The sequence below is a fragment of the Gymnodraco acuticeps genome, unplaced genomic scaffold, assembly GCF_902827175.1.
Source record: "Gymnodraco acuticeps unplaced genomic scaffold, fGymAcu1.1, whole genome shotgun sequence".
Classification (NCBI taxonomy): Eukaryota; Metazoa; Chordata; class Actinopteri; order Perciformes; family Bathydraconidae; genus Gymnodraco; species Gymnodraco acuticeps.
The window spans coordinates 1-54,844 of record NW_022991010.1 but is presented as its reverse complement, the minus strand read 5'-3'; the positions used below and the strand labels follow the sequence as shown (position 1 = coordinate 54,844).

The window sequence follows — 54,844 nt, the reverse complement described above, 5'->3', positions numbered from 1 at the left end:
CTCTCTCTCTCTCCTCTCTACTTCTACTCTGGCCCTGGCCTAGCTGTCCACAAGCTTCTCTCATCAATCACCTCCATGTGTTATCAAACCTTGTGAGATGGCTTTTAGCCTCGTGCAGCACCTCTGTAATGTTTAAACATTAACAGCTTCCCTCTGACTGACAAACTTTCACAACCTTAAAAACACAATTGTGGTGAATTGTTTGCGCTCTCAGTTTCCTATCTCACTGTTGTATGATCAATACAACTCCTAAATAACATTACAATATATATTTCTTACAGTGAGTTTGTTATCTAATGTTTAACAAATTCTCCTCTTTCTATGTCTAATCTAGGTGGAATAATCCACTATTATATTCAATTTGAATCTAACCTTAACCTACATGTACTTCATATACTCAGTAAACCTCTTTTTACTTTCCCTCAACGTTACTGTATGCAATTAAGTTCCTCTGAAATATAATTAAGTAAAATTCTCAGTTAATGACAAATACCACGAAATTCACAATGCAATGCAATAGTAACAATCAGTTCTCAAACTTCTCATAAAACACCACAATGTGACGTAACCGTGTCCCACAAAAACTATGCTAAAAACAACAAATTATAGTTTCTTATTTATTAAATATCTACCACCTCAAATCACACATTGATCTATTAATTTTCAATGTTATTCACTCCAACTTCAGATCACTCGTTGATTATTCACTCCTTGTTTTAAATTTGAAGTTCGCGTTTCTGGTCTAGGATTTTTACATATAATACAACGGCAGCGACCTATGACACTGGAAAGCATTATTCTGGTTTGTTCTGGATGGAGTCTTTAGGAAACCACTGAACTTCCCCGATGAGTATGTCGTAATATTGATTTCTGAAAAAATCCACTGGGTTTTTCACCTGGTGTTACACACCTCATCGCTTCACTTGTAGCTAACGAGTTTAGCCGTATGATTCTGAAAAACCTACGGGGCCTTTCACCGTACTCTTAACACCTCGTTGCTTTATTTATCTTATAACTTACCTACCTATGCTAAAATATGTATTGCATTCTTTACCGTAAAACCAAAACACTGTGAATGTCCTTGACAACTTCTAAAATTTAGTTTAGTACAGCCAATCACAGATTTGTTATATAAAACAGGCATCTGTTTTACCTCTTTCGTTGTCAAAGATATTCTTGGTGCGGACACCTGGACCCAATGCGGTCGCTGTTGCTCCTTCCTTCGAAACCCCACTCCCAAACGTCGGGGTCACCACTTGTTGGAGTCAGAGTGGTTTTAGAACCCACCTCGGCTCCGCGTGTTTGTTTGGTGAGCATCTTGTAAAATCATAAAGGAAGGAATTCAAAGCACCAGATACAGGGTTAAACAATAATCTGCTTTAATCCATCCATCCATCTTCTCCCCGCTTATCCGTGGTCGGGTCGCGGGGGTAGCAGTCCAGCAGAGAGGCCCCCAAACTTTCTTTTCCCTGGCGACAATCAACCAGCTCTGACTGGGGGATCCCAAGGCGCTCCCAGGCCAGCGAAGAGATATAATCCCTCCACTGGTCCTAGGTCTACCCTTGGTCTCTTCCACTGGACGTGCCTGGAACACCTCCCTAGGGAGGCGCCCAGGTGGCATCCTAACTAGGTGCCCGAACCACCTCAACTGGCTCCTTTCGACGCGAAGGAGGAGCGGCTCAACTCCGAGTCCCTCCTGATGACCGAACTTCTCACCTTATCCCTAAGGGAGACACCAGCCACCCTGCGGAGAAGAAACCCATCTCGGCCGCTTGTATCCGCGATCTCGTTCTTTCGGTCATGACCCATCCTTCATGACCATAGGTGAGGGTAGGAACGAAAATGGCCCGGTAAGGACAGAGAGCTTTGCCTTCTGGCTCAGCTCCCTTTTCGTCACAACGGTGCGGTTAAAGCGACTGCAGTACCGCTCCCGCTGCTCCGATTCTCCGGCCCATCTCACGCTCCATTGTTCCCTCACTCGAGAACAAGACCCCGAGATACTTGAACTCCTTCACTTGGGGTAAGGACTCATTCCCTACTTGGAGTGGGACAGTCCATCGGTTTCCTGCTGAGAACCATGGCCTCAGATTTGGAGGTGCTGATCCTCATCCCCAGCCGCTTCACACTCGGTTGCGAACCGATCCAGTGAGTGCTGAAGGTCGCAGACCGATGAAGCCATTAGAACCACATCATCTGCAAAAAGCAGTGGTGCAATCTTAGTCCACCGAACTGCAGACCCCCCTCCCCCATGACTACGCCTCGAAATCCGATCCATGTATATTACAAACAGGATTGGTGACAAAGCGCAGCCCTGGCGGAGGCCTAACCCTCACCGGAAATGGGTTCGACCTTACTGCCGAGGACCCGGACACAGCTCTCGCTTTGGGATACAGAGATTGGATGGCCCTGAGTAGAGGACCCCCTCACCCCATTACTCCCGCAGCACCTCCCAAGTAACTCCCTGGGAACTCGGTCATACGCCTTCTCCAAGTCTACAAAATACATGTAGACCGGATTAAGCTTACTCCCAGGCCCCCTCCAGGATCCTTGCGAGAGTAAAAAGCTGATCCGTCGTTCCACGACCAGGACGGAATCCGCATTGTTCCTCCTCAATCTGAGGTTCGACAATCGGCCTGACCCTCCTTTCGAGTACCTTAGAGTAAACTTTCCCGGGGAGGCTGAGTAGTGTGATGCCTCTGTAATCGGCACAACACCCTCTGATCCCCCTTTTTAAAAGGGGAACCACCACCCCGGTCTGCCACTCCTTCGGTACCGTTTCCGACTTCCACGCAACGTTGATGAGACGTGTCAACCATGACAGTCCCTCAACACCCAGAGCCTTCAGCGAATCTCATCCACCCCCGGGGCTTTGCCACTGTGGAGTTGTTTGACGACCTCAGTGACCTCCCCCCGGGAGATTGGTGTTGATCCCCCGTCATACTCCAGCTCTGCCTCTAACATAGAGGGCGGAGTTGTCGGCTTCAGGAGTTCCTCAAAGTGTTCCTTCCAACGCCCTAACACTCCATCAGTTGAGGTCAACAACGTCCCATCCTTACTGTACACAACTTGGATGGTTCCCTGCTTCCCCCTCCTGAGGTGTCGGACAGTTTTCCAGAACAACTTTGGTGCCGCCCGAAAGTCCTTCTCCATGTCTTCTCCGAACTTCTCCCACACACCCGCTGCTTTGCCTCGGCCACGGATGAGGCTGCTGCCCTTCGGGCCTGTCGGTACCTTGCAACTGCCTCGGGAGCCCCCCGGGATAACAACTCCCTGAAGGCCTCCGTCTTCAGTCGGACGGCTTCCCTGACCACGGTGTCCACCAGGAGGTTCGAGGGTTACCGCCCCTTGAGGCACCTAGGACCTTGAGACCACAGCTCCCCACCGCGGCTTCGGCAATAGAGGCTTTGAACACCGACCACTCTGGTTCAATGTCCCCAACCTCCACAGGAATGCCCGAAAAGCTCCGCCGGAGGTGTGAGTTGAAGGCCTCCTGAACTTGGGCCTCCTCCAGATCTGCTTTAATGGTAAAACACAACACAATACACCATACAGAGCACTCTGCAACAGTACTCCGGGCTCAATTCCTACCACCGTGTGATATACGTACCACGACAGCCATTCAGGAAGAGAGCCCAGAGCATAAGAATGTTACAGTATTTATACACATAAGCGGGGAGGAGTTTGGCCGGTTTTACTTCTGGGCGAACCCTAGGCAATGAGTCAGCAGTTTGTTGATTCCATCTCCTTACAGTGTGTGTGTGTGTGTGTGTGTGTGTGTGTGTGTGTGTGTGTGTGTGTGTGTGTGTGTGGTGTGTGTGTGTGTGTGTGTGTGTGTGTGTGTGTGTGTGTGTGTGTGTGTGTGTGTGTGTGTGTGTGTGTGTGTCTACCCTTAGGCAGTCCCACAGTCCTGCTTTGGAGTAATTTCACAGACAGAGGACTCTTTAACAGAACGCACACACATTCCCCCTAAAACATCTTTAACACACACATCTGTTTAAACCAATTATTCCAAAATGTGGTGGCAATTTAGTACTTATAACATGAAAAAACAGATAGAAATCAACAAAACACAAACACATAGTTTGAGCAGTAATTATACCTAGCTAATACAATAAACACACACATCCTATATGCATGTTTGACGCACACACCTCTTATCCTCCAGCTCACCACACCGATGTCACATGTTTTTCTTCATGAAAGCCATACTTGTTGGGGTTTCACAGTCATCATCTCATGACCTCCTCAGGATCAGCTAACCAACAAAGCTTAACTGTTCCCATACCCTAAGGCCATCTCTGAACTTCCCTTCCACTCCGAAGTCAGCTCACCCAGAATCAGAAGGACCATTGTCTCTCTAATTGTGTGTGACCCAATCGTCTCATGCTCTTTAGGAGTCTTGAAATGAACGCACATACGCACATTTCTTTCATTAATTAACACTTAACATCCCATATATCAGGTGACATAAAAATGAATATACCAGAATTACACTGTATTAAACTTTTTGCCATAACACTTTATTTTAATTTTCTTCAAGATGAACCTGTAATCTTCTCATATATTAGGGGTGTAACGGTACACGTACCCGTACCGAAATTTTTCGGTACGGGCCCTTCGGTTCGGTACAGGTGTGTACCGAAGTGTACCGAACGAATATAACGTTAAACGTAAACAATTGAGAACGTGAACAACTTTTTGGAAGTAATCTCAGGTGCTGCGTCGCAGCATTCAGAGTAATTTGCTCACATTGGGTTCAACGCGTCATAGAGCGAGCAAGTCATTTCATTGGATGAGAGGCATACTATGAGAGCTGGTCAGAGGGATGCGTTCAAATGTAGTCAGTAATTTGAGGAACTGTCTAAAATTAATGGCGAACGCAGATAAAGTTGAGCTCGAAAATCCTCCAGCATCATTGAAGTCTCCGGTTTGGGAACATTTTGGTTTCGCAGTTACGTACAAGGATGAAGGACAAAGACAGGTGGACCGAACCAAAGCTGTTTGTCGGCATTGTTCAACTAACATTGGTTACGCGGCTGGCAATACATCAAACTTGCACACTCTAGAAAAGGCATCACCCGAACGTGAATATCACCGGTACCAAAAGAAAAAAGACTGAAGTGCAAACCCAACTCCCACTAGCATTTAAGCCTCCACCACTCGCAGAAAGATCAGACCGAGCCAAAGCTATTACAAACGCCAAGTATCATATATTATGTTGCCATGTTAGCAAAGCGCTACCTGGCTGTATCTGCTACCTCTGTCCCTAGAGAGAGGGTTTTCTCCACAGCAGGAGACATTGTTAGTGCCAGCAGATCTGCCCTTTCGGCAGCAATGTGGACAAGTTCATTTTTCTTTAAAAAAAACATGAAAATACAATGACAAGCAAGTCCTAATGTCAAGCTGGCTGCTTAGGAACTAGTACAGTACAGTTCAAATACAGATTATTTCAGTTCATCGAAAAGCTGCACCTTAATGTTTATTTTATTATATTTTTGTATTTATTTGAGTGAATATTCACAGTTAATAATAATTAAAAACCCAAAACTAATAGTTTATGTTTTGTGAGTACTAGTACAGTAAAGTTCAAATACAGATTATTTCAGTTCATCGAAATGCTGCACCTTAATGTTTATTTTATTATATTTTGTATTTATTTGAGTGAATACATTATTCACAGTTTAATAATAATAAAAAATATATATATGTTTTGTTTTGTGAAAAAAAAATTCTGCTGTACCGAAAACGTACCGAACCGAACCGTGACCAAAAAACCGAGGTACGTACCGAACCGAAATGTTTGTGAACCGTTACACCCCTATCATATATATATATATATATATATATATATATATATATATATATATATGTTCATGTGCAATTTAGCAGTTATAGATAGTATTTTAAGTTGGAGTTACAATGAGTGAAGCTCACACAGGCACTTGGGGCAGCTCAGGGTTCCTACGGGTGAGATGCACGATTGGCTCCAGTCATTAGACGGAGCCCGCAGTTTTGTTGACGTCGCAGATGGGCTTTTGTTAATGTATTTTCAGGTGAGAAAAAGTGGTTAAAAGGTGTATAAAAGTAGTGACACAGATGTATAATGAACTTATACATTAAATTAACTATTGGTGGTTCAGATTTGAGTTTAATGTCGGTTAAATGAGGAGTGTGAAACAGTGCTTCACCTGTTAGATGATATGGACATCCGGAGTGGAACCTGTTAAAGCTGGCTAGCTTGTGTATTTGTGCAGGATATCGTGAGTCTCTGATTTGTTTGTTTTAAGAGGACATTTTGCCTTGTGTTTTACACGTTTAAGCGTTTACAACCGACGGTTTTCATCTTTCCATACGTTTCAGTGATGTGTTTGTGTTTATGTATTTCCAGAACGAAACCAAGCAAACACATAAAATGCACTCCTGGAAGTCACTTTTGTGTCACTTTTAAAGAGCCATGGAAACACAATAGCACTGCCTTCATCACCACCAACATCATTATCCCCTTGTGTGTAAGTGTGCTAGAATTTATTTGGTTGTATGCTACCTTACACCTACAGTATACTCCACCACATCTTAGCAGTAAATATTGTTTGCTTCTTTTCTCAGAAGAGTTTACACGTTTTGTTAAGACCTATAAAACTTAATGTACTGTAGCGTTCACAAGGTGAGTCGGAAACAGGCTTCTCGTTATTAGGCTTTAATAACTCTTGTTTGACAACAGATGATCACAGGTACATGTACACTTTGTGGGTTCTACCTCACACTAACCTAACTCCTACCCCTACACGTATATATATATAGCAGTGTCTACGTTACAACTCCCCGCCCTCCCCCAACCACAGGCCCGCACCTCAACCAGCATCACTGTGCAGCTCTATGATTGGCAGAGAGACGGGGGATGCCTGAGTGACACCCTGGACATCCTATGCAGGGTCGCTACACTACCCCCCCACTATAAAGTTCCTCGCCCACGAGGAACAAATAAACACAGCACAACACTACATCTACACACTGTACTTTGACTAGGAAGGTCTGGGTGGACTACCATCCCTTCCAGTGAGACCAGGGCGCATGCTTGCCCTCTACAGGAACTGAGGGGTCTCACTATAACTTTTCTACCAAACAAAGTCTCTGAAGCGACCCGGGGGTCGTGTCTGCCTTCTCGGCAGGGGGACTGGGGTCAGGAGGACCGGGGTTGCCGGATCTGGCCCAGGCGGCGAAAAAATAGGGGGACTCTCAGTCCCTGATGGGGGACTGCTGCTCTGTTCGCCGGGGGGCCTGAGTGGGGATGTCGAGGGGACGGCTGTGGGCCCCCGATGTTCCTTGGGTCTGTGGGGAAGCGACTCCTCTGTATGGAGCCAACCTGTCTCTGTGGAGCACCACTTTTCTCCCCTTTGGTGGCAGCTGCACCCTGTAGACCACTTCCCCCACCCTCTCCAGTACTCTGCAGGGACCAACCCACTGACTGTCCAGTTTTGGGCACCGGCCTTTCTTTCGTTGTGGGCTGTAGACCCAAACCAGCTCCTCGGCCCGGAAATGCTGCCCTCTGGTCCTGGTGTCGTAGTTCCGCTTCTGTCTCACCGCAGCACTTTTCTGCTGATCGCGGGCAAAGTCGTGAGCGGAATCAAGGCGGTCCTGAAGTCTCCTGGCGTACTCAGGACCTGGAGGCGTGTCTAGGGAATCTGGTGGCCGACCAAACGCCAACACAGCAGGGGTTTGAAGCTCTCTCCCCAACATGAGGAGGGCAGGCGAACAGGCTGAGGACTCCTGGACTGCAGACCGACATGCCATGAGCACAAGGGGCAGATGCTCGTCCCAGTCGCGCTGATGCTGAGACGTGAGGATGGCCAGCTGCTGTCCCATGGTGCGATGGAATCTCTCGACTAGTCCGTCGCTCTGTGGTCGCAAGGGGGAGGTGCGTGTTTTGTGCATGCCCAGTTGTGAGCACATGGAGGCGAACACCCGGGACTCAAAATGTCTCCCCTGGTCACTGTGCAGGGTTTCCGGCACTCCAAAACGGCTGAACATGCCGCCCACCAAGGCATCTGCGACTGTCTCTGCTTCTTGATCAGGGAGAGCATACGCCTCCGGCCACTTTGTGAAGTAGTCTATGGCCGTGAGAACGTAGCAGTTACCCCTGTTTGACAAGGGTAGAGGCCCCACCACATCAACCGCTACTCTCTCCATCGGGGCCCCGACGGGAAACTGTTGCAGCGGAGCATGGGAACGACCAGGGGGGCGCTTCCGCGCCATACACAGATCACAGCGGCGACAGAAGTCTTCGACATACCTCCTGCACTGCCCCCAGTAGCAGCCCTGACGAAGGCGCCGGAGAGTCTTAGTGACACCAAAGTGCCCAGAGCCTGCCGTTCCATGCATGGCCTTGAGTACGACCTCTTGCAGACCCCTCGGGACCACCACTTGCCACCTCTTCTCCCCCGTTGCTGGCTCCTTCCACGCCCGCTGTAGTACGCCCTGACACAGACGTAGAGTCTCAAACTGAGACCACAGCCCCTTGGTTGCTTTGGAGAGCACTGCCACTTCCTCCCACGGTGGCCGCTGCTGCGACTCAACCCACTGCAGTACAGGCTGTAGAACGGCGTCCCGCTCTTGCTGTTGCTTCCACTCTGTCACCTCCACTGTCTGGAGCTCCCGGCAGATAACCTCTTCCACTTGCTGCGCTGCCGCACAGACGATGTCCTCCTCCAGCAGCTCCTTTTCACGAGTCTCTCTCTTCTCGCAGTAGTGGCATCCGCCGGCGGCACACGGGCGGCGGGAGAGAGCGTCTGCATTTGTGTGGCGCACCCCAGCCCGGTGCTCCACCCTGAAGTCGAAAGCTTGGAGCTCTTCTAGCCACCTGGCGACCTGCCCTTCTGGCTCTTTGAACGTCATGAGCCACTGTAATGCAGAGTGATCCGTCCTCACCGTGAACGCCTGCCCGCACAGGTAGTACTTAAAGTGCCTGATGGACAGCACCACTGCCAAAAGTTCCCTGCGGGTGACGCAGTATCGTCGCTCCGCTTTGTTGAACGCCCGGCTGAAGTATGCCACCACCCGCTCCCCCTCTGGTGTAGTCTGGGAGAGCACTCCGCCTACCCCAACGCTACTAGCGTCTGTGTCCAGGGTGAACGGCAGCCTGGGGTTGGCTGGGGCGAGAACCGGGGCTTCACTCAAGGCACCCCGAAGGCCATCAAACGCTGCTTGACATTGCTCAGACCACAGGAAATCCCTGTCCTTCTGCAGCAGCTGGAACAGGGGTGCGGCAGTGCAAGCAAAACCCCGTACAAACTTCCTGTAGTACGAGGCCAGGCCCAGGAAACTCTTCAGCTGTTTCTGGTTGCGAGGATTTGGCCAGCCTGTGACCGCCTGCACTTTATCGTGCAGGGTGCCGATGCCCTCCCCCCCCACTTTGTGGCCCAGGAAAGTGACCTCTCTCTGCAGGAAATGACACTTATCTGGATGTAGCTTTCAAACCAGCAGCTCTGATCCTCTCCAGCACCACTCTCAGAGATCCCAGGGGCCGCCTCAAACGAGCTGCCATGCACCAGGATTTCGTCCAGGTAAACCAAACACTGTTGGCGGGGAATCCCAGACAGCACCCTGTCCATCAATCGCACAAAGGTGGCCGGGGCATTACACAGCCCAAAACTGAGGGCCTTGAACTGCCATAGTCCCCGGCCGGTGCAGAAAGCCGTTTTTGGTCTGGCCTCTGGGGCAAGAGGGACTTGGTAATACCCGCTGCGGAGGTCCAAGGAAGAGAACCACGACGACCCTGCGACCAGGTCCAGGGACTCATCGATGCGGGGAAGGGGGTATGAATCCTTCTTGGTGACCCCGTTCACCGGTCTGTAGTCTGAGCACAGCCGCCAGCCACCTGTCTTCTTCGGGACCATGATTACAGGTGCTGCCCAGGGCTCGATAATGTCTGCCTGCAGCATGCTCTGCACTGCCTCGTCGCACGCCTGCTGACGAGCCAGGGGAAGTCGGCGCGGGCGACACCTGATGGGACGCGAGTCCCCCGTATCAATCTCGTGTTCCACCAGATGCGTTCGGCCCACCTCCTCCTCCTTCATGGCAAAACTGCCCTGGAACTCTAGCAGAAGCTGCCCCAATTGCTCTTGCTGCTCGGGATTTAGGCCGCCACAGTTCTTCCTCCACACCTCCAATACTGCAGACTGAGCCTCTTCTACCTCCGTCTGGGGTAACTGGGGGGGGGGGGCTGTGCTCGGGTGGTACAGTCCGGGGGTGACAGGTGGGGAATTGTCCTGAGTGAGCGTCACCGGGGATACCGGAACGGAGGGAGGGTTTTCCTCGGTTTCTAGGGTACTCACGGTGGGTGTAGGGGGTCTCCCCGCAGGCTCAGCAGGGTTGTGGATACGGGTCATAGTAATCACAGGCCCCCCCCGCAAACTCACTGTGCCTGCTTGAAGATCCAGGAGGCAGCCCATCGCCTTCAAAAAGTCCAAACCCAGAATACACGGGTCCTGTACATCCGCTATCCACACGGGGTGCCGCACTTCAACTCCCCCCACCGACACAGACAGCACGCCTCTTCCTTTCATAGCCGCCAACTCTCCTGTGACTGTGCGTAGACGCACCGATGTCGGCTCGAACATAGTCCCACTGGGCAACACATCTGCTCTCATCAGGGTTACTGTAGAGCCTGTGTCCACCAGTGCAGCGCAGGGCACCCCTTCCACATCGACAGGGACATAGCAGGAGTCCCCACCAGCACGGCCCACCGCGACGACAGGCTCCACGCCTGTGCTGTCATCTTCTTCAGGAGAGCGTAGAGTCTGGCTCCCCCGGCTGTGCTGTCGGGCTCCTTCCTCGGATGTCTGAGTCGGTGGCAATAGAGCTGTGGTTTGGTTGGGGAGTCTTTGGGCTTGGTTCCACATATTCTCCTTTATGCGGGCCCCCCGTCGTTTCCCTGGGCCCGGGGTGCCTTGGGGCAGTCTCTGGCCAAATGTCCTGGCTGACCACACCCCCAGCAGACCCTGGTACTTGGTCTGTGTGTTGGCTGCAGAGAAACAGCCCTTATAATTTCCGTCATCTCGGTAACCCATGCAGGCTTCTCCTCCTCCCTGCAGCTCCTCACAGCCGGTGCTGCCGGCACTCCGCTGCTCCTAGCAGCTCCACTCCACACGTTCTCTCTCTCCACAGCCATCTCCAAGGCCGCCTGCAAGGACTGTGGATGCTGCAGCTGTACCTCGACCCTCAAGTCCGCAGGGCGGAGAGCCCTGATGAATTGATCACGTGCCAGCTCACTCTGCACTCCGGGTGGCATGTGTGCATACGCCCGCCGCGTCAGGCTCTCCACGTTGTTAGTCAACGCACGCAGCGTCTCTCCACACTCCCTACAGCGGTTACTCAACTCGTTCCGGAGCAGCTCTGGCGGGAAACACTGTCCAAACCGCCTCTTCAAAGCCCCTGCTAACGCTTCATAACTGAGTCGGTCCACAGGGCTAAGCAGTAGCAGACATGAAAGAGCCTCGTCTGTGAGGCACAAAGCTGGCTGTAGTGCTTTAGTCTCTATTGACCACCCCCCGGCATGTGCAAGTATTTCAAATTGGGCATGGAAAGCCTCCCAGTCTGCCTTACCCGAGTATTTGGGTGTTTTCACGGACCCGGCGGCGGCTGCTGCTGGTTGATGGGCGCCGCCATTGTTGTTTACATCCAGCTTGGAAATGGCTCGAAATGCCGCTGAAGACGGCAACATTCCCGCGTCTCTAGCCATCTTCACCGCCGACTCTCTCAGGCGCTCTCTCGCCTCCCGTGCACTCATGAACTCTCTACTCATGTCCTTCGACCACCCGCATGCTCCATCTTCCTCTTCTCACTACTTTCCTGCTTCACTCCCATCTTGCTGAACTTTTCCATCTCCGCTAGCTTCCCGGCTAGCTCCGTGACGCAGTTACGGACTCCCGTCAGTATAGACGTCCTCCGTTCGAAAAGTCACTTCTGACACCAATGTAGCGTTCACAAGGTGAGTCGGACACAGGCTTCTCGTTATTAGGCTTTAATAACTCTTGTTTGACAACAGATGATCACAGGTACATGTACACTTTGTGGGTTCTACCTCACACTAACCTAACTCCTACCCCTACACATATATAGCAGTGTCTACGTTACAACTCCCCGCCCTCCCCCAACCACAGGCCCGCACCTCAACCAGCATCACTGTGCAGCTCTATGATTGGCAGAGAGACGGGGATGCCTGAGTGACACCCTGGACATCCTATGCAGTACTATCACAAATGTAACTAATTACTTTGAGATACAGTTACATTTAGCTCCACCTTGATCAACAAAAACATTACCTAAAGCCTTCCTAGCAGGGTCGGCGTCATGGGGGGTCATTCGCGGGCCATGTCCCCCCAAATGAGTCACTGTGCCCCCCCAACGCAGGGTGGGCAAGCCTTGCCACTTTGCCGTCTTTTAATTTTTTTAATCATATAGGTGAAAACGTTTTGTGTGAAATACATCAGAAATAAAGAATACAAATATAAAACACAGCCTGAGGTGTGCTCACTGCTGCTCTCTGATTGGTGTGTTGCTTGACCAATGACCCCCGACCTTTGTTTTGTTATCATTACGTGGCTGTGTGTTTAGATGAAAGCCCAGTGGCGATCTGTTAATCTGTTACACTGATTATACAGTAAAGCCATCGAAAATAATACGATATACAGTACAGTACAAGTAGCCTATACTTCTGGGTCTCTGTTTCATTCAAGCTCGGCTCTGTGTGTGTGTGTGGCACGAGCGCATTTTGTGAGTGCGAGAGCGGTAACGTGGAATGTTGTTGTTAGCATCTGGTTAGCTAGCTATGCTAACGGATATAAAGAGCTGTTTCTACACCAAGGTGGAGGACAGTCCTCTCCTGTCAGACTGAGAGGATCTTATAACGTCAGCTCAGTGAGGTAAGGACTCTCTCAGTGTTTAGATAGTTAACTTTAGTGTATAGGTTAACTTATCTCAGTGGATCTCAAACGGTTTGGTCACCATTTATGTAAACAAGTATTTGCGAGGAATACCTTTATATGATCATTATAGTTATTAAAGAATAAGAGAATACATGAAAAACGGGTATGAAATACTATAGGACAGTAACACAAGAATACAGTTTAAAAGGGGAGTGATTAGTAAAATATCCATAAAGAAAAAGTACATTTGTGTACAGTTCTGTTTCATATGGATGCTGAGAGATGTAGGCTATCCATAGATCTCTTCATTTTGCTCTCTAAGTGCACCAGATTGATGCATTTAACTTCAATATTTAAAAAATAATCTTCCCGGCGGAGCATGCACCCAGACCCTCCTAGAGGAGGTTAGGTCCACCCCCATCTAAAACATGTTCACATGGATAGGATACTAAATACATTTGCACACTTTTTTTGTATGGTGGCCTATGTCCATATGTTTCTGTTTTGGTGGTCGTGCCACAACCGTGCATGTATGCATAAGTCATAGGTGCGCTATACGATAGCATTACACCCCTGCAATGTGTGTGAAAAACAATAGACTTTACACAGGGGTAGACATTAAGGGTAAAATGCCACTGGCCCTCCGGGCCGGTGGAATTGTATTATCACTGGCCCCACCATTGTAACCACTGGCCCGGAGCATTCGTCCAAAAGAAATCGACTAATAATGAAGAAAATTAACACATTTGTTGCAATAGTAATTTATGCACTAACTACATTACTACTTGTACAATGTACTACAACATTTGAATCATCAGTTCTTCCTCATTTTCCTCAATTGTTCATATTTAGTTTATTAAAATAATGATATTGTGGTCATTGCTAAATAATGTCTGCTATTATTATGAGTATTATTATTTGTATAATGCGCTTTCTGCCTTCCTGTCATTAGGAGTGTTGGAGTTTTGAGCTATTATTATGAGTATTATTATTTGTATAATGCGCTTTCTGCCTTCCTGTCATTAGGAGTTAGAAATGTAATGGCTATGTAATTGATTAGAACCTTCATTATCCTAAACTGCTGGGACATTTCCCTAAAGCCAATACCTTTATATGTTCTACTCTTCACTTACTTGTCAGCATAGGTCGGCATTGATGTACAGAGCCGACTAAAGACCTTGTTTATATTGGCATCATATTGAGAGGTGCAGCCAGTGACGCATCCTAAAACCAGGAAGTAAGCTGCGGGTTCCCTCCACAAAAAGCAATGGGATTTCTCCACAGGGTTTTGGAAAATAGCTGGAAATAAGGTCTGTGGAAAACAAACCTGTTTGATAAATGCATGTTTTGTTCAGCCGGATAATCTCCACATGTCTACCCTACTTTTATAATTTTCTAATCTTAAATCTAATGATAGATTATAAAAGGGTTTTAGGACACGTCACTGCACCACTAGAAGCCAACTCCATCGATCAAGCTGAAACTTTCTCTCCCTCTTCTTCTCATGCTCCCTGTCACTCTCCTTTAACTCCTCCGGTGACTTTCTTTTATTTGAAGATTGTTTTTTGCCCGGCGCTTGGCCGGTTATTATCGCTGGTATTAAAAACATTTTTGGCGAATGGTTAGGTGGCGCGATACTCTGTAGTGAAGGAGCGCGCTCACGGGAGCCTGGTCGCGCTGTGCTCCGCAGCAAACAGCTGTTTGCTTTTCTCCCAACAACAACAACCGACTCACAAAACGCTATGTTGTAGCGTTAATAAACGAAACAATTTAACTAAATTGCTAGTCAAAATACCAATACCACAGGACCATTTTTTTTTTTTAAGCAATATTTTTAGTGGCCCGAGCGGGCAAGTGGAAAGTACATTATGCTGGCCCGGGGGTCTAAATAGTGCTTCCGGGCCAGCGGGCCATTTATAATGTCGAGCCCTGCTTTACAGCATGTTTTTTGAAGTTGCGTTGGTGTTTGTGTGTTGGTTGTTGACGGCAGTGTGTGCCCCCCCTTGGTAAATGATTGTCCCCCCATTCGATTTGTTCTAGAGCCGACCCTGCTTCCTAGTAGTAATAGTAATATGACAACACTGACAAAAGCAGCTCTGCCTTATGAGTAGGTGACATTTTCTGTGCTTGCTTTAAGTTGGCTGTACTTCAGTGACATTTTCAATGCAGGACACGATTTTTCAGCTAAAATGACAAACACAGTGATACAGAATTGAAGGCGCAGAACAGATTCATTGTTCTTCAAATGTTTCAGGCTAAATTACTATGGCAGGAGGACAGGCAGATATGAGGAATTAGAGAGAGAAGAAGATAAAAACCTATGGGAAAAGTATCAATAAAATGGTTAGAGGAAAGACAAAATGAGGGGTGCCATTAATGAATTGGGTTGAGAAAGGACAGATACTAAATGTTTCCTTTATTTATTGCAAAGAGGCATTACTGGCAAAGTGACGGGCTCTTGCTATGCAAAGGCCAATAATATCAAGGGCTTCTCAGAAGTAAAATGAACTGATGGGTATTATTGCCTTCAACATGTTTTGAATTGGAAACCAGACTTCAGCACTAAATAACCAGAGGCTCTTGCAGCGGGGCTGAACCCTGAAAAGTGATTTCAACGGTGTGCAAATCTGCTGGATGAACTTCACATCATATATGTTCCATCACATCTTGGAATTGCAATGAGTGTCGGTTGCCAGACTTGTTTGGCTCAATGTGTGTGATTGCGGAGGTAAGTAAGCCGTGAGGTAAGTGATGGGGAGAAAGAAGTCAGTCGTGACAGCCTTCGTGCAGCGGGGACATTTAGTCGACAATGGCCATCTCAAAAGGGAAGGGGTGAGGGGGGTTTATCGTTGTTCAGAAAATGTTGCAATGTTTGTGTACTGGGTCAGATGTTTACAGAATAGTTACCAATACATGTCTTCCTGTTAGATTGCAATGTCTACCATTTTGACTTCATCAAACTGATGAAAGACCTTAATGTGCATGTGATGGCCCATCCATCTTACACTGTACATGCCCTCCAGTATGCTGACTTTAAGAAGGAAACACATTTGGTATAAGGAGGGGAGGAAGGGGGGTGGACAAGCAGTTATTTCCTCTGTTTTGACAGGCCTGGCTGACTGCGACAGAAGTCCATGCTGGATTCAGGTGCACAGCGATGTCCCCTGTTAACAGGAACAGTATCCCTGATGTCCACTCACCAATCATCACGACAGAGAACTGGGCTGCCCATGGTAGAGGATTCACTGATGTTGACTTCCGGTCTCTGAAGAACTGCTGATCATCACACCACAGGAGATATGGAGAGTACCTATTGTATGTCTACACTACTGAGCAAGACACCTGACCACCTTCAGCCAGGATAGTGCAGGAAATAGACCTTTCTTCCCCCTACTTTCAGGTGTAATAGTAATAAATTGGTTCCCTTGTTTTCTGGTAGCAGGAGGAAGTGCGGCAGGGTTTTTAGTGAGGTGGATAAGACACTGTGTCTCTCTGTACAATGCCACAGCTGACCGGAGTTGTCTCCGTTGTCCTAAGACCTGCTTCTGATCTACAATGACAAAGATACAGTTTAACAACTTCTGCACTCCCACCAGGCCCGGACTGGCCATCGGGAGGACCGGGAGGTTTCCCGATGGCCTGTCCTGTTAAGTGGCCTGCTGGCCTGAGGATTTTTTTATGTATGTATTGTGAACGCAACGCTGCGCAGATGTGGCCTGCCGACATGGCCACTTTCATACAGATCATACTAATACCCTCGATTGGTCTCTGTGTGTCATTCAAGCTCGGGAGGGTGTGTATGTGTGGCAAGAGAGAGAGAGAGAAAGTGCGCACACCGGTTACGTGTATTGTTGTTGTTAGCATCTGGTGCTAGCTAGCTGCGCTAACAGATATAATGAGCTGTCAACAAGGTGGGGGGAGAGTCCTCTGCTGTCAGACTGAGAGACTGATAACTACAGCTCAGGTGATGTAAAGGACTCTCTGAGTGTTTAGATAGTTAATTTAGTCTAAGTTCTCTCAGTGGGTCTCAAACTGTTTGGTCACCCTTTATGTAAATACATATTTCCATTTGAAGGGGGAGTGATTAGTAAAATATGCATGAATAATAAAAAAAAAACGTTAACTAGGTGAAAAAATGTATAAACTTTAAAAACGTGTTGAGAGCTAAAACTAGTCTTTGCTGCTGCCTCAAAGAGGAGCAGGGGGAGAGGAGGGAGACAGGAGAGGCTGGTTCAGGAGCACAGACACACTCACAACTATAAATGAACCAAAAACTAATAAATAAACAAGTTTCAATGTTTTTTCATATTTGATATGGTATGTTATTGGTTATGGCCATGTTCTTATGATTTTATGAGTATTTAAATGTATACCAGGGTTTCCCACACATAGACTATACCTGGGCGGGCCGCCCAGGTATATTAACGGCCGCCCAAGTATATTTCGCGACCCATTTAGTTTTTGTTTGTTTTTTTCTAAAAAAATTTGTTTATGTTTTTTTTTTTTTATTCGTCCATGACCACGACGCCATCTGCGATCGATTAACTTGTAGACAATGATACCTCGCTCCCTTGCTCTGATCTCGCCTCCTTCTGGCCTGTTAAGTGGCCTGCCTCACACAGGGTGACTGGCTGTCCACATGATGCCGACATGGCCACTGTCATACAGATCATAAATCAAAGCCCTTGATTGGTCTCTGTGTGTCATTCAAGCTCGGGATAACCTCAGCTCAGGTGAGGTAAAGGACTCTCTGAGTGTTTAGATAGTTAACTTAGTCTAAGTTCTCAGTGGGTCTCAAACGGTGTGGTCACCATTTATGTAAACACATATTTCCATTTGAGAGGGTAGTGATTGGTCTAATGGATAGTGAGGTGGGCTGAAGATCGGAAGGCTGTGAGTTCAAATCCCGCCAGGAACACCACCACTAGTGTGCCCTTGAGTAAGGCACTTAGCCCTTAGTTACTCCAGGGAGAATGTCCCTGTAATCGGTCATTATAAGTCGCTTTGGATAAAAGCGTCAGCTAAATGAAATGTAATGTGATTTGTAAAATATGCATGAATAAATAAATAAAAAGTTAACTAGGTGAAAAAAGGTAAGATACACTTTTAAAACTTGTTGAGAGAAAACTAGTCTTTGCTGCTGCCTCAAAGAGGAGGGGGGGAGAGGAGGGAGACAGGAGAGGCTGATTCAGGAGCACAGACACACTCACAACTATAAATGAACCAAAAATAAATTAACAAGTTTCAGTGTTTTTTTCATATTGGAAATGGGATGTTATTGGTTATGGCCTTGATTTTATGATTATTGAAATGTATACAGTTCTGTTTCATATAGGTGTTTCCATTGATCTAGTCTCTTTATTTTCCCCTCAAAATGCACCAGATTGATGCATTTAACTCCAAAATAAAAAATAAAATCTTACCGGGGGGGCATGCCCCTGGACCCCCCTAGAGGATTTGAGGTCGACCCCCACTAAAAATCACATGGATAGGTTCCTAAATACATTAATAAATACATTTATTTTTTTTAAATAGTAGGATATTTCCATATGTTCATGTGTGGGTAGTAGATTTAAACTATAGGGCTATCATTATGGGCCCTGCCTGTACCTGTTCGCTCTGCCATCGCGTGAAGGGTCTGCTAACAAGCGATCAACAGAAAGGTTAATGTTGTTGCACGTCACCTCAACCCCCCCCCCGCTACCACCACCCCCCAAAGTATATTTCAGATCTGTGGGAAACACTGGCAGTTAATGGACCAGCACCAGAGGCATTCCCATACACACAGGCGTTGGAGCTGTTCTTCATGAAATCCCAGAAGGATGAAGTGCTCTGACAAACAGTGCCATCTTTGCGCAAAATGATTATACCGGAATGAAAAGTCAATAAATATTGTTGTTAAAACTTTTTTTTTTTTTTTCGCGCACCCCCCCCCCCCCCCCCCCCCCCCCCTCCTTGCCACCACCCGCCCAAGTATATTTCATATCTGTGGGAAACACTGTATACAGTTCTGTTTCATATGGGTGTAGTCTCTTTATTTCCCCCTCAAAGTGCACCAGATTGATGCATTTAAGTCCAACATTTAAAAAAAATCTTACCGGGGTAGCATGCCCCCGGACCCCCCTAGAGGATTTGAGGTCCACCTGATCTTAAAATATGTTCACATGGATAGGTTCCTAAATAGATTTGCACATTATTTTAAATAGCAACCCATGTCCATATGTTTATTCTGGGGTAGTAGATTTAAAGTTTAGGGCTATCACTCTGGGCAACGCTGTAAATATTGACAAATAAATCCAGAAAAATGGCACAAAAGAAAACTGGTAGTGGCCTGGCTGGGTGTATAATTCCCAGCCTGACTTATTTTCCCAGTCTGGCCCTGACTCCCACAGAGAGCTGACTGATGACTTTTGCTTTATGATTAATAGACAAACCGAGTACATTAAAAAACAAGCCTAGAGGACTAAACCTCTCTAATGAGGTGCTTTGTATTTGTATGTAATATCGGATTATACAACTCCATTTTCTTAGAGTATGACTTCTCTTTTTTGAGGACAATGTAACAGTTCTTCTCACAGTTAAAAAGGGGTCTATATCAACAGAAAAACACAATCCAATCTGATATTCACAATCATTTCATTTTGTGTTACTATGGCACACCAAAAACCATAAGTAATATTGATTTACTGTTAAAATAAAGAACACATTTCTTCCCGCTGAATATTGAATGTCATAAAGCAGCTCAAATGGGAACATGCTGATACTGCAGAAAACAATACCCGTTCCCTTTTATAACAAATATGTCCCATGCCAATCTATAAAAAATATCTTTATCTCTTATCCATATTGACTTTAACTTTAATCCATTTATATAAATGATAAATGGGACATTTCAGCTGACACACTTGTAATGGAGATTTTTGTATTGCAACTCTTACTAAAACAAATAGTTTGAGACTTGTTCCACCACTGGCTCTCTTATTTTGGTCATTGTGTTAGTATCTATTTGAACTCAGTGTGCTCACTGTTTTTTGTGTTACTGTGCTGCTGGCATTGCGGAAGCCTTCATCAAACATCTGCAGTCCCATTATCGCCCACAGAGCCATTGTAAATCAAGAATCTCCCCTTATACTGTGCTTTTTATTTCAACCTCTATGTTCATAATAATTCATTATGCTATACATTACAAAATATAATTGCGGTTATATAGCTTTTGCGGCTGTTTTGTGTGTGCAGCGTGGAGACAATGCAATACATGAAGCGTGTACAGTATAATGCAGCATCAGCGTTTCATGCAACAACTTCTGAACAGTCGACTGGAGAGAAGCGAGTCGCAGACAAAAGCAAAGTTAAGAGGGCTGTTTGATTTCATTATTTTGCAATTGCATTTAAATAGTGTCTGCAGCTCTGTGTCCGGTAACACCTGTTCAGGCTCCTCTTCTCAGCTGGAGACTGAACAGAGGACCCCCCCCCCCCCCCCTCGTCTGCATGAAGCAGATTCGGCACATTTTACCTCCTCGAGCTTTTCGGGCTCCGGTGCAGAAACGCAGACGACACGCTTACAGGAATAAAAGGTCCTGCAGCAGAAAGCCGGATGAGGGGGGGCGGGGGTCCCCTTTCAGAGTAAAAAGGCGGAATGAGCAGCGTAGGCTGGAGGGTGACTCTCTATATATCTCTCTCTCTTTCTTCCTCTCTCTCTCTCTCTCCCTCTCTCTCTCTCTCATATACAGTAGGGTACGTGCGGGCAGTTTCGCGGCTGGAGACGGTGCACCGGTCCTGCAGAACAGCACGGGGCTGAGACGGGATTGTTTTTACTGTACAGAGACTTTCTCTCAGGAAGATGCTGGGGAAGTGGAGCCTCCTGTTCTCGCACATGTGCAGCAGTAGCAGCAGCCTGCTCCTGCTCTGGACCCTCGTCGGGCTGGATGTGGTGGAGGTGTCGGGGTCCCAGCCAGGGATCCCTCTGTCAGTGTGAGTGAGCAGCACCTCTGCAACTTTGTTTCACATGAGTTACCTGATAGGTTGATCTGTTACACAAAGGAAATGTAGACATTAATAATGCAGAATTCTATTATTTTGTTCCCCTTTTAAAAAAAAAAGAGGATAGAAAAGGGACAGGTACAGATAGATTCGTTTATTTGCATTCAAGTGGAATTCAATTAAACTAAGAAGTGAAGTTTAATTGTATGTTTATTTCCACACCACACACAGGCCTAGTTAAGACACATTTGCATGTTTGCAAGAAAAGTAGCATGACTAAAAATATAACAAAAAGTAGAGAAACTGAAATGTTGATTTAACTGCTAGATCTAAGAGGTTTATAGTATTTGGCTGCAATTTATAAATCAGTCAATTGATAATAATCATTATATGTGTCCATTTTAACTATAAAATATTTTATCACACATTTAAAAAAATTCCAATTGATAAAAAGGAAATTATTTTAAACGAAACAAAAAATTACCTTCTTATCTATAAGAACATTTCTAAAGTTGCAAAGTTGCAATCTCAATGCTGCGGGCCTTTATATGTGTAATCTAATAATTTCCAATAGTCCACATATAATGCCAATAATGTACTGTTAGTGAATCACATTGTCTTTATAAAGCAGATCTTATTTGCAGTAGACGGTTGTTGTCTTTTCTAATTGCAAAAGCTTTTGTGAAATGTTGTTTTTCAAATTGTTTCTAAAACCTGAGAAGAGTATGGAAAATTCTAAATAAAAGTCTAATGTGTAAATATTCAAAAAGTGAATCTGACTGAGGATTACACTCATGAGAGTTATATATATTTTTAACATTTTGTGCAAAAACTCAAAAAGGCAAAAATGTGCAAAAAAGATTGCAGTAACATTTCCTGCAAGTTCTTTTAATAGTTCGTTTGGTTTAATATCCCAACATCTTTTGCAAACCCTTACAAACAGAACATCAATTGAGTTGAAAATCAGAACAGCTGTTTTTGTTAAACACTGTTCAGAACTGCAAATCCTTATTTTATTTTTTTATTATAAAATACTTTTCCTAATGTAGTTTTCCACAATTTCCCAATCCTATAAACAAATTCTAAGGGCGTTTAAATGCGTCTTGTTCAAATGTTTAGGTACAGTGTTCCACTGCAGGCTCAGCCAGAGTAATTTGCAGTTTAATGGAAGGAGCTCCAGTAACTACAGTATAGATCATCAGAATCACAAGCAATCCTCTGTCAGGAGAGTGAAGGTCAGGGACAATGGGCCATGACCATAATCTTTTGACTGATCGTGTCAGGAAAAAAAAGCTAAAAGAAAGTGACAGCTGAGGCGAGCTTAAAGGCATTTAGGAGCTGGGGTGAGGAGAGGACAGGAAGTATTCAGTGGAAGAAAATGATAACACATTCAAAGCATTAACTGATGTTCAAAATAACATCTAATATTATTTACTATAAATGTACTTACTTTACTATCAATGGTTTTTTTTTGAAAAATATTCAATTAAATCAATTTCCTTAACATTTATTTACTCATTTTTATTTACATCTTAACATACTCAGGAGATTTTTGACTAAACTGTTATTTGTCTGTTTTGTTTTCAGTGTGAAGCTCTGGGCTTCTGCATTTGGTGGAGAAATAAAATCAATTTCTGCAAAATATTCTGGATCCCAACTCCTTCAAAAGGTAGTTTTCTTATCACCCAGTCTGAACAAATGTATTTTCACCCTTTTGTCTGATGTACACACATTGTACAATGTAATGCTGTATTCCCTCTGTAATGGCTGCAGAGACATTTTGGTGTCTCAGATGAATGCTGATGCGTTGTTTTAGAAGAGACTCAGGTGTGTTTAGTAGGGACAAGGCTCCATGTGTGTGTGTTTGTGTGTGCATGCATGTGTGTGTTTCCGTGTGTGTGTGTCTGTATGCGTGCATGCTTGCGCAAATGTGTGTTTGTTCTTGACACGGCCCATTAACCACGGCTCTGATTCCTCTCTCATCTCATCTCTTCTCATCTCTCCAGTTAACTCTCTGGAGTCAAGAGTTTCCACCTCTGGATATGAATGTGACAAGGAGACAAATTGAATAAGTGTGTGGATGTGTTCGATAGTGGGTGAGGGAGGGAGTGTTGATATGATGAGTGAAGTCAGCAGCGACTGAGTGATGATGCTGCAGCAGATTTACCTTTCTGACCACTTGATGGCACATGTGTGCTCTGTGCTCGCAGGCCTCCGCTGAGTCTGTTCATCAGCAGGCTTATAATGTGTCTGAAGTCTACTTAACCTTGCCAGCAATTGTACTTGTTTTAAAAGACATTCAATCTGAATTGACTCTGGTTTTAGCTGTACATTTCTCCTTATTATGTACAAATACAAGGAGACAGACTGGATTATAATACACCTGCTAACAGACTGCAAAAGAGATTTAGGAAAAGGATATCCACTCTGTTTTACATTCTTACTCGTTTCGACTGGGGATACTTAATGACCATGTTAAATATACACACCCAACACACTGTGTTTGTATGTCTGCATCATTACATCAAATGTAAATGTTCTGGAAAACGTGTGCATTATATGTGTCCAACGATTGGATTTGGCTATAATGATGGGACACATATAATGAACTGGGAAACAACATAAACTGTATATATAAAGGAAAACAAGAGAAGGACGTACAAAGAGGGTTGAAGAGGTAAAACTGATGACGGGTTGTGTACCTGTATATAACACCTCAAACCAATAGGCATATTGGCACTTGAGGCTATCACCAAACTAAATAATGGCTTTTGAAGGATTGCGACTCACATTTCCAATTTGTTCTGTCTAATCAGCAGTTAAAGCTTATTTTATTCTGTAGGGTCAAACTTAATGCTTGCTGGGTTTTGTAGGACATGCCACAAACTATTTATAACTATTTGTAACTAAAATGTTCGCTTTTTGTTTGGCTATTTAGCAGTTTTGTCTCAGATGTTCTGCTGTAGTTTGTGGTGTAGTGTTGAGTTAAACTCTATTGTATATTGCATGCACAATATGAAAGAACGAAAAGATTGGAGACACTTTTTAATGTTACATCTTTAATTCACTAACACCTCGTACATTAGCCGCAGAATGACAGTAGAATTGAATTAACACCTCTCCGACAACATGGTTTCATTGTAAGAGCTGTCATTTATCACAGGACTGCGTCACTCATGTAAAGTATAAATCCTGTGTAAACTGTTTTCTGGGACACCCTGTTTTTTTGTGACTTTGACGAATCTTTACTTTCTTTCTGTAGGTTAAGTTACACCATGAGACACACTTACTAATCCTTTGCATTTGACCCTGCTCACTATTTTAGGATCTGTGGGCCATCACAGCACCACGTCCAGGGACCAACTCCAGCTCTGAGCCCGGATCCCCGGTCAAGGGCAGGATTAACCCAAAAAATGCTGCATGTCTCGCAGCGTGGGAGGAGAGCGGAGGAATCAGAGGAAGTCCACGCAAACATGGGGAGAGCTTTCAAACGGCATATAGAAAGCGACTCCTGGGTCCAAACCTAGGACCTCCTTGTACTGAGGTGACAGTAATATCAAATAAGATTTAATATTCAATCATGTGGTGGAGGCTGAAGCAATGCCCTTCAATGTTTTCCCAATTATATTTCATCTTTGTACAAATTGTTTTTGCTATATGCCCTGCAGATCTGTCCCCTTTCTTTTTGTGTGTATGTAAGCACTTTGTCCGTGTTCCTGTTCATGGAGGCATGTCTGCAGAGAACTGTGCCGAGCCAGTCAGCACAAAGCAGTGAGCTGTGAGGGAGCTGACGGGTCGTTAGGGGCTCGTCATTAAGGCTGATCATTAGATGCTTTTATGGTGAATTACCCGATTTTACTAAGATTTCTGCAGAGGGGGAAACGCAGCTCCTTCACAGGCTCCCCACCTCCCTCCTGCTTTGGTCATTGCTCTAATCAATAACCATGATCAGTGCTTTTGATGGATGGGGCTTAACCTCCTCTTGATGACTGGAGGAGTGTGAGGGGGGCGTAGGGAGGCGGGGGGGATGGGGGGGCATGGGGACTCCGGGTGCTGAGGCGAGGAGGACAGGCGTGAAATGAACTGTTCTGCTTCACTGAGAGCCCACACTCTTCCTTTCAGTAGGTAATTTGTCGCCTCATGTACTGGTGAGTGTGTGTTTTTGTGTGCGTCTTGTCCCAGCGATGTTTAATGTGTTTGAATCATGGTTTGAATGTGTGCCTTTGAATGTGTGCCTTACGTGGCCCATGTATAATTTTAGATTTAGGAATCCGACTGGACGGCGTGAGAGGATCAGGTTTTTATTTGCTTTGTGTTTCAGAGTGTGAATGTGTGTGTGTGTGAGGCAGGTTTTGGGATTATGTAATGTTATATTCCTCCGAGCTGTGGCAGGCTTTGTTCTGTATCACTGGAGGTCCTGTGTATACAGCAGAATCAGCATTATGTGAGGTGTAGTTCATTACCCAGAATCGCCCAAGCTTGACACGTTATTATCTTTCTCCTGTGCTTTGACTCCATTTCAATTACCCTCTTACCATGCATAGCCTTCAGATCCAGCCCCGCCCCCTATACCGGCCACACAACATGGCCATCTCCAGCCAATCACAGATAAAGGAGCAATATGTGCAGCCAATGACTGCGACAGGATAAAGACTATCAATCACTCTGTGTTGCAGGGAGGGTTTTTATCAACCGTTCATCTGAGACTGGATGCATGCAGCTTGTCAGCCAACATGTGAATTCTTATAAGCCTTGTTTAACAATTCCCATCCTCTCTGGAGTGGGACGCTGGGAAACAAAAGTGCTCTTAGATGTTGTACAACGCACACAGAAAGAGGATTATCCTAATTATCTTATCTGGTTTTTTTTGTCTTATTAAGTGGACATTTAATTCACCCCTAATGTGTTAATCCGGATCGGTTAATCAACCACATTAACTCATTAGGTTAGCAGTTTTTTTTCTTGCAGCCAGTTTTATAAGAGTTACAATATGTGTGAATATATGTGTGAATGCCACATTTTGATTATTTTCAGAAATATAAAGAACCTGAAAAGTCAGTCAGAGTTGAAGAAATTGATGGGGTGAAGCTGGTCAAGAACCTGGCTTTGAAGCTGGAGGAAGTGTTCTGGAAAAAAGCAGAGGCAACCAGGGTATGTGCAATATGTTCTTAAAAAAAGGCATCTCATATTTCAGGAACAATCTGCAGAATTTCATTGAGCTTGCCATCATTTTCTGCAATTGCTAAATCTACTAATGTGTGATTGAGAGACTATGTGAACATTATTGTTTTGGTAAATGATGGTTTAAAAGGGGAGAACACTGTTTTATTGGTTTGTGATATTTGGTTAAGGCTGCATTGTGTCTTAAAAGGTCAAAAGAATAATATGAATGGGGACTGTCATATGTTTTCTTATAAAGTGTAAGATTTTGTTTTCAACCACAAAAGGCCTTCCTGCAGTCCCTAAATCAAGCACATGATCACTTAAAAAGCAGACTATTGTGCTGTGTTCAAAGACCAACATCTCATTGTTAATGGAAAGGTCCATTTTGAATATGGTCTCATGTAATTTATTGCAGGCCTGAGCCTTTGTCAGCCTCCCAGCAGCAGCCTGTCTGTGACCCCAGCGCAGAGGATCTTGTAACCATTGTAATGCTGCACCTCGCAGGGACTGCTGGGAAATGATAACGTTTATCTCCCCCCGCCTGATCCCATGTGTGCGACACTTCATTACAGCTCAGTTTATAAATGACACGTAAACAAAAACGCTTAATTTAATTAACATGATTGTATTCCATGAGATACATCGATGTATAAGGGCATTTTTTTTTAATTAGGTAAAAACAATAAATGGCACAAATGTAACGGTCGTAAAAAAAACACTACACGTGTGAAGCTAGCTACTAATCTAATGACGTCATCACTTTCTCCAAATTGAAAAGGAGTTTAAAATGAGGAAGTGACCTCAATAAAGTGTTGTAGGTCGCCTGTCTGCAGGTTTAAAACATGCATATTCTCTATTATAAATCAGAAAAACATATATTTATTCCTTGATGCTATTTTTTTATTTTCCATCTGCTGACGACATGAAATCTCACCGCAAGGTCAATTGCATTTTGCCACAGCGCCGCAGTTGTGTTTATATAGCAGTTATTTTGACACATGTGAGAGGTGTTAATTACCTGCCTGGCTCGAGGATGTGAGTGACTGTGACTGTAACGTTTAGGTGGCATTTCCCCCGGAAAATCAGAGCAAAGCACATTTTACAGAATCCAGTTATTATCGCGGCATGAAATCCTGCCTCCATCAATCATTTCACATGAGCACTCCACAGTATGACTGCCCTACATTTTATGCATATTTGTGTCCTTACAAACAAATAACGCAAGGTTTGCCAAGAGGAAGAAACTAACAGTTCTGTCAACAAAACCTATTATTGAGTTCAATTTAAAAAGATGGACATGGACTCCGTCCAAAGATTAATCTAAAGTCAGGCATTGGTCCTCCATCATGTTCCTCTTCAATGGAATGACATTTTGTTAAAGTTGAAAATAATTGAGTGGCAAAAACAGCACGTTTTACAAATACAGAGAGCTGCGGGTGTAGAAAAACTTCTGGGAATAAATGGATTTAGTCGAAGTTTGTGGAAGGATATAGCGAATGCTGAATATTTCGCTAACGTAAATATCAACGTTTTTTTGTAATTGAGTTGCATGTATGTTTAACCTATAACATTGCCTTTACAATACATTATTAACCACCATTTTCTCCGCCCCTCAGCGGCTGGTGGAGGCAGCAGAAGAAGCACACCATCAGCATGAAGATAATCCCGACCTGCAGGTGAGGTTTGTCCACGACAAAGAAAAGTAAACAGGGATATAATTATTCTTTAAAATAGGTGTGACATCGTGTTAGACCAGGATGCATTATTTTTAGTTGGGCAAGGGAGGAGATGCTGCAAGGTTAGAGAAGGGTAATAGGCCCTAAAAGTCTTTAATTGCGTTGGCATCGCCCTTCACACTCAAGTCCTGTCAGCGCTTTGATACATAACGCTTCTTTTATAAGCAATGCCGCACATATTGAAGGCTGCAGTGCCATGCTGCCATAACTCACACTGACTGTTTTTACATGTTATCGTTGCTCAAAGCAAGCCTGTGCTGCTGCAGCCGGCGAGCGAATATCATATAATCCTGATGAATGCAGAATTAAAAGATGTGCTGCAGGTTGTAATGCATGGTTAAATATTTCGATTAAAGTAGTAACATTTTTCCAGGAGAGAGATAATTAGGACTCGTTCTTTGTGACTAAGGCAGCGATTTTAAAAAATGGAGATAGAAGTCGGCCTGCAGTGATTTTCATTTTAGTCGTATTTTACACTGAATGCTCTTCAGGACGTTGTTCAGAGGCTCTCACAGTGCGGATTTCCACGGCACACTGAGCCTCCAAGTGTCTGCAGAGGGAATGCAGTATTTCTGTGGTTTGTTGGTCTCTCTCTCTCTCTCTCTCTCTCTCTCTCTCTCTCTCTCTCTCTCTCTCTCTCTCTCTCTCTCTCTCTCTCTCTCCTCCCTCCCTCTCTGTCTCTCCCTCCCTCTCTCTCTCACCGGACAAAGACAAATGAAACTCTTTTGCGCGGCGCATTGTTTCACTTTCATGGCTCTAAATTGGAAACCCACTCGAGCAACAATACACTGAAATAACGACGGTACTTTACAGTTAATAGTAGCATTTACATCATAGGAATGCATTTCCCTTCCTTGTTCCCACCTTTGAGCACTTTCTACGAAAAAACGACTGATCATTTTTTACTAAGGAATTGTTATTTATTAGTTTAAGCCTTTATCGTTAATCATATTTTACCTCTTCTTTAATACATATTCCATACAGTATGGATTTCCCCTCTAAAGCTAATTATTTACAAACATATATTTTACTGAAAGATTTATGCATGAAGCCAATAGGACTTGTTTTTATTACATCTTTTTAATGAATGTTATTTATCATCTTTTTAAACAAGACTTCCTTCTCTAAATGTCATTGACAATATATCTCTTATATCTCTTCATCTTTCAAACCATTAAATCGAACAATATATATGGACTCCAAAAATATAATACAACACCAGTATTAATACAAATTCCTTAAAATATATATTTAGATAAAACGTTTTCATAACAATTCTGCAAAATATACTATATGATAGGTGCGTTGGATTTTTTTTATAGGTCAAATATATGTTTCTATTCTAACTATTTTTTAAATACCTCTATATGACAATAAATGATTTAGTTAATTTAAGCTTTTAGATTGAATTTTTTTTCAAGCTATTGTATTCAGCACAGGCCCATCAAAGACATTTCATCTTAAAGGCCATACAAATAATAAGGAAAATTCAATATCCTGCGATAATGATGTGATATCATGATATTACTCCTCGTGGCATCATTTAGCCAGCCTCGCCTCCCCTGACACTGCACATTTTTCATGCACCATTTCACTGACCACAATGAGATAAGCCGGCTGCTCTTATCTCAGCTGCTTCGTGTCAGGACAGTTGGTGTTTTGCATTGACCCGATCATAGTCAGAAGTTCAAGGGTGTGCAGATAAAATCTACAAAAAGAAACTTGGTTCTAAAATGTTATTTACATTAATGTTTCTTGGCTTAAAGTTTATTTGGCTTAATGTTTTCTAATAGAGCTTAACCTTTAACTCTCGACATGTATGTGGACCTAGAAAAAGAGTCTGATGTAAAAATCAGGAACATTTGGATATATGTCAGAAATATGAAATGTTAATGTTATCTACATTTTAATTTTAAATTAAGGCGCATAGTGTTTGCATTTAATGTTCCTTGTCTGCATTCAAGCTCTTTTTAACCTTTGTCCCAAAACCTTGTCTTAAGAAGCCTTAAGGAAAAGGCCCACTGCGTTTTCCCCTTACATCTTTTAAGCATATAAAAGGTATTGTGTGATTTAAAATTAATGTTTAGTATTTTACGTTCATTTAAATGGAAGAGAAGTATGTTATTAAAATGCTACATGATTATATTTGTTTTATTGGTTGCTGTTATCACAGTGGTTTCTAAGAATCATATTTAAGAAAAAGAATGTAGTTATTTTGCCTATATCAAAGATACAACTATACAAGGGGGATTGTGCTATAAAATAAAGTATATTTTTGGTGGATCAAATATTACTGTACCGAACATCTAAAAAAACACGTCCCCTTGAACAATGTGATCCATAAAAAATCAGTGCGCAGCTTCTAAACAAGTTATTCGACTACGAAGCTTTTCGTTATAGAAAACGCAGCAAAGTCAGGGCCTGTTAAACCTTCAGGGAAAAGAGAGAAGTCTTATTTGGACCAACTGTCTCCAGACTTTGGCGGTACACATTAAGACCCAGTAGCCTGTAATGTAGCTCCTCATTCTGCAGCAGGGCCTCCAGCTAACTGCGGTGGTGCGAGAGTCGGTGGGGCGTCTCAGAGAGCTGCAGTGTCCATGGCCTGCTCAGTAATAACCCTTGGTGGTTAACGTGCCTCTCTACAGCACTATCAGTTCTGCTGAGGGTGCACGTTTCTCTCCCCGCTCTCCCCTCTGCAGCAACACACACCCACCACCACAACCCGCCCTGCCGCAGCTCGTCAGGGAGCTGCTCAGGCGTGGTATGAGCTGTCTGCGGCTGCTTGATGGTGATGCCCGTGCGGCCATCCCCCGAGTGTGATGCTGTAGAGTCCATCACCCATCTCTCCTCTATCCCTCTCTCTCTCTCTCTCTATCTCTCTCTCTCTCCTCATCTCTCTCTCTCGTCTCTCTCTCTTCTCTCTCCTCTTTCACTCTCTCTCTCTCTCTTCTCTCTCTCCTCCTCATCTCGTCGCTCTCCTCTCTCTCTCTCTCTCTCCTCCTCCCTCTCTCGGTGCAGCCAATATAAGAAGCACAGGCCACAGAGAGGCCGCTCAGATGAGGTAGTCCTTCTTCTGCAGTTAGTGAAGGACAGGACAGACAAACTGTTGAGTTTCACTTTAAAGAGGCAATACTTTTCACTAGTCCTTTTTGCACTTCTCCTTACATGATACTGACTATTAGAGCTGCTGTAGTGAATACACATTTCACAAAGCAAAGCGTCGCTGAGAAAGCCACCAAATGAATCACAAATGTTGTTTGTAATTGGAGGAAATTACTTGGATACTTTTAGTCATAAGCCTCTTTCAAATAAATGCAATATAAACATGTTGTGTAATATTTCCAGATTGTGGGAAGCTATGAAACCATGTAATTATGAATCATTTAAACCCTATTTTATTATCTTATTTTATTGGGATACTTGCTTTATTTGCAGTACTTCATTCTGTCATCTTTACTTTTTCTTTCGTTATTATGAGCTTATTCTGTTGTGAGGACAAAGCACACATTGTTATATGTTTTGATAAATATTGCGTGGGAGAAAAGCATTAACTTTATGAGGGAAAAGTGTGTAACCCCTTAAGTACTTACATAACTTACAATCCTAGATGCATAGTCTTATAGTTGTTCCTGTCCATACTGGCCGTGATAAAATCTATCCCGTATTCTTCTAAAACTAAAACGACTAACTTTAGAGGGTACTTGGAACGCTCAGACTTGGTTGAACTTTAGAGTGGATATCTTTCTACTCCATCACTTACATTAAAATCCCTTTTTGAAGATAATTTTTGATAGATTTTCCTGATGGAAGAATGATTTAAGCAAGATACATTTCTTCAGTTACATTTGAGATCGGAAGAATTGCTTAAAGCTAGTTTGGTTTAAACAAACCTATCTTTTAAGCACTAATACCAACACAATATCAAGTTTTATTACAGTTAATGTAAAACTATTCTCTCTTTTCCTCAGTACGAGTACTTCAACGCCGTGCTGATCAATGAGGTGGACGAGGAGGGCAATAACGTAGAGCTCGGCGGAGAGTTCCTCCTGGAGCCCAACGACCATTTCAATAACCTGTCAGTCAACCTGAGCCTCAGCGTGGTGCAGGTGCCGACCAACATGTACAACAAAGGTGAGAGCTCTGTCATCATGTGAGTGATATTCACCTGATGAACTGGGAGGAGAACAGGAGGGAAGAAAGTAAGTGGAGAGAGAGAGAAATGGTAGCTAATTCTGTATCAGTGTCACGGCCTGGGAGAAGTGGAATTGTGGGATCAATAACAGTCCAAACATAAAGGGAAAGCAACTGCAGACCTCTCAAGGAGACTGGAAAAGAGTGGTGAGCAGGGGGTGGGGTGGGAGAGATGTTTGTCATACGCTTGCTGTTCAGTCGCTTCTTGTTTTTTAACGGAGTGTGTCACCTCGCTCTGTGAATCACCAGGGCAGCTTTTGTTTGGCTGTAATGAACTCCCCATAAGTCTCTGTTCACAGCACAAAGGGAGGCTCGTCCAGCAGGAGGAGGGAAGGGGATGATTTAGTCACAGGCTTTGTATCTCCTTCAGGGGGGTCAATAAGGGACAAAGGTCAACTGTGCACTCTGTAATAGTAACCAGGATGATGACTATTATCACCATTTAATTAAGTAGTTTCTCCTCTTTTCTCTGCCTTTTCCCCACATCCTCCTCAGATCCTGATATAGTGAACGGAGTTTACTGGTCCGAGGCTCTGAATAAAGTATTCGTGGATAATTTTGAAAGAGACCCAACGCTGATCTGGCAGTACTTTGGGAGCGCCAAAGGTTTCTTCAGGCAGTACCCTGGTGAGTGCTGTCAATGCGTCAGTCTGTCTGTCTGTCGTTGCTTTTAACTGTCTGTCCTGTGTGTGTGTGTGTGTGTGTGTGTGTGTGTGTGTGTGTGTGTGTGTGTGTGTGTGTGTGTGTGTGTGTGTGTGTGTGTGTGTGTGTGTGTGTGTGTGTGTGTGTGTGTGTGTGTGTGTGTGAGCCAGAGCCATCAGACGACAGTACAAGACAAAAAAAAACAGATCAGAACAAATGATTTAGAATCACTAAAGGGGTAATTTGGCTAATGTTGTAATTGTACAGACCATCAGAGAGGATATACAGACTGTAATTAATCAGAATTTGCCAGTGTGGGTCTGCTGTCGTGCTGAGGAACAGCGCGTGGCTGCTGAATCCAACCGAACCCATCAGACTGTTACATTGAAACACTGCAGTGCTAAGGTAGCGCTACAGAAAGACAGCTGATGAGGATATTACAATACAGACATAGACTTGGTGTGTTTTAATTTGAAACCATTTATATTAAGGAGATCACTCCACACTACTTTAGTTGTACCAATGTATTCATCATGTATATCATATATTCAAAAAGCACTCTTCTAACTCTTCTTGGATTCTGGGTTCCTGCTTTATGAAATATCCAGAGAGTTTTCAAATGAATAAAGACAGATAGATCCCCAAAATACATAGATTATACCGTGGACAGTATTGGAAAGTGACTAAGTACATTTACTCAAGCACTTGGGCATGTGACATCTCCTGAACCTTACTCGAGTACCTTTATTTTCTGAACCTTTATCTTTTACTCTAAGGAAATGTAAGGGAGATTTCGCACTTTTCACTTTTCATTTATTTCCCCCTCCTTTCAGATAAAGATTTTCTATACAAAAGATAGGACCAGTTTAGAAGATATGGTATATTTGTATATATGCAGTTAATAATAACCCTCTCCTTGACTAACTACAACATCAAGGTACATGCTAAAAACCAATAATCCTAAATATCCGTGACATGATCAACCATTTTAAGTTGTTATTTATTGAGCAATTAACAGTGCAACTGCTTCATCGGGACTGTGTCTGTGTGTTGCTCAGAGATATGTGACAACACGTGGTTTAATCTGAGGCCCGCCTGCTTTAAGTTACGACAACTCTTCTAACCTTTGCAAAAACATGTATTTCCATGCAGGACTGCATTTCTCACAGTAAAATAATTTATTGAGAAAAAAGTTTTTCATAGCTTTTAATGTATCCAGTTGAATATTTATGATCCAACACTATAGTAATATAGCACTTAGGCTATTTAGCAGTTTATTTAGCTAATGATGCATTTATCTACTTTTAATACTTTTGTAATTAGAAACATTTTGAATGTAAGACTTTTGTTTTACACAGTGCATTTGTTCTGTTAGTCAATTGAAGGTTCTTCTATCTACACTGTTATATATGTAGGATTTAATTCATCTAAAACTCAATTAATGGTCACCCATTTAAAAAAAACAAAGCCTTTTCAACTTACAGCATTGTTGGTAACCTCCCTGTGAATGTAAAGTATAACTTGTTTGTGATGACTTAATACAGTCAGCTTTAAATATAAAACAACCCAACATGCACTATATGGTGCAGTTCATCTTTCAGGTTGCTTATTAACTGTTGAATGTCATTCCTTCTCTTTACTTACTTTCTGATCTACTTTTCAGGAGTAAAGTGGCATCCAGATGAACATGGTGTGATTGGATTTGACTGTAGAAACAGGAAGTGGTAAGCCTCTACAGACTAGACCCCAATGTGCTGCTCTGGCTCTAGTTACTGCATTTTATTGTCTGCAATATTTCTCAATGTCTTACTTATTACTGTGACAAGGTGTCAAAATGTGTTATGTAACATTCCAGGTATATTCAAGCAGCAACGTCCCCTAAAGATGTTGTCATCTTAATCGATGTGAGTGGAAGCATGAAAGGACTGAGGCTGACCATCGCCAGGCAGACGGTCTCCTCCATATTAGACACACTTGGAGATGATGACTTCTTCAACGTCATTGCAGTACGTTTTTACTTCAACTTTTCCTTAGTTTGTGTCTTTATTTGTTTGTGCATGTCTCTGTCTTCAGCCTGGTTTCACTGTCTGTAATCTTAACAAAATATTGTCACATTTCTGTGTTAAGTATGGATTTCTCGGTATGTATGGATGTATCTAAATGTTTTTGCATCCCACAGTATAATCAGGAGATCCACTATGTGGAGCCTTGTTTGAATGGCACTCTGGTCCGAGCCGACAGGACCAATAAAGACGTGAGTCGAGCTCATTCTGATATGTGATGAATGTATGTGGATTGTTTCAGCTTGAATTTCTGTGATTGATGTTTGAAATGTTTATATTTGATTTTATTGCTAGCATTTCCGCGAACATCTGAAAAAGCTGTTTGCTAAGGGGATCGGGCTGCTGGGCGTCGCTCTGGCTGAAGCGTTCACAATCCTGAATGAAGTAAGTTCCCGTACAGTAAACCGCTCTCACTCTGCGACTGACACATTGATAGGGATGCTGTGCAAACACAAAGCAAGTCTATATTCCACTGAAGTAATATATCCCTAAAGTCTACTGTTAACAGATTGTGTGACAATTCTGTTGAGTATTCATACGTTTTCCCAACATTAATCATTTATTTATCGATTCATTTGAACTTACAATAATGAATATCTTCCCTGTTATGACATATCTGCTTAGGTTTCATTTAACTGAAGGACTCCACGTGAACATGGGGAAAACTTTCATTTTATAAGCTACTATTTTTTCAGTGAAGGGAAGTGTTCAAGTACAACCCTCTGCATGTTCTCTGCTAATCATTAAAAGTAGCACACTCCAGTCGGTTATATTTGAGCGTTTGGGAGGTGTGTCGGCTGTCGAAACGCTCCAGTGCTATCCCTGTTCCGCCCTCCAAACACAGACACATCTATTCTGAATCATGATTAATGGCTCTAATTAATGTTGATGATTAATAACGTGGCTGATTGGAACACAAAGCAGATAAGGCCAGGAGCCACGCCGCACTCCTTTTATCTCCCTGTTTTCAGGCAAGCTTTCCTGCGCCGCTGAGGGACTGCAGCTTTTACCTCTGCATTTGTCAGATTAATTAAAGCCATGCAATGAATATGGTAATCAGGTAGCCAGTATCCTACCGCTGAAAGTCATTGCTACACCGCTGCCCAGTGAATGAAGTCGAAATGCATCCTTTCAAAGACCACATCAAAGAGAAACATGCTTGACTTGAAGAGCACTGCACCATTTTCGCAGGAGGAGCGTTACGATTAAGAAAACAAACGATATTGAATAAGGCACCGTCTCCCCCTCTCACAGGCAGATGATGTGGAAGAATACTAAAAAAGGAGCATAATAAAACTTCACCATATATTACTATTCCCAAATCTTTCCCTTTTTCAATGATTTTATAACAAGATCATTGATTTAACTCTCTAAGGTGGAGATTGATTAGATTGTATCAGCATCAATTGTTTAACGATCCCTGTCATTGATTATGTCTTTTATCGTTAACATTTAGATTTACTCATCCTTATTTACTTACAATACTGAAACATATGGCATGATATTCAAACAAGCGCTAAGCTGAAGGACAGATGCTCAGCAGCAGACAGTACAGACACTCACTCTGTCACTGCCTCAGGGAATAAAGACCCCACATTAGAAATAATATATTTCTTTATAACATAACAAACTCAGAGCATGTCCAAATCAGCAACACCAGCAAGGAAAGCATACATAGCGTGTATGTGCTGTGATGGTTGTTAAACAATGGGAAAGAAGCAGATGCAGGTAGGAAACGAGCTGAAGTGAAAGAGAAAATGAAGACATCTGGTGAATCAGAGAAGCTGTTGACCCTCTCATATCAGCCATTTGAGTTTTGAGCTTGTTGAAGATTTCACACAAACTGCGGGATGCTCACTGCAACGACTTCTTTACTGAGAACACGGATCAAATAAATGAAACTATGGGTCCGTTTCTCCAGTGTCAGACTCATGGTGTTGTGCATGATTGCTCACTGTCACTGCTTACTGGGCAACTTAATAAAAGAGAGCAACTGCTACAATTATTAATTACACCTGAGCTTTTTTTTTCCTGCGGCAAATCATAAAGTTAACTGTGAAAAAAAGGTCTGTTGTGAGCAAAACAATTAACATTTCATTAAAATTGAACATAAAATAATAGATAACAATTAAAACAAATTATAATAATGAACTTGTATATGTTTTGTACGACGGACATAATGGAATGACTGTGCCCAGCCATTATGAAGCCAGAACATATACATCCTGGTAGAGTGGTGAGACAGTTATCACCAGACATGAATGTAACTTCTTACATGACATGGCATCACAGTTTCTACAAGATGTTCTCAGAGAGATCTGAAGGCCTCAGTGATTTGAGAGTAGCTCTACAGGTTTAATCCCGTCATCGTGTCACTCCACGCCTCCTTTTTCTCTCCACTTTGACTCCGTTACAGGTCAATAAACCACTTAATTACTGCGATGCATCTTCTGGCATCAGAATAAAGTGGAGCACACTCTTTATTTACCAAGACATTATCTGTACTGTATTGGCTGATGGCTGCAAAGTCATTTACCATGGAAACAGACAGCTCTGTTTGTTTAATGTTTCAATAACAATGCATATAGGTTATATTTTAGTTTTTTTTACTTTAAATCTTTATGGTTTTTATGTCTTTCTGCAGTTTAATCAAACTGGACGTGGCAGTTTGTGCAGCCAGGCCATAATGCTCGTGACTGACGGGGCGACAGAAATGTATGACGACGTTTTTGAGAAGTACAACTGGCCAGAAAGAAAGGTGGGTTTCTCTTTCTTTCTTTCTTTCTTTCTTTCCCCCTCTCTTCTGTTCTTCACGGTGTCAATCTTGTAAACGTTATTAGTGTCCTTATTCAGAATGTTCTGCTTGCTCAGCATGTTTCTTACAGCAGGGATAAATGTACATTTGAACACTTAATGGCAGCTGGAGCTCCTGTCTTGATGTTTTGAGGAATTGGTTTATTACTTCATTACCACTCAGAACTCTGTAAGGCACCATCTATGTCATATGCAGTTGTTCATGTGTTGGTGCATTACAACGCAACATGTCTCCCTTCTTTACAGTGCAAGCAGCTCTTTCTCTGTTCCCCCCCCCCCTCTGCTTTCTTCCTGGACTCAAGGACGACTTTAAAATCTTTTGTTAACCTCCCTTTGTGAGACCTAAATGCAATTGAAATTAAATGGTTTGCTGTGCCACTCACAAAGCAATAAAAACAACAGCCCAGGGGCTTTTGTTCAGTCCTCCCAAGCATATGTGTGCTGGCAGTGTGTGGCAGGGTACAGGGCAGTATTTGGCTGAATAACCCCCCCCCCCCTTACACCCTCAGGGCCGCCATTCACTGATTTCTATATGCTTCATGCTTAGCAAAGCATCTGGAGCCAATGAGCCGTGCAGGTTTGACAAAATGTCACACTGAGTTCTCGAAAAGGACAGAGAAACATGCCCTAATGCCAAACCCCGACAAAAGAACATGAACTGAAATCAGCTACAGAATGAGCAAACGGAGAAAAAGCTTATTGTTAAACACACAGACAAAAATGGAGTGAATGATAGTTGATAGAATGATAAAAAAGCAGCGTAATGCTTAGTGTTTCCTTACAAGGATGTAAAAACATGCAGCTACTTCTTGCTCCAAAGCCTGATAGAAGCAGCACAGGAAGACAAAGCACGAAGGAGTCGCCTCACTTTGCATGTTTTTTTGTAATCCTTCCATCTTTGAAACTGTCGACATCCATGTGTCCTCTGCACAGGTGCGAATATTCCCATACCTGATTGGACGAGAGTCTGCATTTGCTGATAACCTCAAGTGGATGGCTTGTGCCAACAAAGGTTTGGGATTTTTTGATAAACACTGATCAGGACAGCTTCCTGTCAGAGTCGAGCTGATGCTTCTGTGGAGTGATACGACGACGGTTGAGGATGTGTGGGTAACCGTGTGGTTAGGCAGTGTATGTGTGAGTGGTGTGTATTTGCGTGTGTGCATGTATGTGTATGTGCTGGCTCAGACTCTTTTCGCCAAGAGGCAATGAAGTGGCACTTGGGGGGGGGGGGTCAGAGGTCAATCCGCTCTAATCCCTCTTCCTGTCAGAGTGTCTCCCCCTCGGCTGCTCGCTGCTGATGGCTCCCACGTGTCAACGCTGTGGATGAGTGCCCTCTGGAAGGGAAAGTCACAGGCAGGAAAACAGATCACATAGGGATTGTAGGGAAACAAGCCCCCAACATCCTTCCCCATACAGACCCCCACTGTGGAATAACCTTACATGTCCAATATGAGTCATTGTCAGCAACAGCAGAGGCTGACACGAGTAAAATGGCACCTGTGTCACTGTAAACTGAGTGTTTACATCAGCAGCAAATAACAAGATGATGTAAGGGCACTGAGGAAACTTGGACACATTTTTGTGATAGCACTTTTATTCAAGTTTATGATGGAGGACTTACAGTAAGGCTGCTGATCCAATACGTCCACATCATCAGATCACGAGATATCAGTGAAGTGTAATCTTAGTCACAATACACCGGTATTGCATTTTTTTTTTTAAATGAGATATTCATTTTCAAACAATGTAAAAAATCCAGGTCCTGGGAAACATTTCTGTTGCTTTCTGTTCTCATTTCTCTCCCCCAAGGACCCACACACAAATGTAGTGTAATTTATTTGCCAAAAAAGAGACAAAGCAGACAATAAACAGTTTATTAAATGTTTCCGTGTTTTCTATAGATATTGCGATAATATTTTGTGGATTATTTTGGGCACGAAATCTGTTTTGTATTGTAACATTACCGTAATCCAAATACATAACTCCACGTGTAAGATGTTTTGCCTTATTTTAGGTAATATACATGTGTTCTTATATTCAGGATATTTCAGTCAGATCTCCACGCTAGCAGATGTTCAGGAGAACGTGATGAGATATCTGCACGTCATGAGCCGCCCGAAGGTCATCGACCACGAGCACGACACGGTGTGGACTGAAGCTTACGTGGACAGTGCTGTGAGTGTTTCAGTGCTTTACTTCTTAGGTAGAAACGGTATCATAACTTCCTCTGATTGTCCAAGTTATGAGTCCTTATTCTCGATTTACATTTGTATATGAGTTACAGTGCATGCTTTTATGTACAGTGCAGCATCCTGTTTTGTTTCCACATTTTGAAGCTGTAGTTTGTTGCAGGATTCATGTTTTATTGTCCATCCCTGCACTATAAAGCATGTGCGCACATGTGTGGCTCTGCTTTCTCATCATTACTCTTCATGCTGCTGGAATGATTCCTCATTATGAGCTTCATTAATCTGCATGGATCCCCCCCCCCCCCACCCCCATTGTACATCTGCGTCCACAAAGTCAATGCAAAATGTGAAGGCTCTAATTCACGATTCAATCTCTATGCGTCTCTTCTTTCGTTTCAGCTTTCCCAGGCTCATAAGGTAAATATCCAAATGTGTTCGGAGCTTTGCTTTCAGGTAGAATCGTTTCTGTAAAAAAACATTTGTTGTCTTACCGAAAAAGAAATCGACCAGACGCTGTAGGTAAAAGTTATGAACTAGCATCAAGAAGGAGATTATGAGCATGAAATGAAAGGGTTCCACTGGGACCCTGCAAATCTGAGTCATGTTGTATAAAGTGGAAGTGACTGGAGAGGTTAAATAGCCGCTTACTGCCCTACTTTTCAACATTATGCTTTACCGTTTCTTACAAAGTCTAAGGTGAGGAGAAGAGACTCTGAGGGGCAGGGAAGCATTTATTGTAACAGTATGGAGACAATGAACACACACACACACACACGCACACAGAAGGGCTGGGAGATTGTCCTCTGGAGTGTGTGCTCTTGTATCTCAGACTCAGACACACCATTCATCATTCCGTGGATCATTGCATTTTATCTCCTAAAGCCCATAATAAAACTGACATTGGAGGGGAGACCAAGAAAGAGGGAGAGGAGAGGGAGAGAAGAGGGGGAGGGCAGTGTGGACGTGTGTGTGTATGTGTGGCCTAGCATTACTTGTGGGGACCTAAATCAGTTTACACAGTCACGTGTGAGGACTCGCCTCCCTTATGGGGACAAATTGGAGGTCCCCATGAGGGGAATCATTAATTTTAGGGTGAAGACTTGGTTAGGTTTAGGGTAAGGGTAAGGTTAAGGGTAAGGGTTAGGGTTAGGGTAAGGGTTAGGGTTAGGCATGTGTTGGTTATGGTTAAGGTTAGGATAAGTCTCCAGGAAATGCATGTAAGTCAATGTAATGTCCCCTGAAGTGATGTATACATGGTATGTGTGTGTGTGTGTGTGTGTGTGTGTGTGTGTGTGTTTGTGTGTGTGTGTGTGTGTGTGTGTGTGTGTGTGTGTGTGTGTGTGTGTGTGTGCGTGTGCGTGTGCGTGTGCGCGTAGACTAAAGCAGTCCAGTTTCCACTTCCATTGTGTGTTTCTTGTGATGAATTTAAGGACCCACCATTCTTCATTTTGTCAAGTTGGAGAGTACACACTGCAGTGCACAGCTATTTTCTTCACATACATGCACATACACAAATGAATATCACACACACACAGGATGTAGGCACACTCAGCTGTGTCAGCTCGAGGTGAGGGAATAGTAGACCTACTTTAACGGCGCTCATGTGCTTAATTATGTCAGGCTTCATCCTGCAGAGCCCTCTGAGCGTCACTTGAGACTCTCACGGTTCAGTTTGACAACAGAAAGACTGCGACCAGGACCCTGTATGATTCTGCAGGAATTCATTTGGATTCTTATTTTAATTAATTCGGTGTCAAATAGTACCAGGATGTAGGAGACATTTTGTTCTGCTCCCTACCACAGTATTTCATTTTGTAGACACTTTTGGCTTCTTATTACCTAGCCCTGAAGCTGTCATTCTCTGCTGAATAACTCATGCTTCTCTCTTTTCTATCTGGGAATTTAAATTGAATTTCATGTCAATTAGGCTGCCTCTTCACTGGTAATTAGCTGCTGTAACCAACACAATTGCTTTTTCTTCGCAGGCAAACATTGATTAACATTTCCACGGCGGCTGTTCTTTTTATTTGATTTTTTTAAATTGTTAAACATCGTTAATTGCAATTTTTGTAGATGTTGCTGTAATAGTTGAGGAAGAAGTCACATTTTCTTCGGAGTCTCAGCTTGTCTACTCGTGTTGAATAAAACACTGTACAAATACAGTGTATGTGTACAGTGTTGTTATTGTTAAGAATTAATGAGGTGTGCTGATGAATATATGCTGAGTCAATCTAAAAGTTCTCCCATCATGTTTAAATGTGCTTCTTTCTCTGAGCAGTTTTTGACTGATGCTAACAAACCTGATCAGAGAGCATGCTGATACTCCTCTAAATGATATTACTCAGGTAAAGATTCAACGGTTTCTAATTCTCTTTTTCTCAGTTGAAGGACAAATCGGGCACAAGTCTGATGACCACAGTCGCCATGCCTGTCTTCAGCACAAAGAATGAAACGGTGAGTGAACGTGACTCGTGATGTTGGAAACTATCTGTACTTTACTTAAAATATTGACATAGTTACTTTCTTCATCCTCTTTATTTATTCGACAGCTTCAGTTGCAAGTTACACACATAAAATATGATACACCTCTTCAATTGAATACATTATTAAAGAATAAACAATGGCTTTTAATCGTTTTTGATGTGGCTACTTTTTGTGGCAAAAATATTGATTAATTAGTACTATCTAAAACGGTCATCTATATTAACATATCAGTGACATAGGACATTTCATATGTAACACGCTTTTACCTTTGATACTTTAAGTACATTTTGAGTATAATTCGTTACTTTTACTGATGTATGATTGGAAATCAGGACTTGTACTTGTAAAAGAGTTTTCTTTATGTTGTGGTATTGGTACTTTCACCAGCATTTAAGGAGCTTTAGGTTAATGTTCGTGCAGATTTCATCTAAAGTTGTGTGTGTGTTTTGGATCTCCTCATGCAGAAGAACCAGGGGATTCTGTTGGGGGTTGCGGGAACAGACATCCCTCTGCAGGAGCTGATGAAGCTTATCCCTAAACATATGGTACAGTCAGCTGTTCTTTAAAATGTGAATACATTATTTCATTTTTGTGAATATATTATTGAAGTCTTCTTCCTTGTGTATCTCACTTTGTGTCTCCAGTTAGGAATCCATGGGTACGCTTTTGCTATCACAAACAATGGCTACATCCTGATGCACCCGGACCTCAGGCCTTTGGTAACTCACTTTCTTAACATGGCTTTTAAACCAGAACAATCTCACAGCATTCCCTGACTTTACCCAGTTTTCCTTTTTGTTTTTTCCATGAAATTGTATACAAAAAAGTAAGGGCACACAGAAAAAGAATGTGTTAGGAGGCTCAATGGGCACGTATATATCTGTAATCCCCACCTTTTCCTTTGATGTATGCATGCAGGGATAAAGGCCACTCATAGGGCTGACTGGCCTGAGATTTCCCAGAGGTAACTTAACCCTCGCTGGCAGAGACCACAGCCGCTCGCCCTGGGACCGCTGGTTCCTCAGGAGCTCTGTGTGTGCCAGTGTAGTGCTATTCCTCTCTGTGCAACTGTGTGTGTGTGTGTGTGTGTGTCTGTGTTTCGTGAGTGTCTCCTTGTGGCTAAAACTGTACTGTGGTTGTAGTCATTGACTGGTTGTTTCTTGTGGAGCAGATGTCATAGCAGAGTTTGACATGTACAGTTTAATGCTTTGGTGTATTTAAGCGTGGATATCCTATCAATCATATTAATTATTTTTTATTTACATGACAGTGTTAATTTCACAGATGATTTGTTAAATAATTACACAGCAAAACCCTTCATAGCGAGGCTTGATAAATAAGAGCATACAGCAAGTGTTCATGTTAACATCCAAACACAAAGGACAGATTACAGTTAAGCTTTTTAATATCAAGCTCATACATTTCACAACGATCTGTCACATGCAGATTTGCGTGGTTATTTAAAATAAAATGTCATGACATAAAATGGATCATTAAAGTGTTTATATGTTGTTCCCCTGTGCAGTATCAGGATGGCAAGAAGAGGAGGAAGCCCAACTACAGCAGCGTGGATCTCTCCGAGGTGGAGTGGGAAGACAAAGATGATATTGTACGTGCCTGAGCCCTAAAACATATGTTATTTCGAGTGGTATTATGCTTTTTGATACTGCATCAAGTTACAAAAATGCTATATATTTTATTATTTTTCCAATTTCCATTTTCTTTTTAAATGAATAACATGATCTTGGGTTTATATCGGACAACAATATTTACCTAACGACATAAACTTAGAACGGAAGTGGCATAGAAGTAACTAGATGTACTTTGGTGCACATTGTTTGACAGCAATTTTTAAAAATCCCTTGATTTGACATTGTTACCGGACTTCATGTTTATAAGTTTGTCCAGTAAAGGATCTACTATTTCATTTTATATGGTATGACTCTGTTTTCAGTATCCTAGTGACATGGCAGCTGCATCCAGTGTGCTGCAGTGACCCAGCCTCGACTTCTCTGCTCTATGTGCTTTTTAAAGTGCTTTATCTTTCAGCTACGAAACGCTATGGTGAAAAGGAGGACAGGGACTTTCTCTATGGAGGTGAAGAAGACGGTGGATGGAGGGGTGAGGCTGTACATAGACTTTGAATGCCTCCCTATCAGATGAGGGTTGTTCTCTTCGTTGTCTCTGAATTTAAGGAGTAAATCTCATCTGCATTTATTTTTCGTTTTTTTAGAGGCGTGTCCTGAAGATGCACAATGACTATTTCTACACTGACATCAAAGGAACGCCGTTCAGGTGAGGGAAGAGTGGCCATGCATTCCTGAAATGATTTCCTGTCAGTTTGTGTCTCAGTTAAAGTTTGATTGTGTTTGTGTCTCCAGTGTTGGGGTGGCCCTCTCCAGAGGTCATGGGAAGTACTTCTTCAGAGGAAATGTCTCAGTTGAAGCCGGTATGTCACTCCAACCCTGTCATTTAGTGAATACAGTGAAATGCATGTCACTCTGACTGGGGCTCTTGTATCAGTCCACCCAGGCTGGCACTGCTGAAGCGTGACTGACTTGTGTTTTTCAGGGCTCCGTGATCTGGAACAGCCAGATGTCGCCCTGGCAGATGAATGGTAATGCTGGGGTTATGGGAGCAGGCGATCATGCGTTATGTAGGTTATCCCTCTGTGTTCATCAGGGATGTGGAGGCCTGTGATGTAACACTGTGGCTCTGTTTGGACTACAGGACTTACTGCAACACAGAGGAGCAGCACGAGCACCGACACCTGACCCAGATTCAAGCCATCAAGATGTTTATGACGGGCCGCAAAACACACCTCAAATGTAAGAGACGTCTGAGACGGACCTGAATAAATTCTGTTTAAGCCTGTTTATCAGTGATCAAATTCAAATTATCAAATTATCATTATTATTAAAATACAAATAAATTAGGATTACTGCCTTTAATATAACAAATACATTTAAACAACAACAAGTCAGTGCAGTTTACATCTTTGTATCTCCAAAGGTTCATCACTTCATCATTTTATCCTATTAGAAATTGTCTGAAATAAATAAGAAAATGAATTATTTAATTAGAGGTCCCAGTGACCGTTTGAACATCAACATCTAATCAGTTCAACATCTGTCCAAGTGAACGTTTGTGCCAAATTTGAAGAAGTTTCCTGAAGGTGTTCTTGAGACATGACATTCAGGAGAATTGGACAAATATCCGTACCAATGTACTTTTTATGCTAACATTTTTACAAACAAGCTGAAAACCTAATACCTCTGGCCACTGCTGTCACTGGTGTGAAGGGATAAAAGATTAAAAGATGTTCTGGGACTCTCTGCAGGTGACAGAGAGCTGATCCAGGAAGTGTTGTTTGATGCTGTGGTCACCGCTCCGCTGGATGCCTACTGGACTGGACTGGCCCTCAACAAGTCAGAGTAAGAACATTTTGGGCCCTATTTAATGTGTTTTTCAAAGTCCATATCTACAAACAGCTGGTCATTAACAAGGGAGGTTTATTAGGGATTTCTAATAAGCCGTCAGTAAATGTTTGCAAGTCATCTGCAGTGAATAATATTTGCAAATTATTGATGACACAACAATCCATTAAGTCTGCATTTGTAAATGGTAATAAGTTGATCAAGTAGAAGAAGCATCGGCCAACCTGGCAACCGAAAATCATTCTTATTAATGTCTTTCCAATTAAGCATTTCAAACCATTAAAAAAGCCATAAGTTACAAAGTATGCTTATTTAATATGCATACTTTGTAACTTAGGCCTTTTTAGAAAGTGGTACTCACATGTTTTTACGGACACTTCTGAAATCAAATTCCTCTGAAAATAAGCTCTGTTTGATGTTTTAAAATGTTTCCCTCTTATAGCAATTCCAATGTTAGAAACACACTTTTTGTTTATAGCAGATTTCTGAAGCCTCATTGAGTATAATCTGCAGCTGAACTTTAGAATGACGTTAGGTATAGAGGTGTTTTTCACAACCAGTGTAAAATAGGGAAAAATCGATGCACATCTGAACATTTGAGTGTTTTATTAAGACACTTAAGAAATGTAAACTTTTAACTCTAAATCCTTGTTTAAAGAGCTGATGTACATGTTGATAATGTTGTTCATTACCCCAAAATGCATAGTTGAAGGGTATGTGTTATTAATGCTTTGGCAATTGTGATTATTTTATTTAAACAGATATATTACTTGAATTTATATTTGAAAAGAAGTCTTCAGATTAATAAGAAGCAGATCTGAGTGATGTTGCATTAAAACATTTATAAAAGTCCTACACCTTGTGCCACACAAACCTTAATGTGGCATTTTATTATTGCGTTTATACCATGAGTCGGGAATGAAAGCATTCAGATTCAAATACTTTTCACTGCTCTGCATTTCCCCAACAGGAACTCAGACAAAGGAGTGGAGATTGCCTTCCTGGGTACGCGCACCGGCCTCTCGAGGACCAACCTGTTTGTCCCGGCCGATCAGCTGTCCAATCAGTGAGTCCCGCTGCTCAACACGTCTTTAATCATTACTCTGTGATTGTGCTTGATGAATCCAATCCTCTCCTCGTCGCCTCACTTTGGCTCTGCGTGCTTCCTCAGAGACTTCTTGACGGCGGAGGAAAAGGAGGGTGTGTTTAACGCCGATCACTTCCCTCTGTGGTACAAGCGAGCGGCAGAGCAGGTCCCCGGGGCGTTTGTGTACTCCATCCCCTTCAGCACAGGTATGCAGAACAAAGCCAGAGGTTAAGGAGCTCAAGTGCAGTACAAATTAAAAGTTCCCTGAGCACACACAAAACTACACCAGCTATTGCAGCTCAGTAATCTGCATCTAACGTTTTATAAACCCATCTCAATATACTTTCAATTATCCAGTGCAGCATTATACAAATTACTCTTTTGGATTTCATGTGGTTGCTTGGGCTATTCAGCATTTAACAACTTAATCAGTCTTTCTCTATGTCCCTCTTTTTGTTATGGATTGTGGTTTTTACTGGTTTCCCCTGATAGGATGTGCAGCACAGCTCACTTGCCTCACAGCTTTTATTCAGTTAATGTGGCCCACGTTCTGTCTGAGGGCCAGAGGATGGAGGATTCAGCTTCTCTCTTCTGGACATTTACCACCGTTGCTCTGTTAATGATGACTGCATCCTCCCGTTACCTGAACTCTTCCTATCACAGCGGCCATTACAAATTATTGAAGGCATCTGGCTATAGAATAAAAAGCTCTGGCTGGACATAACTGTAATGTAATGGACTGGTACTGCGGTTTCTTTAGAGGCAACCAACTGGGGCTTCTGGGTAAACGGCACCATCTAGTGGGCAGAGAGTGTAATCTGATTATCCTCTGCTCTTCCTCTAGCGTTAGAAAATAAAAGTGTGGTCTTGGCCAGCACTGCAATCCAGCTCCTCGATGACAGAAAGTCTCCAATCGTTGCCGGTAACAAACCTCTCAAGCATTTTTTAAATCATTATTTTATTGATATTACTTTTGTATGTGATGCCGTCTCTTACATGTGTGGTCTTGTGCTCAGCTGTAGGGATCCAGATGAAGCTCGAGTTCTTTCAGAGGAAGTTCTGGACAGCCTGCAGACAGGTAACTAAACAACAATCACTGCAGCTTTGTTTTACAACAAGAGGAGCTCTGTGATCAGGTGTGAAGATAAATACTTTGTTTTGTGCTCAGTGTACCGCTCTGGATGGAAAATGTGGCATTAGCTGTGATAGCGCGGTAAGTAAAGTCACACAGCTCTGACGTTTGAATTATTTTCTTTCAGGTTGTTTTGTTAACATCATTTCTTATATTCTCTTGTCTGATAGGACATTAACTGCTATCTCATTGACAACAATGCCTTCATTCTCGTCACAGAGGAGCCCTCTCAGGTACTGTGTGCATGTAAAATGCATCTATGAGTTTACACCTGAACACAGGACTCCCATTTATCTAAGCTTTTCCAGTTTTCTTTAAATGTTTTTCCATAAGTCTTGAGCGTGTGTAGAGCAACACTGGGCCGCTCTTCCAAATAGGATAGCTGAAAGTTAGAGGAAGAAAGTCTACTTTTTTCACTCATAGCAGCAGCCCTGATATAAATACCAGTCTTTGTCTGTTGAATTTTAAACATTTGAAAAATCGAATTAGTTAGGCTTATTAGTTCAAAGTTATTTTTCATTGGCTGTTCTCATTATTTGATGTGCATGTGTGCTTTGACACAACTCCTCTCTCAGACAGGGCTCTTCTTCGGAGAGGTGGAGGGTGCAGTTATGAACAAACTTCTCCAAATGGGGTCCTTCAAAAGGTCAGAGACACAACATCACATTTCTCTGAGCCCTAAACTGATACACTAACCCACATGAGTCAAACTCAAGGCCCGGGGGCCAAATCAGGCCCTTGGTGGATTTAATTTCGGCCCGCAGGATAATTTTTAATTACTATTAGATCTGGCCCGCCGGTATATTGCACGCACACCTTCACTCAATCCTGAGGGTTCCCTCAGCTCAGAGCCTGAGCCCAAACATTGATGAACTTGCACCCAAGATGAGATGCCAAGTATCTGGCTTGAACTAGCATCACAGAGCAGCACACTGAGTTTACATGGATGTTTCCTTCTGCACTTTTTCTCTCACGACAACAGGGCATGTTTGGTTTTCTCTTTGAGGGAAATAGTTTTCTTGAAGCTGTTGTTGGCCTGTGGGAAAATGTAATCATAAGAAATGACTCCGGAAAAGCTGCAGATAGAGCCATAAGAAATGAATGCAACTGATTATTTAATGTTTAACGTTGTGTTAAGGCAATCATTTAAGCTTTGTTAGTTATAGGTTTAATATGTGCAATAAGTTCATTTCGATAAGTTTTGCAATAAACATTGAATTGGCCCTCGACTAGTACCCATTTATTTATTTTGGCCCACTGTGTATTTGAGTTTGACACCCCTGCATTAAACCATTAAACATAAATGTCAAGTTTGACTTTCCATCCTCTGCTGCTCTGTTTGTGTTGCAGGATCACGCTGTATGATTACCAGGCGCTCTGCAGAGAGTTCGCTGGGAGCAGCGACAGTGCACGCTCTCTATCAAATGTAAGGCAGAACAGCAGCTGGTTTAAAGATAAAGACATTAGAAACAATACTTTTACTATCTGCTTCACTACTGCATCTACACCTGAGTTAGAATCTGTGGTGGAACATGTGTTTAGAGCAGAGTCTCAAAATGAACTCAAGCATTTAAACAACCTCAAACATATTTCAACTCATTTTGTTTCAGTTTCTAACACTAAATAATGTTCTCTGTTTCAGCCCTTCACTGTTTTTAAGTGGCTCCTGACTGAACTTGTCATGTAAGCAATATACTCAATTATTTAAAGGAAGTGCACATTACATAGGCCCATAAATGACATGATATGATGAAGCCTACACAATGTGGTAAACTGTTATAAGTGTTGTATTCACAGGAGGGAGAGGTAATTAGGTAATCACCTAGTGAATTATAAAAGTTTTGAAAAATATAATTAATTGTATCAGTTTTATATAGGTGTTTACACATACAAATATATTATATGAACTGTTATTACTTCTTAGCTTGGCACATGTACTAGTAACATGATACATTGGTTGATGGTGGCTAAATACTCAATATTGTACTTAATAAGTAATATATCACAATTATTTTTAAATTAACAATGCTTTACCCTTTAATAAAGAAATTTGTTAACTATTCATTCATGCTTATTCTTAACTAATATAGTTTCATATTTAATGGCTGTCTCTGGAAAACATTTGTTATAATGTGACCTTTGTGTTTGTCCTCAAGTTTTCTGCTAGAATTTAACCTGTACAGCTGGTGGAACGTGGATCTTTCTGTGAAAGGTAACGTCTATTGTTTCAGGCTTGAGCGTCTTTCGGTTTCTCTGTGGTTTTGTAAAGCTAAAATTGCTTTGTTACACATTCAGCTCAGAGACCTCGAGGTAAAACCCACATGGTGCCGTGTGACACAGAATACCCTGCCTTTGTCTCCGAACGCACCATTAAAGAAACAACAGGCAACATCGACTGTGAGGGCTGTGTCAGGTACTGCTCCAGGCCTACTTGTGAAATCATCACATAATCCCTGCCTTTCCTAACAATAACTATTCAAAATAAACAGTAGATGTTCAGTCTGCTCCTAATTATATATTTTTGTAATTCTTATTCTCTATTTGTGCTGCAGATCTTTCGTCATACAGCAGATTCCCAGCAGCAACCTCTTCATGGTGGTTGTGGACAACAAGTGTGACTGCAGCAGTTATCCTCCAGTTACCATGGATCCCATCGAGATCATGTATATCCTTTCTAGAGGAAGCACAGATGATTCATACGTTGAAGCAGATGAAAGTAGATCATATTACTGATTGTGAAATATATTTACTTTTCTTCTGTAGAGCTTAGGTTTGACTTGCATCGGACTAAATAGGTTGTATTATTCTGAAGCTCTGAACATGTCCTGTTAATGTATATTTTCACCCTTGACTCCTTTGAACACAACGAGTCACTAAAATGTGACAGACTGAAGTATCAGAAGGACAGGAAGAAGCCTGAATCCTGTCATCCTTTCCACCCTGAGGTAAGAGGATGTGTGTCCGTGTGCATGCAAGTGTGCGTCTACATGTACAGTGACAATGTTTAGTTGATGATGAGGGAATGGAGGAAGAGTCTGGTTTATGTGCCGGAGTATTTCTTCACTTCCTGGACTTTTTACTGGTTGCTTGCGACCTCATGGTTACGGCAAAGCTTCAGGAAGTCACTGCTCATGGGCAAGAAATAGAACACATTTAGACGTATTATAGGCAGATTTTTTAAAACAATTAGCACCTAGCTTGGCTCTGTTAAACTAAGCAAACTAGTCGCTGCAGCTTCATATTAACAGTACAGAAGATAAGAGTGGAATAAATCTATCTCTCGACTTATGAATGATGGCAAAAATGATGAGTCATATATTGTATTATTTGTAACTGAGATTGAAAGCATGAAACAAATAAATGATTTATAGCTACATTTATATATCAAAGACACATTTAGTTAATCTCATTCTGTTCAACTATAATAAACCAATAAACAAACAAAGCACTTCGTCAGGATCAAATCACTTTTGCAGATTGTTCTATAAGGCAGGAATTCAAAGTGAAACAAGTGAACCATTAATGTGAATTATCCCTGTATGAAATTGAGAAACTCTGTGAAATGGATAACAAATAAGTGAAGCAAGATTTGACCATAACAGGATAATTTCAGCTTTAACAACTTGACTCTTATTGTTTATAGATTATATACAGATTTTAGTTAGCAAAACAGAAAGTAAATTATATACTTATCAGCAAACTGTCAATCCATAGACCAACTACTGCTTAAACTGTAGCTGTTTGAAACCAGCGTAGTGTTTTCCTGTTCAATGAGGGACTATTGACCAGGTGTTTCTTCTCAGTTTTACCTCTCCATGTGGTGAAGTGGTTCAACTGTTGTCTTGTTTTACAACCTCTACAAAAGACTATGGAAATAAGACGACTCGTTCAATAACTTCAGTTTATATCTATTAGCATCCACTCCTTTCTTCCAAGACAAAGCACATCAACCCTGATATTATTCATATGTATTAAAAAAGAGTGTCTTCTGCAGGAAAATGCCATGGAGTGTGGTTCAGCATCGCGCCTCTCCAGCCCTCTAGCCGCAGCTCTGCTCCCTCTGGTAGCATCGACCATCAGCAGGTGACCTTTAGCAGCACGACCGGACTTCAGTACGGACTAACTCAACAAGAAGATGCTTATAAACACATAGAGAACATGGCCAATCAGAAATGAATTTGCTCATACCTGGCAACAGGCAGCGCTCTACCAAGAAAACAAATCTTTATCCGTAGCACTAAGGCTCACATCCATTAAAGCAGTAAACATTAGTAAACAACAGAAAATGAGAATAGAGAGTGCTAGGTGACTTTGCTCAGAGCATTGCCGATCACACCATGACAGTTTTCCAGTGTCACAAATGTGTGCTGACATTTTAAAAGAGAAAGAAATAGTCTGCCAACCGTAAAAACAATGCATTTCTAGTCAAAGTATAAAAAAAGTAATTTGTGCAAAGTATGATATTAAGACATTTAACATGTTTGATTCTTCAGTGAGGAGGAAGAAGTATAATGTAAGAGTATGTGGAATGTAAAATGCACTTGGTCACGTGAAGAGAATTCAGAGTGGTCTTTATTTTTGGCAGTAAGTTGCTAAAAACTGTTGACAGTGCCATCATTTTTATTTATTTTAGATATTTTATTTTAGAACTTGCTTTATTCTGCCAGTTTCTCCTTGTTTTAAAGCAGAAGACATTTCAGACGAGCTAAAGATGCATGAAGAAGATCTCAGAATGTTCCATTGATATTACAGCCATAATGTGTGAAGGTGACCACAAACACGTATCCTCATGTTTGAGAGAGATGATGAATAAATACAAAGACATATTTTCCTTCCTTTATTTACCCCTGGTGTTATTTTCTCTGTGTGTCTGTTGGTTTCTGTGTGTGTGTGGAAACTGATGTGAAACAATGGATAAGGGATCAACTGAAACAATGAAATTCAAAGCAGTATAAATACATTTATAGGGCATAGTCACAGAGTTACTATACAAGTTACATCCGATTTAATAGATATACAGTATATATTAGGGTTTTCCCTTTTTTCAACTTGTGTTAATAATAGATGTAAAACAGCATACACAACATTAAACAGAAACACATTTACAAACTAGAAAGACTCAACTTTTGCTTTAGGTAAAAGTTTGGCTAAATCTTTTTTAATCTCAGTTTGGTTGATGAGAGAAATACATTTCAGTCGTCTAACATTAGTTTGGATTATAAAAGTTTACTTCAAACACATAGTTTTTTTAAAATAGTTTTTTAGACTTGTTCCTCTTGCACTCTGTTCAGTACAAACGGCTTCAGTGTGACTGCACCGTGCTGTACATTTGACCCATCATCAGGTCTGAAGCAGCTGGCTCCTCAGGGATGGTGCAGTACATATGGTATGTGTCAGACTGGGGAAAGAAAGAAAACAAATATACATATACAATTTATAGTTATATAAACCATACTATTTATGTTCCAATTGTATTTATTTGTGTCTCTCATGCCATGCTTACATATTCAACTTTGGTATCCTGCCTTTTCACCTCATCGGGACCAGCTAGTGAGAAAACACACAATGTTTTAATTCAAGGTCTGTATATCAAATCATACATCTCTCTTTACTGATTATAAAACATACACAATGTGATGGAGTACACTTCCAGGGTTATGTTTCTGTTGAGAGGAGATTTCTATACCATCAGTTCTCAAACAATACTTTGCTCGTATGTGAAAACAGTGCGAGGCCTGAGCACAGAGTTCATTTTGTCTCAGTGCAGTGGTGGTCTCCCACACGAGTGGTTTATTTTACGTTTCAGATCTAGGTCTTGCTCGCCACAATATATATTTTAGTAGATGTGAGCTACGTCAAACGTTCAACTGAACAAATGTGAAGCTGCTTTAAATATTTGTTTGAAACTGCAAATTACATTTAAGACCCAAGCCAAACGGTGTATATCTTGAGTAGTTGTTCAAGTCTCTCAAAGCAGATTCTGACCTTATGAAAAAAACACATTGACACATTCATACCAGTTCTTTTGTTGTTACAGAGAAGTACAGAAACCAGCAGGATGACGCCCACAGCAACTCCACATCCAGCCACAACTGCTACAAACTTCCATATTTCTGCTTTGAAACGACAGAAATATAAGCGTCAGTCCAACATCTGCTCCTCCCAACATTATCATGTACGGTGCATAAATACAATGATTCATCCAACACTTCCAGATCACGCCATCATGTAAAAAGTAAAGCTAAGTATAGCTTTGTTACTGATACAAAATAAATCTAAATCATATTGTAAACCTGAATTAAAGTTTAAACAATGTAAGAATGAATATCAGTATGTAACTACAGTACATAACATGTTTTTTTTAATTTACATTTTTGGAATATGTGCAAGGGGTCCTCTTAAGTAGCAGGCATACCATCAATGGAATATTATGAGTGCAGACTGCCCACAAATATTTGTTTAACATGAACTGTACGTTAAGTTTGTATTTTGAATATCCGTTCCTGTTTTTCCTTTGCCTGGATCTGTATTCAAACAACTGAATGTCCTGGCGCCGGCTAGACTGGCTGCCTCCGCTCTGACCTCTCAACTGTATGTGCATGTGCATATAACTGTGTGTATTTGTATATGTATGTGCATGTTCTAAAAAGTGTGTACTGTGTGTACTGTATGACCTGTATAAAAACGCATGTGTGTGTACGACAGAGTGGAAACTTCTTCTTCTTCTTCTTCTTCTTCTTCTTCTTCTTCTTCTTCTCTTCTTCTTCTTCTTCTTCTTCTTCTTCTTCTTCTTCTTCTTCTTCTTCTTCTTCTTCTTCTTCTTCTTCTTCTTCTTCTTCTTCTTCTTCTTCTTCTTTCTTCTTCTTCTTCTTCTTCTTTCTTCTTCTTCTTCTTCTCTTTCTTCTTCTTCTTTCTCTCTTCTTCTTCTCTTTCTTCTTCTCTTCTTCTTCTTTCTTCTCTTCTTCTTCTTCTTCTTCTCTTTCTTCTTCTTTCTTCTTCT

General features: G+C 42.4%; 2 protein-coding genes across 3 annotated transcripts; one reads left to right on the top strand and one right to left on the bottom strand.

The window, feature by feature from the left end:
• The first annotated feature begins 20,659 nt into the window (after positions 1-20,659).
• cacna2d3 (calcium channel, voltage dependent, alpha2/delta subunit 3) lies at positions 20,660-52,684 on the top strand. Of its 2 annotated transcripts, none has more exons than XM_034236196.1 (39): positions 20,660-20,894; positions 22,491-22,572; positions 24,229-24,447; positions 25,938-26,054; positions 27,683-27,742; positions 31,771-31,933; positions 32,489-32,620; positions 34,299-34,359; positions 34,491-34,641; positions 34,815-34,889; positions 34,993-35,082; positions 37,343-37,456; positions 38,446-38,524; positions 39,557-39,690; positions 40,104-40,121; positions 42,087-42,158; positions 42,653-42,733; positions 42,833-42,907; positions 43,714-43,797; positions 44,238-44,309; positions 44,422-44,483; positions 44,570-44,637; positions 44,760-44,805; positions 44,919-45,016; positions 45,529-45,622; positions 46,596-46,691; positions 46,797-46,918; positions 47,557-47,634; positions 47,735-47,790; positions 47,881-47,925; positions 48,015-48,077; positions 48,420-48,490; positions 49,195-49,270; positions 49,487-49,527; positions 50,001-50,056; positions 50,140-50,257; positions 50,397-50,509; positions 50,707-50,789; positions 51,839-52,684. In XM_034236196.1, exons 1-39 carry the CDS (start codon positions 20,764-20,766, stop codon positions 51,929-51,931), a joined length of 3,489 nt encoding a protein of 1,162 aa, XP_034092087.1. In that variant the 5' UTR covers positions 20,660-20,763; the 3' UTR covers positions 51,932-52,684. The 2 variants fall into 2 exon arrangements, with proteins under 2 accessions (XP_034092087.1, XP_034092085.1); XM_034236194.1 differs by having other exon boundaries at positions 20,764-20,894; positions 47,729-47,790.
• LOC117559430 lies at positions 52,646-53,960 on the bottom strand (the record flags this gene model as incomplete). Its single annotated transcript, XM_034236197.1, is given in 3 exon segments — positions 52,646-53,242; positions 53,348-53,391; positions 53,862-53,960. Coding segments are annotated over 3 exon segments (239 nt in total), but the record flags the coding sequence as incomplete, so codon positions are not given.
• Between the last annotated feature and the right edge of the window lie 884 nt (positions 53,961-54,844).

What these genes read in the sequence shown, in the direction of transcription:
- cacna2d3 (XM_034236194.1), top strand. Translation starts at nt 20,764, where the DNA reads ATGCTGGGGAAGTGGAGCCTCCTGTTCTCGCACATGTGCAGCAGTAGC. An exon ending in GCATTAGCTGTGATAGCGCG is followed by an intron (nt 47,926 to 48,014) that starts GTAAGTAAAGTC and finishes CTTGTCTGATAG; the next exon opens with GACATTAACTGCTATCTCAT. An exon ending in GTCATCCTTTCCACCCTGAG is followed by an intron (nt 50,790 to 51,838) that starts GTAAGAGGATGT and finishes TGTCTTCTGCAG; the next exon opens with GAAAATGCCATGGAGTGTGG.